The sequence below is a fragment of the Spinacia oleracea genome, chromosome 4 (assembly GCF_020520425.1).
Source record: "Spinacia oleracea cultivar Varoflay chromosome 4, BTI_SOV_V1, whole genome shotgun sequence".
NCBI lineage: Eukaryota > Viridiplantae > Streptophyta > Magnoliopsida > Caryophyllales > Amaranthaceae > Spinacia > Spinacia oleracea.
This window is the reverse complement of record NC_079490.1, coordinates 40,180,590-40,252,678: the sequence shown is the minus strand read 5'-3', so window position 1 is coordinate 40,252,678 and position 72,089 is coordinate 40,180,590. Positions and strand designations below refer to the sequence as shown.

At 37.2% G+C, this 72,089-nt stretch overlaps 3 protein-coding genes across 5 annotated transcripts; all 3 read left to right on the top strand.

The window, feature by feature from the left end:
• Positions 1-15,598: 15,598 nt before the first annotated feature.
• On the top strand, positions 15,599-34,488 carry LOC110776609 (uncharacterized). Its single transcript, XM_021981165.2, has 8 exons — positions 15,599-16,796; positions 21,716-21,800; positions 30,133-30,229; positions 30,326-30,389; positions 30,467-30,523; positions 33,688-33,725; positions 33,813-33,894; positions 34,068-34,488. Exons 1-8 carry the CDS (start codon positions 15,705-15,707, stop codon positions 34,155-34,157), a joined length of 1,605 nt encoding a protein of 534 aa, XP_021836857.1. The 5' UTR covers positions 15,599-15,704; the 3' UTR covers positions 34,158-34,488.
• Positions 34,489-39,962: 5,474 nt separating this feature from the next.
• Positions 39,963-46,992, top strand: LOC110776611 (uncharacterized). 2 transcript variants are annotated; one of them, XM_021981169.2, is made up of 3 exons: positions 39,963-40,175; positions 41,140-41,181; positions 45,801-46,992. In XM_021981169.2, exon 3 carries the CDS (start codon positions 45,896-45,898, stop codon positions 46,676-46,678), a length of 783 nt encoding a protein of 260 aa, XP_021836861.1. In that variant the 5' UTR covers positions 39,963-40,175; positions 41,140-41,181; positions 45,801-45,895; the 3' UTR covers positions 46,679-46,992. The 2 variants fall into 2 exon arrangements, with proteins under 2 accessions (XP_021836861.1, XP_056699671.1); XM_056843693.1 differs by lacking the exon at positions 41,140-41,181.
• A 1,342-nt stretch (positions 46,993-48,334) lies between these two features.
• Positions 48,335-57,237, top strand: LOC110776610 (protein EMBRYO SAC DEVELOPMENT ARREST 30). 2 transcript variants are annotated; one of them, XM_021981166.2, is made up of 10 exons: positions 48,335-48,785; positions 48,915-48,999; positions 49,393-49,460; positions 49,581-49,669; positions 49,800-50,043; positions 51,040-51,152; positions 52,042-52,132; positions 52,702-52,830; positions 55,485-56,038; positions 56,379-57,237. In XM_021981166.2, the coding sequence occupies exons 1-10, from the start codon at positions 48,621-48,623 to the stop codon at positions 56,782-56,784; spliced, it is 1,944 nt and encodes a 647-aa protein (XP_021836858.1). In that variant the 5' UTR covers positions 48,335-48,620; the 3' UTR covers positions 56,785-57,237. The 2 variants fall into 2 exon arrangements, with proteins under 2 accessions (XP_021836858.1, XP_056699528.1); XM_056843550.1 differs by lacking the exon at positions 49,393-49,460.
• Positions 57,238-72,089: the final 14,852 nt, after the last annotated feature.

Sequence of the window (72,089 nt, the reverse complement as noted above, 5' to 3'; positions counted from 1 at the left end):
AAATAAACTAAATCTTTTAGGATTAGATTTAATCATATGACAAATCCCGGTAGCCTTAGGATTCGAGTAACACACTTCGAGTGATACGCTAGCACCGCACGCAGGCCTTGCTGCCCACGCACAGCGCCAGCCGACTCGTCGCAGCCCCGCGCGCGCGCCAAGGCCATTGCTGGGCCTGGCCTTGCGCTGGACCGGGCGTGGCTTGGCAGCGTGTTTTTGGGCGCTTGGGCTTGCTGAGCGTAGGCCTGGCTTCGTGCTGGGCCTTCGTCTAGCAAGTCTCGTCCGATGCTAATTCGTACGACGCGCTTCCGATTAAATTCCCGATTCCGGAATTTATTTCCGATACGAAAAATATTTAATATTTCCGATTCCGGAATTAATTTCCGTTTCGAACAAATATTTAATATTTCCGTTTCCGGAATTATTTTCCGATTCCGATAATATTTCTGATTCTGACAATATTTCCGTTTCCGGCAATATTTCCGATTCCGGCAATATTTCCATTTCCGATAATATTTTCCGATACGTACCATGTTTCCGTTTCCGGCAACATCTACGACTTGGATAATATTTATATTTCCGATACGATCCATATTTCCGTTTCCGGCAATATCATCGTTTCCGGAGCATTCATTTCTTGCCTGTGACGATCTCAGCTCCCACTGAAACCAAGATCCGTCGATTCCGAATATCCATAGATGGAGTATTTAATTCCATTAAATACTTGATCCGTTTACGTACTATTTGTGTGACCCTACGGGTTCAGTCAAGAGTAAGCTGTGGATTAATATCATTAATTCCACTTGAACTGAAGCGGCCTCTAGCTAGGCATTCAGCTCACTTGATCTCACTGAATTATTAACTTGTTAATTAATACTAAACCGCATTTATTAGACTTAACATTGAATGCATACTTGGACCAAGGGCATTATTTCCTTCAGTCTCCCACTTGTCCTTAGGGACAAGTGTGCATTTCCTAATTCCTTTGTCGCTCGATGCTTGCTCTTGAACATAAGGTAAGAGTTGTCATCCTTATTATGTCCAGAGGTGTTCCTCGGTTTCAGAGTTTAACTGATCAAATAAACAGATAATCATAGCCTATGATTCATCCGAGCACGGCCATGCATTTCACAGTTTCTAGCTCTCCGAGTGGCCTTGTACAACTTTTAAGCATCTCATCCCGATTTATGGGAGGACAATCCCAATCTTGCGATCTTGAGATTAGACTTCGTTTGATAGGTGATTACCTGAGCGTTGCCTTTATAGCCTCCTTTTACGGTCCGACGGTTGGTCAACGTCAAAGCAACCAGTTCTCAAACAAGTAATCTCAAATCACTCAGGTATTGAGGATTTAGTGTCTAATAATTTTAATGAAATTTACTTATGACAGATTTTCATCTCTTACAGTAAAGTTTCATAGGTCTTGTCCGATACTAGTCTTCTCAAAGTAAGTATCTATGCAAATGATTATGACATTGCCATGTCCACATAGTTCAAGAAACAGAACTACTAGTCATCTTGCATTCTAATCGTCTAACGTTTTCTATGCGTCCAATTTTATAGAAAACTCCGACTAGGGACCATTTTCAACCTTTGACATTCAAGTTCACTTGATAGACATTTCTTAGTCACAGGACTGGTCCTGACAGTCTATCTTGAATATATCGTCAAATTGAAGGGACTCATCATTTAATAAACCACAAATTAAATGGAAAAATGAATTCTTTTCATTTATTGTGAATGATTAACCAATAATGTTTTACAAAGATTTAAACTCTAAAACTTTAAAACATTAAACAGGGATATCAAAGTCATTCTCCAATATGCTTGATTCCCATAGCTGCAGTGTGCGAGTTGTGCTTCGCCTGCGGCAGAGGTTTAGTCAATGGATCTGATATGTTGTCATCAGTTCCAATCTTGTTTATCTCGACTTCTTTTTTCTTTCAACGAACTCTCGTAGAAGGTGAAATCTACGAAGTACATGCTTGACTCTCTGGTGGTGTCTAGGCTCCTTTGCCTGTGCAATAGCTCCGTTATTATCACAATACAGGGCTATTGGTCCTTTAATGGAGGGGACTACACCAAGTTCACCTATGAACTTCCTTAGCCATATAGCTTCCTTTGCTGCTTCATGTGCAGCAATGTACTCCACTTCAGTTGTAGAATCCGCGATGGTGCTTTGCTTAGCACTTTTCCAGCTTACTGCACCCCCGTTGAGGCAGAAGACAAACCCAGACTGTGATCTGAAATCATCTTTGTCGGTTTAGAAACTTGCGTCCGTATAGCCTTTAACAATTAATTCATCATCTCCACCATAGACCAGGAAGTCATCATTGTGCCTTTTCAGGTACTTCAGAATATTCTTGGCAGCAGTCCAATGCACCTCTCCTGGGTCTGACTGGTATCTGCTCGTAGCACTGAGTGCATACGCAACATCCGGGCGTGTACATATCATAGCATACATTATTGAACCAATCAATGATGCATATGGAATCCCATTCATTCGTCTACGCTCATCAAGTGTTTTTGGGCACTGAGTCTTGCTTAGAGTTATTCCATGAGACATGGGTAGGTAGCCTCACTTGGAGTCCGCCATCTTGAACCTATCAAGCACCTTATTGATATAAGTGCTTTGACTAAGTCCAATCATCTTTTTAGATCTATCTCTGTAAATCTTGATGCCCAATATGTACTGTGCTTCTCCTAGATCTTTCATCGAAAAACATTTCCCAAGCCAAATCTTGACAGAGTTCAACATAGGAATGTCATTTCCGATAAGTAATATGTCGTCGACATATAATACTAGGAAAGCAATTTTGCTCCCACTGACCTTCTTGTATACACAAGATTCGTCTGCGTTCTTGATGAAACCAAAGTCACTTACTGCTTCATCAAAACGTATATTCCAACTCCTGGATGCCTGCTTCAATCCGTAGATTGACTTCTTTAGCTTGCATACCTTTTTAGCATTCTTTGGATCCTCAAAACCTTCAGGTTGTGTCATAAACACAGTTTCTGTTAAAACGCCGTTTAAGAAAGCAGTTTTGACATCCATCTGCCATATTTCGTAATCGTAATATGCAGCGATTGCTAACATTATCCTAATAGACTTTAGCATTGCAACTGGTGAAAAGGTTTCATCGTAATCCACACCGTGGACTTGCCTGTAACCTTTTACAACCAATCTAGCTTTGAAAACTTCAAGTTTCCCATCCTTGTCCTTTTTCAGTTTAAAAACCCATTTGCTTCCAATGGCTTGGTAGCCATCTGGCAAATCGACCAAATCCCATACTTGGTTTTCAGACATGGAGTCTAATTCAGATTGCATGGCTTCTTGCCATTGCTTGGAGCTAGGGCTCGTCATAGCTTGTTTGTAAGTCGCAGGTTCATCACTTTCAAGTAATAGAACGTCATAGCTCTCGTTCGTCAAAATACCTAAGTACCTTTCCGGTTGAGATCTATATCTTTGCGATCTACGCGGGGTAACATTTCTAGATTGACCATGATTCTCACCAGATTCTTCTAAAGATCTCTGAGTTTCATCCTGAATGTTATCTTGAGCATTCTCTAGAGTTTGTTGTTTGACTCGAATTTCTTCGAGGTCTACTTTTCTCCCACTTGTCATTTTGGAAATGTGATCTTTCTCCAAAAAGACACTATCTCGAGCAACAAACACCTTGTTCTCAGATGTATTGTAGAAGTAATACCCCTTTGTTTCCTTTGGATAGCCCACAAGGATACATTTGTCAGATTTTGGATGAAGTTTGTCTGAAATTAATCGTTTGACGTATACTTCACATCCCCAAATCTTAAGAAAAGACACATTTGGGGGCTTTCCAAACCATAATTCATATGGAGTCTTTTCGACAGCTTTAGACGGAGCTCTATTTATAGTGAGTGCAGCTGTATTTAGTGCATGTCCCCAAAATTCTAATGGAAGTTTGGCCTGACCCATCATTGACCTGATCATGTCTAGCAAGGTTCTGTTCCTCCGTTCCAACACACCGTTCCATTGTGGTGTTCCAGGAGGAGTCAATTCTGATAGAATTCCACATTCTTTCAGATGGTCATCAAATTCATAGCTCAGATATTCACCCGCCTCTATCAGATCGCAGTGCCTTAATCTTCTTGCCTAATTGATTCTCTACTTCACTCTGAAATTCCTTGAATTTGTCAAAGGATTCAGACTTATGCTTCATTAGGTAGACATAACCATATCTACTGAAGTCATCAGTGAAAGTGATAAAGTAGCTGAAACCACCTCTAGCATTTGTACTCATTGGTCCACATACATCTGTATGGATTAAACCCAATAGTTCATTTGCTCTTTCTCCAACTTTAGAGAAAGGTTGCTTTGTCATTTTGCCAAGTAAACATGATTCGCATTTACCATAATCCTCTAAGTCAAATGGTTCTAGAATTCCTTCCTTTTGAAGTCTTTCTAAGCGTTTCAAGTTTATATGGCCTAATCGACAATGCCACAGATAGGTGAGATCTGAATCATCCTTTTTGGCCTTTTTGGTATTTATGTTATATACTTGTTTGTCGTGATCTAATAAATAAAGTCCATTGACTAATCTAGCAGATCCATAAAACATCTCTTTAAAATAAAACAAACAACTATTGTCTTTTATTAAAAAGGAAAATCCCTTAGCATCTAAGCAAGAAACTGAAATGATGTTTTTAGTAAGACTTGGAACATGGAAACACTCTTCCAGTTCCAAAACTAGCCCGTAGGGCAACGATAAATAATAAGTTCCTACAGCTAATGCAGCAATCCGTGCTCCATTTCCCACTCGTAGGTCGACTTCACCCTTGCTTAACTTTCTACTTCTTCTTAGTCCCTGTGGTTTGGAACATAAGTGTGAGCCACAACCTGTATCTAATACCCAAGAAGTTGAATTAGCAAGTATACAGTCTATAACGAAAATACCTGAAGATGGAACGACTGTTCCGTTCTTCTGATCTTCCTTTAGCTTCAAGCAATCTCTCTTCCAATGCCCCTTCTTCTTGCAGTAGAAGCATTCGGATTCAGAAGTGGGTTGACTGACCTTCCTCTTTACAGATTTGGCGCCAGTTTGCTTAGTTGGGCTGGCCTTGTTTCCACCTTTCTTAGCATTCCTCTTCTTTCCAGATTTCTTGAACTTGCCCCCACGCACCATAAGCACATCCTGCTTATCACTTTTGAGCGTCTTTTCAGCGGTCTTCAGCATACCGTGAAGCTCAGTGAGTGTTTTGTCCAGACTATTCATACTGTAGTTCAGTTTGAACTGATCATACCCGCTATGAAGAGAATGGAGGATGGTGTCTATAGCCATTTCCTGAGAAAATTGCTGATCCAGCCGACTCATATTCTCAATGAGTCCAATCATTTTGAGAACATGTGGACTTACGGGCTCGCCTTTCTTAAGCTTGGTCTCAAGAATTTGCCTATGAGTCTCGAATCTTTCGACTCGAGCCAGATCTTGGAACATGTTCTTCAACTCACTGATGATTGTGAAAGCATCTGAGTTGATGAACGTTTTCTGCAGATCTGCACTCATGGTGGCGAGCGTTAGACATTTCACATCCTTGTTGGCATCAATCCAACGATTGAGGGCTGCCTGAGTGACCCCGTCGCCTGCGGCTTCGGGCATCGCCTCTTCTAGGACATACTCCTTTTCTTCCTGCATAAGAACTATTTGCAAGTTCCTTTGCCAGTCAAGGAAGTTTTTCCCGTTCAACTTCTCCTTTTCGAGAATTGATCGAATGTTGAATGAATTGTTGTTTGCCATATTTAAAACTACAATTGAAAAGAATAAACAAATAAATAACCATTCACAGTTTCTCTTAATAAACTTAAATTCTAGCATACATGCATAATTCAATGTTCATTAAGCATTTTATTCAAGTTATGTGTTCCGGCAGGTGTGAATAAAATGATTCCAAGATCCTAAAATCATTGAAGAACTAAGCACAGTTTGTCGACTTAATCCTAAAACATCTTAGGTAAGCAAAAGCCTTTTGCTAATAGTCTAGGAACTATTCTTGGTTGATAGGTACGTCTAAGAACTTATTAGGTAAACCTATCGATTTTGCCACGACATAAAAGGACTCCTTACTTATATCGTTGAGTTTCACCAAAACTAACATGTACTCACAATTATTTGTGTACCTTGCCCCTTTAGGACCAATAAGTAACACCTCGCTGAGCGAAAACTATTACTAGATTGATGTAAAGGATATCCAAACAAGTGTATATTTTGGCATGGCACTTTTAACTCAATTTTTAAGTTTGGAACTTAAGGCTCTTACTATGTTGGTTAGATTTTAAGTGAACTAAAATCCTTAATCATGCAACATAATCAAGCTTTTGATCTCATGCATTTTAAGACATATTTAAAAGCAATAAATAACTTAAAACATGCATAAGATAAATGTGATCTAGTATGGCCCGACTTCATCTTGAAGCTTTAACTTCAAAGTCCGTCTTGAAAATCTCCGTGGGAGGCACCATTTTCTTCAAATAGGATAAGCTATAATTAAAACTAATTACAACTATTTGATGGTACGCAGACCATATTTGAATTGAAAAACAACTTTGGTACTTTAGACCAATTACATTCAAATTAATGGTACGCAGACCATATTTTCTATCCTATTTGGGCCATACTAGTCACTTCATAACCTGCAAAACAGTACATATACAATATATACCATTCACCCATTCATTATCATGAATGGCCCACATAGCTGGTTAGTAAAACACATTATGCATCACATAAACATTTGCAGCAATTAATCAAGGGCACCAATAATCTACAAATTATTCAGTCCTTATTAATTCTAATCAAGTTGTTTTAACCTTAAGGATTTGTAGACCTAATCAAGAGTTTATGACTAAAAAGGGCTCCCACTTAAACCAATAAATTCATATGCTTTACTAATTTTAAACATAAAAATGTATTTCTAGTCTAACCGGAAACATACAAATTTAATTAAAATTTAAAGCTCATATAAATTTATAATTGAATCCACAAAGTTTAATTTAATTTCAGTCGTATTTAAATTAATTCATGATTTTAATTTTAGTAAAATAATTAGAATAAATAAAATTTATTATAATTACAATATTCAAAATTAAAATCCAAGAAAATAATATAAATTATTAATTTTAAAATTAATTAAAATTACGTAAACTGAAAATTTCAAATTAAAATTTCAAAACGATCTAATCGCAACGCAACAATCCCACGCAACGCACGCCCATGGGCCACACGCACACAGCCATCGCTGGCCATGTGCGCGCAGCCCATGCGCTGCCTCGCATCGCTGCTGCTCACCATCGCAAGGCATCACGCGAGCTGGTGCTCGCTGCGCGCGCCAGCGCTCGACGCACGAGCATGCTGTCGCAGCCCATCGCTGGGCGCAGCGCTCGTCGCACGTCGCAACACGCACCCGCACGCCATCGCTGGGCGCAGCGCTCGTCGCATGCACAACAAGCACTCGCACGCCATCGCTGGGCGCAGCGCTCGTCGCACGTACAATAGCGCTCGCTGCGCGCGAGCGATCGATGCTTGGCGCAGCACTCGTGGCACGCGAGCTTACGCTCGCTGCGCGCGAGGCTCCGCACGCTTGCGCGAGGCAGTGCGCGCTGTGGCGCAGCTCGCTTGCTGCCCACACGCGACTGCTCGTGCCTTGCTCTCGCCCTCGCCCATTCGCCTATTGCACACAGCCCACGATACAAGGCAGGGCTGCTGCCTTGTGCTCGTGCACCATGGCCTTGCTCATTGCATTCGTACCGCATGGGCGACGAGCTCCCTTGCTCGTCGTCACATGCCCGCACTATACAACACCCCTTAAGGGTGACACGTAGCGTCCATTGCTTTGTGCGTGCAAGTTATATGAGCGAATCGCATAAAAATTTAAAATTTATATTCAAAATTAATGACAAATTAATAAATAATATTAATTTCATAATTTCAGGGGAAAAAATCGAAAATTTATTATTCAATTGATTTCCGATTAACATGGATTCAAGTCTAGGTCATAAAAATTTAAAATTTAACATAAATTTACAATTTTTATGGTGGTTTTTAATCATAGGTATCTAATTAAATTATAACTAATTATGAAAATCAAATTAATTCTAAATTATTCCAATTTTCAACAAATTAATCATAATTACAAATTAGATTGCATAATTAACAAGGCTAGGCATTCAAACTTGTTAAACATATACAGTAGGTCAATCAAAAATTCAAGATTTATCAACAAGAATCGCAAATATTTAATTTAACATCTTAAATTTACGAAATTTTGCATTCGAAAAACTAAAACCTCCGAAAAGTCATAGTTAGGCTTCGAATTTGAGAATTCTGGGTTCGGCAGAAAAATAATATTTTTGTCAAAATTTTAGAATGCCTTTTACATGCGGAATTGACACAAAAATCACTCGATTTGGATGATTAACGAAGAAACTGCCGAAAAACTGCGTACGTATAATTAAATAAACGCAATTTGCAATTAATTAACAATTACGAAAATTAATCACCCCTTTTAATTTTTGCAAATTTGTAATATTTAACCATGTTCATGCAATTTAGATTATGAAAATAATAAGAGGCTCGTGATACCACTGTTAGGTTATGATACATATGACAATTCATAAATCATGCGGAAAAACCATAAAGCCAGGAAAGTATATTATTTACACATAATCATTTAGCATAGTTTAGATGCATACTCTTTGTTGCGTGCCTTCCCTAGCTGCGCCCGAACCGAACAAGAACAAGTCTTTAGGACTCCAAGTGTCGTCCCTCCGTAGATAGTCCACAGCACGTCCGGATCCGCCTTAAGCTTGACCAACTAGGATCGCCCTTAAGGTACTTAGAATTTTCGGCACTTATAGGCAATTGTGTGACTGAATTTTTGCTCTCAAAAATCACTTTTAATACTTGAATACTCGATGTAAATATGTGACCCTAGGAACCTATTTATAGAGTTATGGAAAAGGATTTGGAATTCTATTAGGATACTAATTTATTTAATTATAATCCTACTAGGACTCTAATTAAATAAACTAAATCTTTTAGGATTAGATTTAATCATATGACAAATCCCGGTAGCCTTAGGATTCGAGTAACACACTTCGAGTGATACGCTAGCACCGCACGCAGGCTTTGCTGCCCACGCACAGCGCCAGCCCACTCGTCGCAGCCCCGCGCGCGCGCCAAAGCCATTGTTGGGCCTGGCCTTGCGCTGGACCGGGCGTGGCTTGGCAGCGTGTTTTTGGGCGCTTGGGCTTGCTGAGCGTAGGCCTGGCTTCGTGCTGGGCCTTCGTCTAGCAAGTCTCGTCCGATGCTAATTCGTACGACGCGCTTCCGATTAAATTCCCGATTCCGGAATTTATTTCCGATACGAACAATATTTAATATTTCCGATTCCGGAATTAATTTCCGTTTCGAACAAATATTTAATATTTCCGTTTCCGGAATTATTTTCCGATTCCGATAATATTTCCGATTCTGACAATATTTCCGTTTCCGGCAATATTTCCGATTCCGGCAATATTTCCATTTCCGATAATATTTTCCGATACGTACCATGTTTCCGTTTCCGGCAACATCTACGACTTGGATAATATTTATATTTCCGATACGATCCATATTTCCGTTTCCGGCAATATCATCGTTTCCGGAGCATTCATTTCTTGCCTGTGACGATCTCAGCTCCCACTGAAACCAAGATCCGTCGATTCCGAATATCCATAGATGGAGTATTTAATGCCATTAAATACTTGATCCGTTTACGTACTATTTGTGTGACCCTACGGGTTCAGTCAAGAGTAAGCTGTGGATTAATATCATTAATTCCACTTGAACTGAAGCGGCCTCTAGCTAGGCATTCAGCTCACTTGATCTCACTGAATTATTAACTTGTTAATTAATACTGAACCGCATTTATTAGACTTAACATTGAATGCATACTTGGACCAAGGGCATTATTTCCTTCAGTTGTGTAACAAGGCCTCTCGGAGAGTTAGATACTGTAAAATGCATGGCCGTGCTTAGAATGGTTAAGGCTTAACCTTCTGCAAAACTTTAACAGTTGAACTCTGTAACCTGAGAAACTTCTGGACCTAATAAGGATGGCTTGGATCTTACCTTATGTTCAGTAAATAACACTAAGTGACAAAGGAATGTGAATGCACACTTGTCTGAATGACAAGTGGGAGACTGAAGGAAATATGTCCTTCACCCAAGGTGCATTAAGTCTAATACCAAGGTTCAGATTAATTGCGAACAATTAATTCAGTGAGATCAAGTGATCGGAACAGCTAGCTAGAGCAATGCTTCCGACCAATGAGTTCTAATGAATATTAAACTCACAGCTTACTCTTGACTGAACCTACAAGGTCACACCAATGACACGTAACAGATCACCGGATTAAATGAATCGGAAATTCATTTAATAGCTTTTCGGGAATTAGTTGGAAAACGTATTTATACGATACGACCTTGCATCGGAATCGTATATCGTATCGCGAATATTCGTAATCTAGGCGAAACGATTAAATCGTATCGTACGACGGTGATTCGTCGTATACGAAACGATAAATAATATCCGGAACGATATTAAGTCGCGACTACGAAGAGCGGCCCACGAGCCGAGTGCGCGAGGCACTCAAGGCCCATGGGGGCGCTGGCCACGCAAGCAAGGCCGCACTCAAGGCCCATGGGGGCGCGGGCGGAAGCAGCGACACAGCAACAGCAGCGCGGCCCATGGCCCAGCTCACTGTGCTCGTCTTGCGCGGGCTTGATGGCCGGCCTTGCCCTTTGTGGCTTGGTCGGTTAGTAAGGTTATGTTAATAACCTTCTAACCCTTTTTCCAACACAATCAATTCAGTCATACTCAAACCCTAGAGTCACAGAGAACCCTAATTCTCTATCTGCCTCCAAAGTGAGTTTTTCCCAAAAGCAAACTATCTTGATCGATTGTCTAAGCTACGATAATCAAGATGGATCTGATTGTGTCGGTGAACCAAGTAGAGGAACGACAAATGGAGTTCTAAGTTCGTGTTCGTTGACAATTTGTGGAAAACACGCTTCAAACGTAAGTATGCTTAATCTGTTCTTTATACATGATTCCTGGCTTTGGGGATTGTTTCCGCACATGTTATTATGTTTAACTGTATTCCCCTACAATACCCTACCCTTTCTTTTTACCAAGCCTCATTACAAGCTTATTATAAAGACCTCTTAATCGGCACCTTTGTTTTGTGATTGAATGAAAATTGTTTCTTGCTATTGTCATCTTACCCCATGTTGCATCATATGTTTATATTCTACAAGGTATGCGGCGACGACTAGCTTAATTGAGAATAGTTTGTGGCTAAGCTTGGTTGTTTCAATTGTGGATCATGATGCTTTGTGGTTCTATTTGTATCCGAGCTAGATTTCTGTCTCAATAACTTTGTTTGATTGTTTGCTCGAGAGTTGGGTTGTTCATAACATGGTTTTATGAAAGTCATGTGCGTCTTGTTTCTCTATCTTTGGTTTAATGTTGCTTGGGGACAAGCAACAGTCTAGCTTGGGGGGAATTTGATGAGTTATATTTGTATAGGATATTTTAGGCACATTTAGGTTGCATTATTAGGCATTTATATCATTTTAGTTGTATTTAGGGTCACATTTGCATAAGTTATCGTTGTCGTACTCTATTACACCCCGTTTGTGTTTTCTTTTATGTTTCAGGTGATTTTACGGTTATTTGGATGCTTTCGGAGTGTTATGAGTTGATTTGGATGATGAACAGATGGGATGTTGACTCGAGGATCATTACATGTCTACAGGGATAATTTTGAGTCAACAACGAAGCTAAACGCTATTTTCTAAGCATCAAAACGGATAAGCGTTCACTCTTTTGATGATATCTCGAGTTCTACATGTCGGAATGAGACGATTTTGATTGGGCTAGAAGGTTTCAAGAGCTTTCCAACGACAGGTCACACGTCCCTATAGAAATTGTAGAACAAGAGTTATGACATAAACAAGGTGGCTCGACTATCCGATTTGCCCACAGCCCAAACCGATGGCCCGATTCCTCTCCTTGGGTGCGAAAACCAGCGACGGACCAGCGGGCCTGCTGGTTTCTGCGCCCAAGTGATTTCCGCGCATGCTTTTGTCTTCGTGATCGTCCAATTAAATCATAGCTTATGTAATTGTTATTTTTTCCTATTTTGTTTAGAATTTAGGAAGCATATAAATACTTCAAGGGAATGCTTTATTTCCTTTATGTTTCAATTCCCTTAGAATTCTATTTCACGTTCCTTTTATCTCTTCTCTTTTTCATGAACCCTAGTTTTTCTACATACTCCATCAATGTAATTCTTTGAGGTATTATTGATTTTTCTCTTTATTTTATTTATCGCTTTTAATTATGTTTTCATTCCTAGACTTAAGCTTCATAATTTATTTCATGATTGAGTAGTTTTCTTTCTAGGGTTTGTGAATCCATGTTTATATTATGAATCTTTATTATTATTGTTGATGGTTTGATTATTCATTGATATTTCTAGTTGATTAGGTTTATATTATTAATCTTTGCAATCTGATCAATTGTTTGATTAAATCATGCTAATAGGGTTTAGAATCGAAAGATCGAATTTTAGAGGCTTACCTACAACTAGCAATTCTGATTGTGTTAGCGATCGTACTGCATATGTTGAATTGAGAGTGTTAAGACCCGACCGTAGGATTAACTTGTGCTCTAGATAATTTGAATATTTGAATTGTTGATGGTGTTTTGATTGATTTTGAACTATGAACATGGTGAACCATTGCCCTAGATCTTTTAGTTTATTTTCCTTTATTTTAGTTTAAACATTCAATCCTAAATTTCGTGACATTGTTAGTTTCGCCATACCTTGAAAGCTATATTTAAATAGCCATCTCTATGTGGATTCGACCCTGATTACCTTACTACATTGTTAGAAGGTTTCGTTAGGATTTTATTTTTGACGGGTGTACGACAGCCTATCAGTTCCCGTACCCGGATCTCACCCGTCCGGTTTCAAGATTCAATGCCTTATCCAACAAGAGTCATACTAAGGTCTTTCCAAACTAGACCCTTAAACATGTTTGGTGGCGGCTCCTTCGAATTTCAAAATTCCAAAAGACGTAGGGGCATCTACGGGAAAATACAAAATACAAAAAAAAAGCCCCCTACACCTAGCTAATGATGAATTATGTTACAGTTTGACCAAAGGCAGAAACAAATGGGCTTGCCAACAAGTGATTACATGCGGAAGCAATGATGAATTATAGTGTTTTATTTCTGAGGTAATCACTTTGCTTGCACGTGCTTATATTTCTACTTTTCTTGACCAATATATATATATATATATATATATATATATATGGAAAATTTGGTATTTACTACCTTAAAAATACACCACTTTTGTATTTACTACCTTATGAAATTTTTATTTTAAATTACTACCTTAAAGTTCCAATTTTTTTTCATTTACTACCACTTTACAGTTTTTTCATTTTAAAACTGGGATATTTCTTTCGTTTCTTAACCGTTTAAAGTGATTCAAAGTTCATTATTTTCCTTTTTCTATAAGGATTTAATTGAGAACGACATTTCAAAATAATTCGTTTGGTGATTCATAAATATTTTAGAGTTTTAAAGATAATATTTAATATGTTTAACCTTTTACAAAATGTTAAAAGCAAGATCCCTATGGAATCGTTACACATAAACGAGAAGAATGGGCTTTGAATCACTTAAAATGATTAAGAAACGAATGAGATATCTAAATTTTAAAATGAGAAAATCGTAAAGTGGTAGTGATTGCAAAAAAAATCATACTTTAAGGTAGTAATTTATAATAAAAATTTCATAAGGTAGTAAATACAAAAGTGGTGTATTTTTAAGGTAGTAAATACCAAAAAATCCTATATATATATATATATCCATTTAACTATATAAGCTTATTTTTCCTGGTCAAGTGATTATAGAGTGAATGAATTGATATGGTCTTTTGTAGGTAATACTTAGGGATAGTTGTGGTTAGCGTTTGATGGATTCCTCACAGTCCTTTTAGCTCAAACTTCGGTGGTCTTGTTACAGGCTGCGAATGCTGTCAAAGATAGTGTGTGGTAAACTGGTAATAATAAGACATTTACTAAGATACTGCTGAAATCCTCATCATGCAATTTGCATTTTGATAAGTTTACTTTAGGTTATCTTCATTATTCCGTATACTTGACGTGGATCAATGACCTTCCCAGAATATGCTTCTTGCCTCTTTGTTTCTAGATGTCTGAGAGGCATTTAAGCCCATCTTTCCTTATAGTTTCACTTAATCCTATGTGCAAATTGGATGTTGTGGATTGTTATTGAAATTTAAGTATATGAGACTACGAGATAAAGTGTGACAAAAGAGATAATGTGAAATACTTGCAAATTTAAGCAAAGTATAGTTTGATAATTTTAGTTTTATACAAAGCGGACAATACCCCTCTTTCCAACAACAATACTCATAAAACTGGATGTATCTAAATTTTTAAACATGTTAGTTGTGCTTAAGAGAAGTTCTCTGTACAATTTTGTCTTTTGGGGAAGCTCATTGAATTATTTGGCCTATTCTTGAGAGCGATTTCCTTCAATATTGCATAAAAATCCAATAATTCCCAAAATACGTTAATTTCTAACTTAATTCCCACCATACCGTCCACGTCAGCAAGGGAGAAAGAAAAGGTTTTTTTTTTTTCCGGTTCAGCGTTGAACCGCCATCTGAGATACCGGTTTTGTTTTAAAGCAAACCGTTATCTCAGATGGCGGTTCAATGTTATAAACCGCTATCTGAGATAGCGGTTTGTTTTAAAACAAAACTTTATAAAACCGCGTGGTTTTATAAGCCGCTATTTCAGATAACGGTTTGCCTCTTTAAACCGCTGTTTCAGATAGCGGTTTATTGTAGATTTTATAAACAAAACTAGACCGTCTTTCTTGCTGACGTGGACGGTAGAGTGAGAAATAAGTGAAAAAGTAGCGTATTTTGGGAATTTACGAATCATCCAACAATATTGAAGGAAATCGCTCCTATTCTTGATTAAACTTTGTTCTTCCCTTATTCAGGTGCCAGGAGCTTCAGAGATATTTACCGGATCATTTTCTATACCTTGGGGGACCGTGCACGGCCCAACAACTAGTATGATTAAGGCTCCATTCTATTGGACTTATTTTGACTGAACTTATATTATCTGAGTTTATCTGAACTTAACTGGACTTATCTGAACTTAACTGAACTTATCTGAACTTATTTTATCTGAAAAAAACTTATTTTGTCTGAAATAAACTTATTTTGTCTGAAAATATCTAATTTTTTTTATATTTTACTGAACTTATATTATCTGAACTTATTTTAAATAAGTCGAATAAAATAAAGTCTAAGTTTCAATAAATTGATGGAAAATTTGGTAAAATTAATCCAACCTTTGATCGATTTTCTTTTATTAAGCCCACCTACAACATATTTTTTAATAATCCCACTTTTACTACCCTACGACTTTTATAACTACAGATCAGTTCAGACACTCCAAATGAGCCAACCGCAACATTTTCATTTTTGTACAAACCGTTCCGAGTTACGGTGTAGAAGTTTTCTTCAGCAGCATTGTGTTTAGTAGAGCACTCTCTAAAACCCTGTAAAAATGGAGTTAACAAATCCCCGCAAAACCAACTCTTCATCCCTCAAACGCCGGCGAGATGACTCTGCCGCTGCAGACGACGACCACTCCACTGCCGGCAACAATGGTGTCGACCTCTCTCTCCTTGAAGCCATAGAAAGATCACATTCAACTGTAGAAACTCTCGACCTCAAAACCCTAAAAAAACTCGTACTCTCCTTCGAGCGTCGTCTTCGTGACAACATCGAAGCTCGTCTCAAATACGCCGACCAACCGGAAAAGTTCGCAGATTCCGAGGTTGAGCTTCACGAGGAGCTCCAGAAACTCAAAGTTCTTGCTGCTGGACCCGAACTTTACCCAGAGTTAGTCAATCTCAACACAATTCCGTCGATTCTCGGATTATTGAATCATGATAATTCTGATATTGCTGTTGACGTAGTAACTCTCCTCCAGGATTTGACGGAGGAGGATGTTTTGGAGGATAATGATGAACCGGCTAGGGTTTTGGTTGATAATTTAGTTGAGAACAATGTGTTGGAGTTACTTGTGCAGAATTTGTTGAGGTTGAATGAGAATGACCCCGAGGAGGCGGCTGCCATTCATACTACCTTAGCTACACTCGAGAATTTGATTGAGGTTAAGCCCCAAGTGTCCGAAATTGTGTGTGAGAAGACTAAACTGTTGAGGTGGTTATTGGGGAAGATTAAGGTGAAGGAATTTGATGGGAACAAGGAGTATGCATCGGAGATTTTAGCCATTTTGCTGCAGAATAGCACGGCAAATCAGAAGCGGTTGGGTCAGATGAATGGTGTGGATGTGATGCTGCAGGCAGTTGCAATGTATAAGTCTAAGGATCCCAAGAGTTCAGAGGAGGAGGAGATGCTTGAGAATTTGTTTGATTGTTTGTGTTGTTTGTTAATGCCATTGGAGAACAAGGAAAGGTTTGTCAAGGCTGAAGGGGTGGAATTGATGATTATTATAATGAAGCAGAAGAAATTGGCATATGGTTCTGCTATAAGGGCGCTTGATTTCGCAATGACCAAGTATCCTCCAGCTTGTGAGCGGTTCGTTGATGTTTTGGGGTTGAAAACTGCCTTTTCTGCTTTTATGGGTAAGGCAAGTTCCACACTCCCTTTGTTGTTTAATTTATTTCGCTTTAGCTCATATGAAATACAATATTTTTGGGTCAGACGATATGTATGTACAGGTGTATTAAATTGTGGTTAAGGCTATTCATATTTCTGTCTGTTACTTATTCGAGCGGTCGTGTATGTACCCTACAATCATTGTTGTTATACTGGTTGGTCATTACATAATTTCGTTTGAATTATCGTTTGCTTTTAAAGTGCTGTGAGGAGCGATCTGGCTGGCCATACATTACTAGGACTTTGGTACTTGTGTGAGGGAAGAGTATGTGCCCTAGTGTTACTGTTATTTTATGTAAAACTCTATATTGTTGGTGTAAATCAAAGCGTCCATTCTCCTCATTCTGAAGTGAAGAGTATTGGACAAATGTATTTGAGGTGAAATGAAGATACATGTACCTTATTTATAAGAAAAACTACTGGTTAACGAGGGGAGCAGTCTCCTAAGAAGATTTTTATGTTGCTTGATTTTGTCTTCATGTTCATGTATTTGGTTCAAATATTGTGCATTTGTACTTGGTTCATAATTTGTGTACTTTGCTCATTACCACCAAGAGTATAGTCTACTACTGGAAATTTCTCCGTGTTTCTAATTCAGAACGGCAATCACTTATTGATAGACCTCTTTTTGTGTGGGTGGGGGGGGGGGGGGGGGGCGGTCATTCCATGTAACTCTTTCGACATACATTTTGCTGCTGCATTGTTGAGATGATGATGCATTCACCTCACACATGCTGCTGGATTGTTAAGTGTGCTTTTATGTCTTTGTTTTCTGTTTTTGGAACTCATAGTTAAGATGCTTTGTTGGTTACCTAATTCTTGTTCTTTTGGTTTACTTTTGTCATTAGTTTGTTTCCTCCTAATTGTATCTACTTTCTTCTTATGGTTTGCCACTCTGCCAAGTGGGTCCAAATTCTTTTAAATCTCTTGTATTGGTGGTTAGTTTCATATTGAATATTTTTAATGATGAAGCATGGCTTTCAGGAGCGATTTGAACTTGTTTGTGTCTTTTAGTCTTTTCATGGATGGTGATGCTTCTAGACGTCCTTATGTCATAAATCACTAGTAATTATGAACACTTTGAAGTTTGAACATCTTTTAACGCTGAAGCATAGAATTGAGGAGGGATTTTCAGGTGTAAGATGACAAATCTTGAACTCCTGGTTGTAGACTGACAACTTGTTTGCATCTTTAATGGAAGATTTTTTTTTTTTTTTAATGCAGTGATGCAATTCAAGTTGTCACTCATAGGAGGGTACTTCTCGACAATCTTAGGGTTCGTTTAAAATCCATACTAGGGAGGTATTGATTAAAAACCCCATACCAATCCCGAACTGGTTGGTTCATTATTGGAGTGGATTCTTTGACCGTATTCTTATTTCATAGTCTATACTCTATATTCACTTTGGGTTCCATTTTTAATTACTATAGTTACCAATTTTTTTAATTATCCAAAAGAAACGGTTTTTCATACTACGCATAATCAATTCAACATAAGTAAATTATCTCAAAAAAAAAAAAAATGCATAAGCAATGAAATATATGTAATACTGAAATCTAATCGATTTCTTTGATTGAACAGCATGGCATTTCCCACTAATGCACCTGGCTAAAGGACATAAATAAGTCTCTAAAAGCTGATTTTTACCCTATATTAAGAAAAAGCTCTTTAACAAAAGAATTAAAGAATCAAGCAAAATGAAACAAATACTTCCTCCGTTCCGCAAAGGATGCATCATTCCTATTTGCACGTATGCCAATACGCTTCTTTGAACATTAATATCTCTAAATGCGTATAAGTAAAAATTATAAAAAGTTGATATTTGGAATCCTTGCATTAATACGAATTTAACAAGATCTCACTTGACTATGTTTTTTCTTACACTACAGTGAAAAAATGATTGTCCAAGTTGATTGATGAATAGTGTGCAAATGAGAAACGATGCATCTATTGTGGAACGGAGGAAGTATATATCAACGAAATACAAGAGCAGAGAATCTGGTTATGAGATTTTAAGATAATAAAATGATATAAATAACCCTTTGTTAGTTTTGGTTCTTATCTTCGGTTGAATGGAATTGAATCTTAGGGAGGGAAGTCGGTATGAGGTTTTAGGGGGATAGGGTGGAGTTAGAACCCCTTTGGTGTCAAACCCCATAGCAAAAAAGCCCAACCAAACAATAGAATGGAGTTCACTCCATACCATTCCATTCCAAAAGGTCCAACCAGTTATTGATACTGTTAGAAGCCTTTTTTCATTGGTAGTTTGATACCTTAAAGTGGTTGAATATTTGGTTGTAGAAGGAATTTTCCGAGCTTGAGCCCCTTCTATAAATCATGAAATGGTAACGATGGTTGTGCATCAAATCAAGGTAAAACAGGTTTCTGATTTCACACAAGTGGAGGTTGAGGACATTTGAATGTAATCTTGATGTTGGTTGGGGATTGAGGCTCTTGTCTGTGGTTTTTTGGTGTTATGTCTTACGTGCGTCCTTCGTGATTGAGACGTGTGCATTACATAAAATTAGTTAATGCTTAATAGAAGCTTCTTTTTTTCAGAGAGAGCCATATAGAGAGAGGGAGAGAAGGAAAGGTGGAGCATTAAGTAAAATAGGGAAGAAGAGAATAATCAAACGAAGAAGAGAAATAGAAAGGGAGAGAAAAAAAAGAAAGAGAATCATTCCTTAGAATGTCTGACAGTCGAGAAAAAAGGAAAAGATAATCGAAAAAAAGAAAGAAGTTTTTGAGGGGAGTGAAAGGGAGCAGGATGAGAGGAAGACAGATTTAAGTGCCCGGGATAGTATAGAACTATGGACATGGTTGTTTTAAAGAGAATTGGGCGTGTTTCTGAATTAATTCAAGTCTTTAGCGAGGAAATTGTTTCTTCTAATAGCAGATCTCTCTTATTTTTATATTTTTAGGGTTATGCATTTATGCTTCGAGTCATAATTTAGTCTCTTTGCCCTTTCTGAATTTTCTTTTCTTCTTTGGTTTATAGAAGCCTCATTTAAGAGGCATCTTGATGCGCAGGAAGCTTGAGTTGCCTAAACCGTTAGGTAGGTTCTTGTATTGCACTTGTTAGTGCCTCATGGACTGTGCTGCACCTCACTCTATCTGTGGCACTGTGGCTTCCGCCTCCCTGCCCCTGCCTGATGTGCACTTCGTCAATTTAACTTTATGAATGTAACCATTATTCACCCCCTGTGTAGTTGACGATACTGAAACTGCTCGCTTCTTGATACAGGATTTACATAAAGATGATTAGATTCCTTTTCTTATTTGGGAGTGGATAATTTTGATTCCTTAGGCCTTGTTCTCTTCACTAGATTTGACTGAACTTAAATTAGTTTTACAGATTAGACCAATTTAAACTGATATTTTCTTACTAAAACTGATTTTTACTTGTTAAAGTTTTTTTTACAGAATATTTTTGTTAAGTTGAAGAGCATAGGACCTTAAGATCTAGGAACACAAGAGTGAAGATTGAGTACTTTTAACTGATTCTTTTTTTTTTGCAAGTTGAAAATAACAGGGTCTTAGGAGTTTGGAAGTAAAAGAATGAAGACTGAATTAATTAGACGTCATGCAAAGACAATTAGCTTATTTCAAGCCTGAAATGGGAAGTGGGTTCCTTTTTATTTGCCTTCTTAAACATAAAGAGTATCTGAATGTTGTGGATTTCTCTTGAAGCTATGAACTAATAGAGAATAAATAGAAATAATTTACTTGAAGTAATGGTTTTTGGTGTAGAGGGAGCAAATGATACGTGTCGTGTCGGGTTGTGTTCATGTCGAATATAAACGGGTTGGCAAACATCAACACTAAACCGACCCGTTTAATTATTCGTGTCAGAAACCCTTGACATTAACATGCTTTTTTCATGTTCTTTTCTTGTTGTGATTGTTCAATAAAATTGGCTATGTTTTAAGGTTTATCCCAAATGGCAAATACATTAAATTATTGGTTGTTTTTTCTTAGTGTGTTGAGAATCTTATCACTAACCCGACCCATTTAATTAAATGTGTCATGTCAGTGTTGACCCGTTTAATTAAACGTGTTGTAATCCCTTGATGCTAACCCGCTTTTTTCATGTTCGCCTGTTCGGTCTAGTTTGTATCTTGTTGTTGTATCGTGTCATATTTTGCCACCCCCGACCGGAGTGTCGGAGTAACATAGATGTTCGGTCTAGTTTGTATCTTGTTGTTGTATCGTGTCATATTTTGCCACCCCTAATAGGGAGCTACAAAAGGCGGTGATATTGACGGGAATAATGGGATTCGATTCTAGGTCTTTAGTAACGGCAAGATTTTACCAACTAAATTGCCTTACTTGGAGCAATGTTAAAGTTGAAAGAAAATATTAAGGACAGAATGTAAAATTATAATTCGTTATGGTAGCTGACATGCAAGCTAATCTGTGTCCTTTGTAACTGATGACAAATAATTGTATCTTAATAATCACATCTTCAAAAGAATTCTTTATTTTTATTGCAAGCCTCTAAGGTGGTGAAATGTGTTTGATCTTTTAAATGTATGAAGATGTTACATGGTAGCTTTTGAATGATCCCTTGAAATGTGCGGCAATAGTATACTCTATATAGTTTCTTGAAAGTTTCATTTTTCTATTTCTTCACAGTTAGGAGCATCTTTTGAATATGCTATTTAATTTTCCGTTCTATTTGGAAGAGAAAATATGTACGGGTATGTACCAAAAGAAAAAAAAAAAAACTGTGAGTACAATCTAAGAGGACAGGTAGTCTTCAAAACAGCAAACACAGATTACAAATAAAACCAAGAATTGAAGATTATTAATTGCTTAAATGGTGAAGTTGAGTGTTGCTTCTCAATTATAATGCATGTCATGATATTGTGTTTTTATCCATTCTCCAGGTGCCAGTTAGCAAGAAGCATAAAAAAGAGCGATTTCGGGAGGAGTTAGAGGAACGAGTAATATCGCTGCTTTCATCATTATTTGGTAAGATATCAAATTGGTTGCTTATCTGTCGTATTGTCCTGTTTTATATCCTTTTTTATGTTCCTTTTGAAAATGATAGAGCTAAATTTATTATGAGGAACTGAATAAGTTCTGGCATGACTTTTCCATGTTGGAATTCAATTAATCAACACCGTAGATTTAATGCCACAGCCAGCGCTTTCTGTCTTGTTCCGTACTATATCTTATACCTTTAATAGTTAATTCATTCTGATTCTGACCCTCTCTTCTCTCTCTTTGTATCTGTTTGTTGTATGTCACATGTATGTGCTTACTGCTAGGAACTGTGTGGTTGCATTGTTCAGTTGTGCCATTATAGCTTATACTTAGGTTCAGTGTTTGGTTGCATTGTGCTGATGTGGTATGGGAAATTTTACTTTCAGTTGAAAACTAGGATAACATCTGTTTTAGTATTCTTGGACTCTTGGATGGGGATTGAGACTGAGCCTGTTTGTCTAGTTGGAGTCTGCAATTCGACGTTGTAAGGGCTATGATTTAATTCAGGTTTATGTAGGTTTATGTCAATACTGACCTGAACATCGGGGCTAATTCAGTCACTAATTTTTCTCTGCAATGCAATTCTAGTAATGGTCTTAGTTTTACAAAGAGGCGCGCCTTGGCGCAAGACGCAAGACTTTGCGCCTTTTATTGTTAGGCGTAGCCACCTAGAAAAGTTGCGGGCCTAGTGCTCCTCAACGCGCTTTTGCCCATACCCAAGGCGCTGCGCGTCTGTTGGTAAAGCGCAAGGCGCCTAGTTGCTGACTTGTCGTATCTTTTTGTTTTTAAATAAAGTGCTCCCCAATGGTCAGAAAGGTTTGTAAAAACAAAACAAATTTCAAGTATGCAAATAACAAAGCCAAAATATGTGAACAAAATATAATATATTTATTTATGTGTATTTGGGTACAATCTCTAATGTTTGCTCCGACTTGGGTGACAAACTTGTTTGATTTGGTTCACATTTGATTTGTACTTGAATGAGGGCCTTCGGGCTTGATCTCATTCAAGGATGTTAATGTAGAATAGAACGTGCACGTCAGATTTGTATGTTTGTTCTTCTTCTACGGGAAGAATTTGATGTTGATTTGATGTTGTTCACGAATCAATTTTATCTTCTTGAATAAGGGCTTCCGGAGTTGATCTCGTTCAACGTTGATCTTTTAGAATTGGACGACACACATTTTTGAATGCTTGTGGTCCTTCTAGGGAGAGAATTTGATGTGACTTGACTGGCACAGAGTTTAGATTTTGCCGTCTGTTTTCTCCTCCCCCTCCAAATGAAGTAAAGGGCCATATTTATAGGATGGAGAGGCTTTTAGAGTTTTGATGTACATTGGGCCTTTTTGTTTGGACTTGGTAGTCATGACCTGTTTAACCCATTTTATTAGGTTTAGCCATTAAAAATATCCGTGTTTGATTAAAGTAACTAAAATGGGCTAAAATAATTTGTTCACCCAAATTAATTAATGTAATTGACCAATATATCGAGTCAATGTTTTGACTTTTGACCCGAGTAATATCCAACGTGGCACATTAACGAATTTTCTGTGCCTAAAAGGTTATTGTGTGTAGACTAGGGGAGAGAGAAAGCCCCAATCTCTAAAATCATGTGCATTATTAGGTGACTAGTGGAGAGTGAATACCCTAATCCCTTCGCCAACCCCTGCTCGTCGGTAGTCCCTTCTCCTCTGTTCTTTAATCTTTCTTCTGTCTTAGCCATTTTCTCTTTTTCTTTTTTCTTTCTTCTTTCTTCTTTTGTCTTCAATCTCTTCTTTCCTACTCTTTTTTTTCCTTTTTGGATCTGAAAATTTCAACATCAATTATGTCAATATCATTTTTCATTATTTCCTTTTACCTTTTTTTTTATTCTTTCACTAAAGAAACAGAAACTGAATAGTGAAGACAAATTGGGCATTTGGACAATGAGAACAGACCAGTAGTGTATAAAAAAGCGCAAAGCGCACTAAAGCGATATGAGTCCTAGAGGCTAAGCATAAGGCACGCACTTCATCGAAATGAAGCACACTTTTTAAGAATTAAAGGTTTCTTTACTTTTATGCATATACTCCTTTCGTCCCGATTTAATCGTCGCACTAAGCTTTTCACGGAGTTATATACGATAAGTTGTTGTAGGTTTATCTATCCTAGTTTAATACTTCGTCCTTTTTTAAGGACACAATTTTTTAGGCACGTTTGCCAATGCATGATTTCAAACATTTAATATCTTCAATAGATAAGAAAAAAAATTATAAAAAGTTGATATTTAAAAAATATTAATTAAGATGAATCTAATAAGATCCCACGTGACTATGTTTTTTCTTAATACAAATCACAAAAGGAAGTCAATGCAGCTCGTGTGAATAGTGTCAAAAACCACATTGTGTCATCTAATAAGAAACAGAGGAGGTAGAAGAGTAGGTATGGTGTGGTGGGAGATGGTGGAACTTTTTTTTTAATTGAATGTGGAAAAATGTAGGGTAATAGTTTTGGGTAGTGGGAAGAGAGAGTAATAATATATTAGTGGTTCCATGCCATAAAAGAAAACACGGCAATTAAATTGGGACAAACGTAAGTGAAAAGTGTGACAATTAAATTGGGATAGAGGAGGTATATTATTATTATTATCATTACCCCATTGCTTCAAAGAGGCTCCCGCAAGAAGCGGGGTAAGGGGGGGGGGTGTCGGACGTACGCAACCATACCCCTGCAGTTGCAGAGAGGTTGTTTCCAATTGACCCAAAAACGACATTGGAATGACGATGGGACGACCATCTTCTACTTCATGGAAAGGAAACGAAGAGGTTTTAATAGCCATTTTGATTTAGTCCATTACACCCCACAGCCAAAAGAACAAATGAAACTTTGGCTCCATCGGAGTATATCTTACTAAAATAACCACAAAAATATATAAGCATTAGATTTGCTTCCCTATTACTCGTTGTTTTAAGAAAAATAGAGCATATAACATACTCCCTCCGTCCCAAATTACTCGATACACTTACCTTTGCACAAAGTTTTAGGTAATAAGTGGTTGTTTGGTTATCAATTGTTATTTTATTGAAAAAGTAGATGTGGTAGGAGTTAGTCGGATATTTTTTTAATTGAATGAGAGAGGGCGTGGGGAAAAAAATTTAGTGGGAAAAGAGAGACAACATAATAATTGTGGGGTCATTCCTAATTTAGAAGTGTAACAACTAATTTGGGACAGACATAAAAGGAAAGTAAAGTGTAACAAGTAATTTGGGACGGAGGGAGTAGTGTTTATCAAGAAGCTAGGGTTGGCTCGTTGTCTTCTTTTGTTTTTTCTTTTCTTCTTTTTCCGTTTCTTTTGGATTCTTGGTCCACTTTGTATTTAAGGGTTAATAGGATGTGATCCAAAACACAATAACAACATAAAAAAGAAGCTTCCAACGCAAAATAAAAAAAGAGTAGAATTTCAGTGAAGCGCAAAAAAGCAGACTTCGTGTGTTTTGGCGCGCTTCTTCCAGCACGTACTCGGATCTCTTTCTCGGAAGGGGGCGTGGCCAAGAAGCAGCTAGCTGACTCCACTCGGCTGTTGTGCTCTCTCGAGAAATGAAGAAAGACTGATTCTTTCTCCAAATTCAGGAAGAAAGAAATGGGATTAGGAGCAGGCATACCTAAAATTTGAGCTTAGTTTAAAAAAGCGCGCCCAAGGCGCGCCAGGCGCAAGTCTCAACTCGGCTCAGCCTTCGGCACCTTGAGCTCTCCAGGCTCACTGATGTACGGTTCTGGAACGGAGATTCTTTGAATCGAATAACGACCGTAACGGATGTCAGCTCAATCTGAAGGAAATTATGCGGAAGGTCAACCAGGCGCGCACCTTCAGTCTTCAGGCGCGGTAGGATTACGTGGATCTTTTATTTACATTTTTTTTTCTTTTTTAATGATATAAACACACCCCATGTGACCTATCAACGGTCATATCTCTACAACCTTAGCTTTTTTGGTAGTGGAAGTAGCATAATGAGTTAATTTTCATATTTCCAGCTTGTAATTACCATGGAAGGTTCTAATTCTAGCACTCCATCGACGGGATCACGCAATGCTTATGAACCAACAAGAAAATATGGCACTCTAATAGAAATATGTTGTTTTGAGTATAAATTGTGTTACTTTTTTCTATACCGAATTTTAAGGTTTATTAGAAAATTATGTGCGCCTAGTATCCAAAGGGCGCGCGCCTGAGCCTTGCGCCTGAGCCTTGCGCCTTGCGCCTAGGCTCCATGACCCTTGTGCGCCTTAGTGCGTCTTGCGCCTTTTTAAACTAAGAATTTGAGATCCCCATTTCCGAAAGCTTCGTTTAAACGAAGAATTTTTTTCTCTGGTCCAAAAAAGAAACAACCTGCAAAAAGCATACTTGCACCAGCTTTTTTTTTTAGAAAAGCTTGTTGTGGGCCTAGTTAAGCACTTTGCCCTAGCGCTTCAACGTGCTTTTTTAAACACTACTTGACAGTGACTAAAGTGTCACGTGAATCCCTTCCAGTGTCCCCATTCCCCTCTTTGTTTTAAAAGTTCTTCAATTTTACGAAAATTATTGTTTACCTCTGCTGTGACAATTTAAAAACTACAATTAAAAAATAATTAAATTTTTTAAAAGGTGCGCCTCGCCTATAAAAGTCGCGCACCTTCGCCCGCGTAGGCCTCGGGGAGAATTTGTTCCTAGTCCGCTGTGTAACTTTTAAAACTAAGATAATGGTAGAGAAAGCAAGCAGCTTTTTACGGACGGGCCTTCTTGGCGCCTGAATCCCCGGGCTTGCCTACCCCATATGTGCAACAAGCATAAAACATAACTATATTAGAGGAAATAACACGCGATGATACTAACTTGCGGCAAGATACATGCATTAGTAAAGGCACGCCTCATATGAACTCACTGTGCCATAGCATCGGGAAAATGTCAACTGTCACATGTCGCCCTTCCTCTGCAAAATATCTATGCACTGAACTTTGCAAGCAAGCAAACATGAATTTGTTTTCTGTAGCATTGTCTTGCATGGTGTTGGAAGATATCTGAAATTTGGAGATGGGGAGTTTGTACTTACCTGCTATTTTTGTGGATTTCCGTTATTCAACTAACCAAAGTAGGATAAAGAGCTTTAGTTTATTGTTATGTGAATATCTAGGATAAAATTCTGACGTTTGAAACTCAGAAGTTTCTGCAATTCCTTGTGAGTACTTCCTGGCTCCTCCGTGTTCTAATAGTTGTTGCAATTTCGTTTGGCTTGTGGTTTCTCTCTTTATCTCCGAGTCTCGTGGGCACCATTGCCCCCAACCCCCCCCCCCCTTCCCAAGCTTGCAATTATTTGATAACAGAGGAAGTATAACTTGTTTGACTAAAATAATGTCATCTATGTTGGTTCTCCTCCTAACCTATCCATTATTCCCTGCCACTCCGTCCAAGAATTGAAATTTGTACCTCTCATCATAACAAGTCTCTCATCGAACCCCTCTTACTTATTGGTGTTTTCTTGTAGATTCCTTTTCCATACCTTTTCTTTCTCCTTTTAAATATTCTTTTGTCTTTACCCTTACTCGTGCACATCAAATTTTGCAAATAAAACATTATATGTAGTATGAAATTGAATGATAAAGAGGTCTGGCCTTTATCTTTGCCACTGTTTGTGGCTCAGCCCCATGAACTTGATTCATATCAGAGGTCTCGAGTCGCTGAGGAAACACAAACATTCCCCGTGGAGGGTTATTCGTGTCATCGTGTGTCAAACTTAGGTTTAGCTTTTTCCAGAAGGGGAGGAGAAAAACCTGAACAACCACTTTTGTTTTAGAATTTTAATCTTCTCAGCCTTGGTCCTTGTGCTTGACCATTGTTTACAACTCCCGACCTGCCTCTCTGTCGATGGGACCTACACCTCCCCCTACTTTTTTTTGAAGAATTATTGATTTTGAAACGCAGTAATTAAGCCTGTGTTAAAGAACATATCACCCTCCTATTTTCCCTTTTCTATGTATTAAAACAATCTATACATTATTATTAAATCTCCAAGGCAATCCATTTCATCTCTCCATGTATCGCGATGAGGTCGCTACTCGCTAGTGACATGTCGTTGTCACGCCATGTCATACACACACATGATTGGTTATTGTGTCCTCACAAAAAAAAAGTGTTTATCCATCCTTGAACTCATGACCTCTCATATGTTAATGCAAAGTTTTATCCATCACTTCAATGATACAAATTATGACTCTAAAACCTTTTTTTTTTTTTAAGTTCTTATGAATGTATATAACTTTAATGCTCAAATGTCTGTATTTCAATAGCAGTTTATGATAACAATTTTTTTTCTTAATTTTTACTCATTTACTTATTAAATAATGTCTTCTCTAGAAATTTATTTAGATCAAACATAAATCCATGAAATTAATATAGAATAGGAAAAAAATAACGTTGCGCTTTATTTTAGCTAATCAAATAACTTTTTTCCCTCCAAAATATATATCGACTTTGTAATTTAAAGTCCCTTATAAGTTATAAGTAAAGTAGTACAAAAAATAAAGGTTTACACATAATGTAAATTACTCAAAACTAAGGTTAACCAATTTTATTCTTAAACTTCTTAGACTACATGTATAATAAAATTCATATTATTCTCAAACTGCATTTATAAATAAATATATACTCCGTAAGTGAATTTGAAATGAATAAATAAAAAGTCAAACTATATGCAACACTCCGGGGCAGCCACTAACTAGTTTTTCTATTTTATTAAATTAGTACAAGCCTAGTTTTTTCTTCTTTAACTTTTGTTATAAAAGTCTGTTGTGTCCTTGCTTGGTTGCTCCTAATTTTTCAAGTACCTGTCTTTTAATTTTATTGCGCACACCACCCAACAGCCATTGTCCCGATTCACTGTATCTCTCATTCTGTGTATCCTTTCCTGTACTGTGTGTTGAATTGAATTATGTACCACGTAACATTGATCATGGTAACACCACAACTTTACACTCTTCAGGAAGAAGAGTCTATGTTTATACAACCACGGAATCAGCAGCCAAAAGTTGGTTCTAGGGGAAGGGTGTTAAGAGGAGGATATAATATTTCGGTTCTATGATTCCGTGTTATTTGACCTATGAAGGTGTTAGTTATTACCTCCCCCTTTAGTAAGTGTTTCTTTTATGTTTTGATATGACCACCTGGATCTTTAGTTTAAGTATGCTTTCATACTGTGGTTTGTTTTTGCAACTTTTACCCATATGTACAAGAAATAGTGGTCAAAGGTTGACCAAAATACGTAATTTGAGAGTGGAGACATGTTAAAGGTAGAGAATGTTCTATCAACAGTGGTTGGGATGAGAAAACTATGTAGGGAAATACGAAATATACAACTTCCCCTTGTTTGAATTGCCAATATTGAGAAATTTTGTAAAGCCTGACAACCCTTTATTTATTGTGTTTGTGATAAGATATAAGAATGTGTGCTTTCCCCAGGTTCTTTTCGCTCCTTTTGGTTTGCGGTGGTAAATAACTATGTATAGTGGTCAAAATTCCTGTTTTCTCTTATCAAAGGATCTAATAATTCACAAGTAGAATATTCAAATCACTCTTTTAAGGCATAAACTCACATGCTCTTATCTCAAAAAAAAAAAAAAAAAAAAAGACACCAAAAAGCTCTGGTAGTGCATCCCAAGTTTTTCTGAACACTAACATCTGGGGATGTGGGAACAGCTTGTATTGTTCTTTGAACATAACAGCTCGTAGTTAGTGAAGATTGCGCCTCTGGGATGCACAGGTGTTTACTGTGAAGTTCAAGAATTAGCATTTTCCTTGGCTGTCATTTGTTCCTACTCGTATTGTGTTTTTGGTTAGAAGGAAAGCGAGTTCCACATAATTTATCTAATTTACGCGGAGGGTGGACCTTCCAAGTGGAAGGGGATGCGTGGTGAATGGTGAGATTGCTGGCAAGACAATCTTTTTAAGTATAAATTATAGATTCCGATTACACTGTAGATTTCTGACTAGACGTTTTCCATCATGACTAAGACTTTGTTCTTTTGAGCTAATTTTTCTTGAACTTACTCTACTAGTTATAAAATGAACTTGGTAGCCCTTACCTGAACTAATTGGCCATGATTTGAAAATATTTGCACATATCTTTCCTGAAAACTGTTTTTATTTTTCATTTTGTATTTTATATTTTATATAATGAAATTAGCAAGGCTGCATTGGCCCAATGAGTGTAGGCTGGAATGAATAACTATAATCTAATTTATAATACTCAAGTACCTTTCTCCCCTCTTGCGTGAACAGCATAATGATAATTTCTTGTGGCTTTTCTAGCTGGGATTTTAAGAGGATCTAGAAGAGAAAGACTGTTAAGCAAATTTGTAGAAAACGAGTGTGAGAAGATAGACAGGCTTTTGGAACTTTATGTGAGGTAACTCTCTTGCTTAGCAGTTGATTACTATCTGTGGTGCTGTCAACTTGGCTAGAAGTGGTTTTGTTTATTCATGTTAATTTTTTACTGTGTTAGGTACTCTGATAGAGTAAAAGCTGAGGCGGAACGCTTGGACCAACTGGAACTTGACGATTTTGAGGTCAACTAACTGACTTATCTCTGTAGAAATAACTTTCTATTAAAAAATTGACATTGCAATTGCCTGAAATAATGCAGATGAATGAGGAGGAGAAGTACAATAGGAAGCTGGATTCTGGTCTCTACACACTCCAGGTAGGAAATTAGTTCATAGTTCTCTGCAACACTGGTTTGTCCAAAATAATGAGATATGAAATGACTAGTTGAATTTCTGGGGGAAGTGGGGGGGGGGTGTCAATGAGATTAGTGCTTCAGTGTCATATTGATACCCATTCAATCATGCTGCACCTGGTCCTATCCTTGTAAGTCACGACAACTCGCTGAGTGAGGAGGCACAATAGTTAACCGTTTCTATGTCTGGGGGTGTCAATGAGATTAGTGTTTCAGTGTCATATTGATACCCATTCAATCATGCTGCACCTGGTCCTATCCTTGTAAGTCACGACAACTCGCTGAGTGAGGAGGCACAATAGTTAACCGTTTCTATGTCTGGAATCTATCATATTAATTTTCTGGTTATTTATTGTGTGTCATGCCCTGCTTATCTGGAGCTACCCCTTAGTTTACTGGTTTCACCCCCTCCTCCCCACAATCCACCCTAACAAAAAAAAATCACTGTTCTTAGGCATTTCAAACTTCCTTCGTCCTTATCGAAAAGTCCCGTTTCTCCAATGCACACATATTTAGGAGAGTTGAACAAGTAAAAAAAAAACATAGTAGGGGTTTCGTTGATTAAAGGTGAATTAAAGGTGTAAAAAATCAAGATAGTGGATTTGATTGATTAAAAGGTGAATTAAAAAAAAGAAAAGATAGTGGGGTTTGGTTGATTAATGGTCAATAAAAAAATGAAAATTGTGGAGAAATGAGACTTCTAAATAGGGACAAGATTCTGGAGAGAAATGAGACTTCTAAGTAGGAAAAGGAGGGGAAAATATTTTGTACAAGACTCTTCATCACTCCTTATGAGTTAGTTAAATTTCAAAATTGGTTGTTTTAGATTGACCGGTAATCATAAAATCGTGAAAATCTCTATAATCACAGATTCACAGGAAATAAGAAGCTTGGCCGCTTGGGGGTGCTGGCAGTCATTTTCAGTCATTTTCAATATATCTTCTCGTCTTTATTGTCTTTTTCTCACAAACGTATTACTGCCTTTATTTACATGTTATTTTGAAAATTTACTTATGTACGTATTTTAAAATTTACTTATTTTTATTATCCCTTATAGTATTTTTCTGTAACATATATATATATATATATTCCTCTTATCTTACTTTCATTAATTCCACTTTCTCCCTCTTCCTTGTTTATTCTTTTAACTTCCCGCTCCTTTTTGGTTTGATTGGTGACAATGACGATCTCCTACGACGATTCATGTTAGCCGACCCCAAAACATTTTGGGACTAAGGCTTTATTGTTGTTGTTGTTGTTGTATTGCTGCCTTTATGAATAGAGGGTGATTCCATCTCCTGCAATTCCATTTGGAAAGGAATCCTATTAACGGGAATTGGGGAAGCTCGTAAATTTGTTCGGAATCCTTGCAAATATTCCAAAGAATCATCTTTTAGGTAATAATAGTACCTAATTACGACACACAGATTCTGAGAGCAGGTAGAGCCCTTTTTTTCCAAATAAGTGTGCGTTGTTGCATGTATAGTGTAAAGAGGGTGTTTGTCAATTAAGTTGAATTATGACTTTATGAGCGTGCTAGATTCTTTGGTGTAAGCTTTGAGGTTGTAGGGTTGATTGTCTCAGCTCAGCTTCTGTTTTGGTACTCATGCTCTTTTCTTACGAGGGGTCTGGCAGACTGGGAGATTTAAGGACATGGAGGCCCATTAGATAGATCTCTAACCTTTAAAATACACCAACTTCCCAACACTATGCTTATCAATAGTGTTGTAAAAGGTTGAAATTCACTATTTACAAGTAAAGAAAAAATTGAAAGGTCGCTTTAGAAGCTCTATCTGTAGTTCCAAAGGTCTAGTGTTCAAATCCCATCCAAAGCATATTTTCCCTTCTTTTTACTTTTCTTTCTTTTTCTTTCTTTTCTTCTTCATTTTCTTCTGTCTGATCTATTTTCTTTTTCTCTTCTCTTCTCTTTCTTTCAAGTTTCAACCCTAGCTCCCTTCTGACCCTCCCGTCCTGCCGCTTCTTCATTGTTCTCTATTCTCTTTGCCTAATATTCGTTTTCCTCCTTTTCAGTCATCAAATTTCTCATCTTTTTCAATCAATTTTCATAGATCAGGCGTCATCATCATCATTATGAAATGATATATCTTAGTGTGTTTTTTTTTCATGAACATTTTCTCTTGCAACTACAGACATAGTTACTTTCACAAATTAATCCAACCGCAATTTCACAAACTTGTTTTTGCTAACTTGTGGGACGGCGCGCGTTGCCGTCCAACAACTAGTAGTGTCAAAGCTGTTAACGGCAACATTTGGCTATAAAAGAATTTACGAACTGTCAACAGTTGAACCTATTCTTTTACCACGCACAGTTGACTTCCATTTTTTCTCCATAGTCAAGAAAGAGAGATTTCCTATACTCGGAATAAGAGAAATGTTCTGCTTGAGCTATGATGAACTTTACATCATTATTTTCCTTTCCTTCATAGACTAAACCAAATGTTCTTCTGGTAATCTGGTGAGAAGATGAGTGTGCTGATAATGCTGGAATGATTTTCCTCCGTTTATCATTTATTTCCTGCCCTATTAGTACTTGATCAATTAGGTCAAGCATTAATACCATCTGACCACTGGAGATTCTGAGCAGGGCATTAACTGAAGTATTTACAGCTCCATTTTATAATTATACCACTTTTACATTGTCCATATCAAAATGTAATCCATCCACCTTCTAAAGGATTGTGATTGTTTCGTCATGACAAACTTCTTATCAGCCACATAGTGGCAATAAGCCGATAATGCCTCTACTTCTCCGCAACTAAAACCAAACCACGAGTTTTTTCTCATAGGTAAAAAAAGTTTTTTGTTTGAGGATAAAGCTTGGGATGATCATAATATAGGCCACAGGCCATTTTGCATATGAATTACATTTACTTTTTGCACAGAGGAGAGTGAAAAACGTTGAGAGGAATCTTATCTGATGTTACTAGAAAATTCCTTCTAGGTGTCGGTATATGTGAAATGTATACCTGTCAAGAAGTTGGTCTTCTTCGGTAATATTTGTTTCTTACTGGGTTGGTATTGTTGTTATATGTCACCATTTTTGGGTGTTTTTTTAATGTACTGTCTCTTTGTTACTGATGTTGTTACTCTCTGCACATTACTTGCAGCTCGTTGCCGTTATGTTGGGTCATCTTGTGACATCTGAGTAAGTCCTCATAGTAGCTCGTGTTGCGTTGAAAGAGTTCATATTTTAATTCTGGGATATCTGTTGTTGACTTCTTAATCAATACAGGAACTCGCAGATAAGAGGAAGAATTGAACTTTTACTTAAACAGCATAAGCTCACGAAAAAGGATGTTAGTGATATACTACAGGTAGAAACTTGATCTTTTTATTCTTTTTGGATTTGCCTATTTACAATATTGGTTTTATTTTGAGCATTTACTTGTCCTTTTGGGAGGAAAAGTTTTTCTAAGCTTCCTATACGCTGTAAAACATGATACTTCTGGTATCCCTAAAACCATTATATTATCGATCTTAACCTCAGGAATATCATGACAACATTGGAGATCTTGACGGACCAGAGGAGAAAGAACGGGTGCAATCAAAAATTCAGAAGTTTATATCTGCGTTTTGATAATCCTTTCGTTGGCTAGAGGAATTGAAATAGTACAATGAACAAGTCTTTGCTGAAAACCCAAAAAAAGACCGATCTAGAGCATTCTAGCATGGTATTGACATGCACAATTTCATCATCAGCTCCAATCAGTATTCATTACTTTGAGTGTAAAATTTTGGTCCTTGATAAATTTGGTTAATGTAAGCAATATTTTCCCGTAAATTAAGATTATTACGCGAATATACTGACCTTTTCTTGTTTGCTGTCTCATGACATTAACAATGCACTTGTAAGAGGAAATGGTCAACCTAGTCCTAAACTTCATAATGAGAACAATCTTAACCCTGTATCTGTATGTAGTGTTATTCAATCATTTCAAGAGTTGCACGGAAGGGTGATTGCCTGATTACGAGGAATTGGATTGAAAATGGCATATTGGCATTAGGTTGTGTCTGGCTGGTTCGCCTATTGTATTGTCTCAAGCAAAACCTCAGCCTGGGCATAGCGTCTAATTTACATGCCTTTTGGATGTTTTCAAGTGTTTACAAAAATACTACGGAGTACAATCTTTTGTGCATTCAATTTTATGTTCTACTATCCTCAAATTTTTCAATACTACAACACCAAACTATATTTTGGATTTTAAGGGTAAATAACTAATCACTCACATAACATAAATTAAGATGTTGATTACTTAAAACACATTTCCACTTTATTAATCATTAATCTTAGCATTAAATATAGTAGTACTAGTAATACTTTTTCCTTATCTATACTAATATATTAAAAGGCGTTGATAAACAAGCCTATGTGCCACGTGGCACTCGCACTAATCTCATTTCAACGTTCCATTTCATACACAATTATTTAAAAATGATAAATACGTGTGGTACAAAGTCTTGAACCCATGACCTCTAATTTGTAAACCAAACAATTAACCACTCCTCCAAATCATATTATATGTCATTTTTTCATAACAAAATATAATAAATGACAATTTAATAATACAGAGTATTGAATTTATTTAAAATTTTATATGTGTATCAACCCGGAGCATCGCCCGGGCCCAAATACTAGTTAATTATTAATTAAAGATACATTTTCCATAATCGGTCGTACTTAATTAAAGATTTATTTCCTATTTTTGGTTTGTCATGTTCCCATTTCAAATTATATTAATCTTTCTTTCTCTCTTGCGGTTCCCACACTTACACCACCTTTTTACTTTATTAAAATAATTTACTCACTATCAGTTTCTAACAATAAATAATAACTCAATATCCACTATCATTTAATTTTAATAAATTCGACTTATCTTCCTAAAATTACGTACCGGTCGAACTGTATCTTTTAAATAAATACGGAGGGAGTAAAAAATTGATTCTAAAAATACAACATTTAAGTAGTCTGCTTAAAAAAAGGTTGAGTTTTCGTTTAACTAAGAAAAACACAACCTTTGAGATATATCTTTTTTTTTTAAAAAAGGTGTCCCTTCTACAATGATTTCCTACAATAGGTGATATGCTATAACATTTTTTAATCATCCTGTTAATTGTATAGAGAAAAGGTTTTTAATTTGTCAAGTGGGTTTTCATATTGCCTACTAGTCTTATATGAAAACTACTCTCATATGCACGCAATGCATGCGAATATAAATAACAGATTTGTGTTATTACATTTAAACCTGAAATAACATGTAAAAAATATAATATAAATGCGATGTGTGCGATATAAGAAACATATAACTTAGATAGAGCCGAACACATATAAACAGATTGATTAAAATGGTAAGAATTCATTTAAGGGGATAGATTGATTAAAATGTTTCTTTTGGCTTTTCCTATTGGGTAAGTTGTCATTATATTCTCTAATCTATAAGTGTAGAGGGTATTTTAGTAATCTAAGGGGGACACTAAAAGTAGATTTACTAAAAGACCTCACTCTTCACTTATATAATAGAGATTATTAGGTACATCCGGGTGCACCGTACACCCAAGGGTATTTTTATGCCCGTGGGTGGCCCCTTTCATATTTTCTCCTTACATGTAAGGAAAAAATGTAAGAGAGTGCACCTAATATGTTCTATGTCGTATATGCACGCAATGTGTGCGAATATAAGGGGAAAGAAATGTGTATTATTATATCTTAACCTGAAATAACATGAGCCTTTATAGGATGTCTTATAGCCATCTCATGCTCAACGATCAATAAATTTTATAAAACGGGTAAAAAAGACTATATTTGCGGCAAGAAACAACGATAAAAAGCGGGTATCAGACAGGAGGTTGTGACTCTGTAATTAAAAGGCTACTATCAAGGAAAAGGCGGTTATAAAAGGGAGTTTGATAGCCGATAATAAATAAAAATTATACTCTATAAGATCTAAGGAGATAATAAAGGGATAATAATTTTAAAGGAGAGGGGATTATGGGATTATAAATTTTCATAAATTAAGAAGGAGTGAATTTAAGGATTCAAATTTAAGATGGTTACCATTATTTTAATTTTGATTTTGATTTTGATTTTGATATTTGGTTGTCAAATTGCAATCATGTACTAAAATATGAAATTTATATTTACTTATTTGCAATATGTTAAATAATCGGTTTTTAAAATTATTACAATCCAATTTTTTTTTTAATTAATTTAGTTAAATTGTAAACTAACTAAGGGGAGTTATAATCTATTTTATATGGGACACCAAAAGACCATTTACTAAAATGACCTCATGAATTCATTTATAGAATAGAGACGAGATTATAGCAAGTAAGACTTTGTTCTGTTCGACTTATTTTGACTTATTTCAGACAAAATAAGTTCATATAAGTTTAGATAATATAAGTTCAGCAAAAATAAAATAAATTCCCAGACACTTTCGCACAGAACTAAGTTTATTTCAGACAAAATATGTTTATTTAGATAAAATAATTTCAGATAAGTTCATTCAAAATAAATCCAATAGAACGGAGCCATAATTATTGGGGGGAGCCATTTAAGAGAAGAATGGTCCAAAAGATTTGTTATGTTTAGTTAAACAAACCATTTTTAAGCAAATCGCTATCGCTTTAAAGATCGTATTTTTAGAATCAGTTTTTTCCTTTAAAGAAATATTACGATAGATAATTTTTTGTTTTTGGTACTTAGGGATGGCAAGTGGGTACAATTTTGTGGTTTCGCACCGCACACGCTCCAATTGGAGCGGGTATGGATATGACTTTGGTGGGTAGTGGGCGGGTTTGGATATGAATAGTCATACCCGCCATAGGTGACGGGTAGGTGGTGGATATGAGGCCATACCCGCCTCATACCCGCCTACCCTACCCCGCCCCGCATCCACCCGCCCGCCCCACCCGCCCGTATTGTACCTGCAAAATGAAACTTTATACTTCCTCCGTCTTTTAATACTCGCAACGTTTGGACTTTTTGCACTATTCATATAATTACTTTGACTATTCTTGGTGTTTTTTATATAAGATAAAACATAGTCATGTGAGATTTTGTTAGATTCGTTTCAATGTGTATTTTCAAAATATCAACTTTTTGATATAAATGACCAAAGTTGTGCATTGGCATGCGTGAATGTAACAAACGTTGCGAGTATTAAACGGAGGAAATATTTACGTTTTACCTAAAGCCCAAATATTACAAGCCCATTATAATAACCTCAGACAAAATATGCAAAACACCGCAAATTTTTGGCTATACCCGGGTACAGCCAAAGCTGGCTGTACCCCCATCCAAAACGATGTCGTTTTGTGTTGTTTAAAATGAACATTAATATACTGGTACAAAAATGAACATTTACTATTTCGGAAATGAACATTTATTTATTTATTTGGAATGAACATTGACTATTTTGGAAATGAACATTTATTTATTTATTTGGAAATAAACTACAAAAATGAACATTTACTATTTCGAAAAAGAACATTTATTTAGTTATTTGGAATGAACATTTACTATTTTGGAAATGAACATTTATTTATTTATTTGGAAATAAACTACAAAAATGAACATTTACTATTTCGAAAAAGAACATTTATTTAGTTATTTGGAATGAACATTTACTATTTTGGAAATGAACATTTATTTATTTATTTGGAAATAAACAATATAGGCGCTTGTAAAAACATAAAAGACCAATGAAGTGAACAATTTCATTATGAATTTTAAAGCCAACATGAAAGAACACACAATACAACAAGAAAGAACAAACAATAAAGCAGATAATTATTATGAACAAAAAAATAAACAAAAAATAACAAAAAATAACAAACAATATAAAGAAGAACATAAAATTCCAGAAAAAAGAACAAACAATACAACAATTATGAACAATTTTATGATGAATTTTAAAGCCAACATGAAAGAACAAACAATACAACAATAAGTTTGATGAATGAATTTAAAAAACAACAAGAAAGAACAAACAGTACAACAAGAAAGAACAAACAATACAAAAAGAAATAATAAAAGATTAATGAAGAGTTTAATTATGAACATTAACCATATGATTATTATAAACAAACAAATAGACAAGAAAGAACAAACAATATTAAAAAAAACATAAAGTTCTAGAAGAAAGAACAAAAAATACAACAATTATGAAAATTTGATGATGAATTTAAAAAACAACATGAAAGAACAAACAGTACAACAAAAATGAACAAACAGTACAACAAGAAAGAACAAACAGTACAATAAGAATGAACAAACAGTACAATAAAAAAGAACAAACAGTCGACAAGAATGAACAAACAATATGAGCGCGTCATTTTTGGGGGGTACAGCCAGAGTTGGCTGTACCCGGGTATAGCAGTTAGCAATTGGCAAAACACTACTCCCTGACTCCCTGTTGTTCACGCCTCCCCCTCTCCCTCTCTGTGTCTCTCTGGTTCACCACCGTCCCACCACCATTATCGTCGGACACTGCCGCCCCCGACCTATCTATTCTCACTCTCTGTTTTTGCAGCCGGCCACCGCGGATGATAGAGGTGTCTTCGATCGCAAAATCGTAGGTAATTTAATACGTATAGAAATCCCTTTTCTCTTGCCTTTAAGTTTGAACACCATTTGGTAATTTGAATAAATTTATTAATATTAACTTGATGGTTTTAGTGTTTGGTTGAATTTCTTGGTAATTCACATTAGTTTCTTGTTGTTAATTGAAGTTAAAACATGAGTTAGGGTTTTGTTTATTTTCTAGTTTTTGTTCGTAACAGGATCTCATCTAGGTGGGTGTTTTGATTATTATTTCATACTATGTTGGGTTGATTTGTTTGTTTGTTTGATAAATAGATGACATGTGACAGTTTAAAGTTGGACTTCGTGTTAACTTTGAAATAAATTAATCACTACGGTAACACTCTAATTGTATAATTAGAGGACGACGATGATGAAGATGATTGGATATGGAGCAAATGTTGCATTGTATCGATTGAGCTTTGTTTATTTCTCTAAGTATTCAGATTTTTAACTTGTAATACTGATTTATTTTTACTTGAGAAATATGATGGATTTTTTTAAATTGGTTGTGTATTGTCATCTTGCGCATATTAGTAGCTTAAAAGATGATTTGTTTATATTATGGGGCAGGGCGGCAGGCGGGTACAGGTGGACAATGGATATCCACTTGGGTGGTGGAGCGGGTGCGGTTTTAAAAACATTTATGCGGGTATGGATGTGAAAATTATACCCGCTGCGGGTGGCGGGTAAGTGACAGGTGAAAAATATTTTGGCGGGTACGGGTACGGGGGAGGGGTACCGCACCCGCCCCGCCCGTTTGCCATCCCTATAATGGTACTATCGAAAAACCTTTCTAAGATTCGGAGGAAGTAATAAGAAAAGAAAAAACCAAATGAATTTTTTTTCCGTCGTACTCTGACTCGCATCTGCTCTTCATCTCCTTCCTCCCCCGCCTCTTAAAACCCTCAAGAAAACCACCATCTTGTAGATGTATCACCACCTCTAGTTAGCGCCGCCTCTGTCAGCCAACTCTCCTCCTCTGCCACTGCTATTCTCGTTGTTCACAACAGTGTATATCTTCTTTTGCTCATCTACTTTCTCTACATTTTTTAATGTGTATCAATTTTCTGGAATTTTTTTGTATTCTTTATAGATCCAATAAGTGTTTAAATACGTTCTGTTGCCTGATATGAATTATATTGTTTCAAATAATTATATTCTGTTGGGGTTTTTGTTGGCTTTGTTTTTGTTTTGTTTTATGTATAATTAATTTATACCCAGTTCATAATTGTAGTTGAAATCATATTATGCTTTATTTTCAATTTGTTTTTGATTAAATGCCACGTTTGGGGGAGCAGAGTAATAAACATCAATAATTAGAGGGCATACTAATGTTTTTTTGATTGAATTAAATTCTATAGATAAATATGAGTTTGATTGAATAAGAAATTCTGGCATAACAAAGTTTAGTTTTGATTGAAATTAATTTTTATAGAAAACTTGAATTCTGGAGCTTGAGGATAGGGGCTGGTGGTTTTATTCAAGCGAAGATAGTGTATATGGTTAGGTTCAAACCCCTAATACCCTAAGAAGTTCAACGATTAAGTGATCAACAAAGCCCCAATACCATTGACCCACATTTATGTTAGGATAGAAAAACCTAGCCGCAGGGCGGGCGTCCCTCCTGCCCTACCTTTACTCCTTTAGAAACTTAAACCGTGATTTGAAAATTCGAGGCGTTTTCGGATTGAACTCTAGTACTTGGAATGCACATATTGGCGGTGGTGGTTCCGGGAATTTAGAGATGGGGTACGAAAAAATGAATACAACTCTAGCATATTCATAACCAAGAAAATTTGGGGCCAAATTTAATTTAAATCGGAATTTTCGGGACCAAATTTAATATAAATCATAAATTCTTCCATCATTTTATTAATCATGGACCCATTTTTTAGATTAATAATGAAAGGTTAAAACATGGTGGATTGTATTGCCACATAATTAACAATTATGCTTTGTATAAACAATTTTGTAGGGGCGGCTTTCTTGTGGTAATAATTGAGAATGACTTTACCTGGTATTCTTTCCTAAACTCGTATTTTTTGTTGTACTTTTCCATGAAAACAATATCATATAGACCGATATATACTTGTTTAAAATTGATGAATCAAGAATCAACAAATTTGAATTATCTTTATTTTATTTGTACGTGTACATGTAGGTTTATTAGATAGATTAGTCAAAGAATGATAATAGGAAAATGAAATAAAAATACAAGCACTATCGCTACTGCTAGTAAAGCAAAAATAAACACAATTTGAGAAAAATGTGGACCTCCGCACTCCTTCACACACGCAAGCATAGTGCAAGTTTCCCTTCCGTGTTACCACTGAAACAAAGGTTAACTCATTGTAGAATTTGGCAAATTAAATATTTATACTACTGTATATTCTATTGTTTTGTCAGTTTTTTTTTTTTAATCTGTTGGGGATTCCAGGGAATGGGGGTGCAACTGTACCCCTTGTACCCCCTCTGGATCCACCACTGCATATTGGACATTTAGATTTTAGACCAATTAAGATGTGGTGAAGAATTTTCACTAAAAAATTGTGAATTCCTTATTTATTTTTTAAAATTTACTCCCTCCGTCCCAAAATTATAGTCTTATTTTACTAAAAACACGGGTTTTAAGAAAAGTGGAATATAGTGTATGGGAAAGTGAAATTTAGTGTATGGGAAAGTGGAATTTAGTGTATGGGTAAGTGTAAAAAGTAGAATGTAGTGTATGGGAAAATGAGAAAGTGAAATATAGTTTATGGGAAAGTGGGAAAAGTTATGTCCAAATAAGTAGAAAGGACTATAAATTTGGGACCCCCGCAATAGAAAACAAGACTATAATTTTGGGATGGATGGAGTATTATGTTTCTACTACTTTAGACTATGACCTAGTGTCAGATATCTTTTGGGGAAAAAAACTATATACTAAATAATAGTAAATGATTACTTTTCCCAGGGAATTTATCCTCCAGTAAATAAAATGTTGCCAAATGTTTTGAAGAAACTGATCAAGAGCTTGAAGAACTTCTTTTTTGATAACGCATAAGCAGTTTGATTTTGGGGTTAGTTCATATTTGATAGCAGATAAAAAAACTCACCAGTTGCAAGATAAAAGAAACCAGTTGGAAGAAAATTTGAAGGGGCTAACTCTTTGTAGGGAAATCTTCCCGCTAAAACTCTAACGGTCCAACTATTGATTTTGACCCAAAAAATAATCCCTAACGTGTTGTTTAATCATCAGTTGTTGAAAACTCTAGCAGCAATTATAAATGTAGCTGTTGAAAGTTTCCATATGTTTAGGAGTATAGTTTTAGAAAAAGGAAAAATTACATTGAATAGTCCAACATTTCAACAATTTTCCGTTAATAATACAACCTTTTAATTATTATCTAATAATCCAACCTTCGTACCTAATTAATTTTAATTGCACCCAACCCTTCACCAACCCGATACAACAGGTAACCTATAACGTGTCATGCAACCATTCACTATAATTTGTTTATTTTTAAAAAATATATTTTTTTTCTTTTCCTTTTTTTTCCGCTAGTGTTCTTCTTTCTTCCTTCTTCCTCCGGTGGCAGCAGACACCCCCCTCTTTTTCCTCCTTCCTCCTTCACCACCCTTACTCAAATCCCCTCATCATCATCATCATCATAATCAATTGATCATCAATCATCCCCTTCTTATGTTTCCGATGAGCTGAATCTTGATCAGGGAGAGAACAACAACTGATTAGATGATTCAATAATTACTAATTTCTCCATATGAGATCCGTGTAGGGGTGAAATATTGATTGAGGTTGTTTAATTTGTATTGTATCAATTGTATCAATGCGGTTATTGAAGGGGGGGATTGATTTTGATGTTTTTTTTGGGTTAAGGATCTGTTAGATTTTCAGGCCGATGGCCCATCCTGGTACGTTTTTTCGATTTTTGGTTGGAGTTTGTGAAATTATTTAAAGGATTTGTGGGTTTAGGTTGTTCTCGTTGTTTTACTGGATGATCATGAGGATTTTGAAATGTTGCAATATTGAGTGAAAATGCTGAATGATTTAGTTGGGAAACGTCGTTGATGATGATGAAATTGATGATGGTATCTGTGCTTGTGGGTTTAAAGATTGATATTTGAATCTGAATTCGATTGGGTTATCCAGTTTCGGGGATTTTAGCAAACATAGTCAAGCGTAGAATGTATGATTGAAGTAGTTAGGCATATGTTTGCTACTGTTAGAGGTATGCTATGTAATACTAGGATCCATAGTACGATGATGTTATTGTAGATGGCTGGGTTATTAGATGGTAAGCCATGTAATAGTTAGTTGGTTGTATTGATCGGGTAATAGAGTAGTGGGGCTAGACCTTCCTCATCGGGCCTGGGGTTGTCCAAGCCGAGTGCAATTGTTGGAGGTGAGAGTGAAGGTGGTGGTGTTGGTAGTGATCGGCCATTTGTCAATTGAGGGCTTCAGAGAAGGCTAAGTGAAGACAACCTTAATGGAGTAGAGATTAGAGAAGGCTGTGAATGAGGGCTATGGAGGCAGAAAGGAGGAGGAAGAAGGTGGAGACAGAATGAATAAATAAAATTAAAATTATAAAAGTGGACCTTCTTTACCGGTTTCCCGTCATTCGGGTTCAGAAAAGTTAATGGGTAGAAATGTTAGATTATTAGATTATAAGGAAAAATTTCAAAGTCTCATGTAAAGAACTTCAAGGGCACCACATAGGCACATATAAGTAACCTGTTTTTTTGGATTTTGAAAATGAAATAATTGTTAGAGATTTCATAATGATAGCGCTCAATCATTGTGTATACTAAATACTTAAGTATATAGTGTACTCTTTGATGTTTGACCAATGGAAATGGCCGGAGTAACTAAGGGTGCGTTCGGCATCGCTTTGGTTTTGTGTTTTTTTGTTTTATTAATTAACAAAATAAACAAAACCAGTTCGGTTGACTGGTTGAAAAAACAAGTATTCTGTTGCTTTTACCGAAACTAAAACAGAAAAAGGCAAACCACAAAAAGTGGTTTTTGATTTTGTGTTTTAAAATCTACATACTCTCCTTCGTTCCTATTTTACGACGGCGGGAGTGCAGAACCCATATTCCTTCTGGCTTCCCCTGCGTGCACCACCCCAAGGGCCGGCCCCCACTTTCCCCACCACCACGGCACCATCTCTATTGGGTCTAATCTGAAGAAAGAGATGACTGCATGAAGGTACTGGAAATCTGTAATTACCTTTTAATTAAGGACCAATTATGGTCTGATAGAAGAGGATAGAGAGAGATAGGAAGAGAGAGCAGTGAGAGAGGGGTGCCTTGCGCCGATGACCGACGGGAGATGGGTGCTATGTGCCGATGGTCGATTGTTGCTTTGTCAGTTATGGTGGGGAAGGGGGTAATGAATTGCTTTTTTTTTTTTTTTTTTCCCTTCTCTAAAAACCAGTGTTAAAAAGGGGCGCCTAGGCTCTGAGGCGCAAGGCGATTGGAGCCAGCGCCTTTTATTGTCTAGGCGAGGCGATTTCGATGAGGCACACCTAAGGCGCACTTTGAGGCGCAAAAAGGTGCAAAAAAGGTGCACCTACTAAGGCACACACCATTATTTCACTTTTTTTTTTTACTTTTTATTAGGGCGCCTCACTTCAATGAGGCGCGCCTAAGGCGCTGGGAACTCCAAATCGCCTTGTTGCGCCTTGAGCCTTTTTACACATTGCTAAAAACTCATTTATGTCAATCCTCGTGAGTGATGTTGAAGATGATGATGGTTCAACAAGATTGATAAACGACAAACATAGCAGAAAGGAGATGAGACTATGAGAGGCATAAATTAGACATAACCAAGTTGAGCAATTGATGATTTATTTTTTTGGGGTTAATAAGGGGTTGTTTAATGTAACTTTTAATTGGTTTTGATCATGCTAAAAAATTAAACCAAAAAATCAGTTTTGTGTTTCTAGAAACGAATAAGTAAAAACCTAAAATGATGCATTACACACCCTAAACTTCAGGATTTTCATTAGTATAGAGAATTGGCATTTTACTTCATTCACCTGTAGCTGAAATGGAATGCTCATTATTCATGTTTTAGACCCCTCTCCTGGTCAAGGAAAGTGGATAGCATAATAATCTTGCATGCAAACTGGAAAAAACATGACTCATGCGGTGTGTCATTCTTTGTTAGCTTTTTCTTATCATCAAGATTCAGAGAACTAATGGGAATATTCCATTAATGTTCTTCCTTTTGGCATGTGTCCATATTGGCCATAAAAAATATTAAAAAACATGCGTCCATATCAATATCTTGCTAAATGAATTTCATGTACTCCGTATATGCTTACTCAGACTATTTTGCATTTGGCAGTCTGAAATTTGTGAAAGGCTTTTAGGAAAGATTTTATGAAATTGAGCTCTTCCATGGTTAATTGATTATTACCAATGCTTCTAATTTGATGTGAAAATATTTTGTTTGCGATTGAAACATTATTAGATTGAATGTTGTAATTGGTGCTGGAATTTGTGTTTGGAAGGCCTTTCTATCCTTGACTTTTTTCCTCTTGTTTTGTTGTTTTATTTAAAAAATTTATTTACTTGCGTAAAATACTTGGTAATATATTAGTGATTATCTTGTTTGTTTGGGCTTTCCAGGTTTAGGAACAATAAGGTTTTTGCAATTAGTTTGGGATTTCTGCCTGTTGAGACCTGTTGCTAGTAGTGATTCATAGGAAAACGGAAACTTTAGAATGTCAAGTAAAAAGGAAGAGAAAGGAGAAGCTGCAGCAGACAGAATAAAAGCAGCAGCCTTGTCTGCTGCAAAGGGTCTAAGCCGAGCCCAAGCAGAGAGAGCGGCCACTGCTGCAGCGAGAAACGTAAATGCTTATGGACAGAAGGAAGAGGGGCCTAGCAGATGGCAAGAGAGAAAAGAAGCAAAGAGACAGATGTACTTGATGAGTACTGAGAAGGCTGTGAGACTTGGTGAGAGGAAAGATCTCAAGGCCAGTGTGTCCTCTGTAGGAGGAGTAACTTCACAATGCCAAAAATGTTTCCAACCAGGTCATTGGACTTATGAATGTAAGAATGATAGGGTCTACATCTCACGTCCCTCTAGGACCCAGATCCTCAAGAACCCTAAACTAAGGCAGAAATTGATGGCCTCTTATAATGATGATAATCCTGATATTAAACGGGAGGAAGTGGCGGAGGAGGAGGTGAAAGTAGAAAAGCGAAAGAAGAAGAGTAAGAGGAAACATAGGTCAGATACAGAGTCTAGTAGTGAGAGTGAAGCTTCAGATAGCAGGTCTTCAGCTTCTGGGTCTGATTACTCATCAGAGAGTGCTTCAAGCTACAGCTCTTCATCAGATTCTGAAGATGAGAGGAGGAGGAGGAGGAGGAAGAGGACAACAAAGGGACGACGTAAGAGTAAGAAGTACAGCTCTTCATCTGAATCATCAGATTCTGACTCTAGCTCAGATTCTGATTCGGGTAAGAATGGAAAGAGTAAGAAGAAGCACAGTCGTAGACGCTAGACCAGATAGCCAGCTGGTTTGGACAATGCTCAAGTCTGTTCATGTTTCTTCTGAGCCCTATCAGTTTTTTTTTTTTACTGTAATTGGATCTTCTTCAATTTCCTGGAGAGGGAGTAGAAAATACATATATCTGTAAGTCGGAATTTGTAACTCTAATTTCTTCCTTCATGTTGATTCTACTTTAGGTTTTGAGTTATGCTACATGAGAATTCTGTTGATGATTTGTGTCAGCAACTTGGATGTAAGCTTTTGAGATGTAGGCGTTTTTGCTCTATGTATCAGACGAATTTCAGCAGCTGTTTTTCACAAGTGCTCGCCTCCTTGTCTTGAAACTTTTTGTAAAGTATTTTTAGAACAAGTTTGCAGCTTTTTAAGTTAAAACAGATACATATGTTTTAGTTTGTGCTAGGTTGATCACTTGATCCTAGTCGAAGCCCCATAATTCAAAAGAGAGGTTAGATGAAATCTTAATCTTTATTGAAGTTTTGGAACTTGGCAGTACGGAGTAATGATTTTGATTTTGTTCTCAAGTTTTTTAACCAACTACCGCAATTTAGAAGGTGGACCATGGTGCACATAGAGCTACGTGCACCAAAAGAACACAGTATATAATTGAAAGAACATCTGGTTACGAGAAAAGAACATGAGTTTTTTTTTTTTTTTAGGTTTTAATAAATAGTAAAATAATAAACTATTTTTATAATAAAAAAGTGAAATATTTTATCGCATGTTTTTTTGCCGTAGTGTCGTGTTCTTTTACTTATGCACACATGTTCTTTTGGTGCACGTAGCTCTATGTACACCACGGTCCATAGTCCACGAATCGGACAGAGATTTTCTTAACCAGCTTTGTAGCTCAGATTCATTGGAAGTGAAGGGGATTATGAGAGAAATCCTCCATAACCTCAAGGTTATGAGGCCAAGCTTGCTTGGTATCTGTATTACTAATTACCATGGTTATATTAGATATTTTCTACGTTACATATACTATACAAAACTCAAACAATTAAGATCAAAACATACAACAAACGTAACCTTGTGACTTGGAGGTCACAGATTCGGGACCTGTACGTTGCGAAAAACTTGGGAATAAGTGCGTAGCAAGACTAACTAGCATGTGATAAGTGCTCGTTCAGTAGGGTCGTTTCTTCTTTCGTAATAAAATAAAAATAACAATTAATTGATCATCTTTTTAAGCTAGTTGAGCGTAAAATAAAGTCATACTAACACCAAAATCTAAAAATTGATGTAAAAAATACTTGTAGACAAAATGCATTCTCATACAAAGTGATATAGATTTCAGGTCTGAATCCCCACCTCTCCAAAAAAAACGAAATAATCAAAATTTTATTTGATGGTGGTGTACAATGACAATAAATATTGTATGATAACTATCTCAAAACGGTTAAAAGTTACTCTGATATAATATAAAAGTTATCAATATTTTAATGATTTTTTTATTATTTTAATAAATATTATTCATTCAAAATCATTAGTACCCATATAACACTTAAAAAAGTTCACTCATATAACAAAAGTTATCGAAAATCTAGATAACATTATTTTATATACAATAAATTAATTCTACCCTTTATGCATGCAAGACCATCTGAATGAAATTGTAAAGCTCCTTTCATTAATTGCTCAAAAAATTTGAACGCCACAGCTCGCATCACAATTCACGAACCCCCTTTCTGTTTCCGACAAAAGTCACAAAACCATCTAAACATGAATTAAACAATTCAAGAATCAACAATAAACGAAATAATCAAAAAATTTACAGAAAATTAAACCAAGAATATTGCTTGCTTCCTTGACGAAACATCATCGACACACTCCCACAAACACACACAAAACTCTCTTTCACACACTCTCTCTCCCCCTTCACTCACTCAAATGGTTAATTTCAGATCTCAAATTTGAAAAACACCATAGCAAAATAATGATATTTAGATCCAAAATCAAATGGGCAGCTCTTGGAGGATTGATCTTATCTATAGTTTCATTAGTTGTTCATTTATTTCTTGCCAAATATTCTACTGTTGACCTTGTTCACTCTGCTACTTTCAGTGTCTTTCCTGATGATTTGTCTGTTGGAGTTGGTCCGGTAAGATCTCTCTTTTTTTTTGTTTTTGTATATATAAATTTTCTTTTGGTTAATTATGATTGTTCTTGCTTTAAAATTTGATTTCAAATTATGGGTTTTTTAAAAACAAAATTTTGTTGATTGATGCAGGTGTTGGGGTACAAGAAATTGTGGGCAAATGTGGAATTTCTTCAGTCATTACAGCCTTATTCTAATTCTAGAACTTCATTTCCTGGTAATATTTTTTGATGGGAATTTGATTTTATTTGTGTTTGAGTTACTGAAGTAATTTCGAATTTGTAGCTCATTGTGTTCTTGAAACTTTTGATTGTATTTTGTATTGTCGGTGTTTATAATGCACTAGGTATTGTTCTTTTCTCGTGGGCAAATGTCGAATGTCATAGATTATGTATGAAGGAATTTGAAGTTTGAACTTTGCATTTGTGGTATTTTGCATTCTTGGTAATGATGATGGAAATGGCTTCCTTTCTTTTGTGAAATTGTCCTTCGGGGTGGGGTGGGGTGGGGTTAAGTTAGGTTAGGTTATCACATTTGGTTCGCCTCATTGGGTCCTTCGACTTTTGATTTCTTATTTTGATCTTGATATATTCTTAATTACTTGTTGTAGAGCCAGTTCGGGGCAACGGTTTCATATATGCGAAAATATTTGGCGGATTTGAGAAGATAAGAAATTCGGTATATATTGTTGAAGTCATGCAATCCACGGGAGTGTTTTTTGTATAGAGTATACATTTTGGGGTTTAGTATATTTTCTTGACCTTTCCCCTAATTTTTTAAATGTTATTTGTTTATTAGATTGCTGATCTTGTCGCTGTAGCTAGACTTTTGAATGCCACTTTGGTCATCCCAGAGATTCAAGAAAGTCTCCAGTCAAAAGGCATCAGGTTCTCACTTGTTTCGTCATTAGTTCTCAGTTCATGTTTCCTTGCTAAATTAGGGGTGAAATATGATGAGGCCTATAGTTACAGTATTTCATCTAATTGATGAATATATCTCTGTTGTATGTTGTTCCAGCTCAAAGTACAGTAGCTTTTCGTACATATACAATGAAGAGCAGTTCCTAGCAGCTTTGAAAAATGATGTTAAAATTGTAAAAACCTTGCCTCCTAAGTTGAAGGAAGCTAGAAAGAAGAAACAGTTTCCAATATTTAAACCTAAACGCTCTGCTTCACCAAGTTATTATACTTCTGAAGTTTTACCAGTGTTGAAAAAAGCAAAGGTTGTTGGATTTGTGCTCTCTGATGGCGGCTGTTTACAGGTATTTCTGTGTCCTTACTCTTGTGCCTTGTTTCTTGCTAGTAGCCTCTTGCTCAAATATGCCCATTACTTTTGATGAGTACTGTTATTACCAATACTGAATGACAAGTAAACATGTAATGGATCTTTTGAGCATATAATAATGCGTGTACTTGATCTTTGCTATGTTACTCGAACTTCGGTACTCATGTCGGGTATGGGTGCGTGTCCAAGTGTCCGACTTGACTATTTTGTGAAACTACATGCTTTTCACCCGTAATGAAGTATTGAAGTATCCAAAACCCATATCGGAGTGTCAAGGATTCATCACGGGTACTTGAGGGGGAAATTTATGGTACCTTTTTTCATTGAATGGAATAATGAGCTTCTAATGTTGATTAATAGAACTTTTAATTTTATAGTGAACATTATAGTGTCTATCATTTTGTGGTTAATTTTTTTTAAAACTATTACTGTATTCCCTTATTCCTTTTCTCTTTAACAATTTTTTGGGTTATGGATTGTTGGGGATCTGCTTTTTTGTTGTTTCTTTTAGATAAGTATCAGAAATTGTTGCCAAACTGTCAAACCCTTTAGTCAATTCATGATTTTACTTGACCCAATAGAGGATCAAAATTTAAGAAAGGGTTCTCCAACAACCTTAATTGCGCGATTTTTTCTTTAGAGTTTGTATTCCTACCCCCTGACCATGGTTCTGGATGTTTACACTTTTAAATATGAGATATTTTGTCTGGTTTGTTGTCTTACACAACTTTTATTCCTATTGTATGCTAACTACTGTTTTCAGTGTGATTTAATCACAAGATTAAGCAGTAAAAACTATGTATTGATTGCATAGAAGACTAAGATAGTCTTCTATGTAATTTGTGCAATTGTTAATTGTGTAAACTAATCATTTGCTATAAACACAAATAAGTTGCTAGTCTATTTAATTGAATGCAGCATATCTGATTGGTTTAAGACTTGTTATTGAACTTTTTGCTCGTGGTTCTTCCAGGATGCCCTTCTTCCTAGCTTGGCGGAGTATCAGAGGCTTAGGTGTAGGGCTGCTTATCATGCACTACGCTTTAGAGCAGAAATTCTGGCACTTGGACATGAAATTGTGAAGAGGTAAATATATAATTGCAAGCATAGACCATCAACCTTTCGTAGCAACAACATAAGCCAGATAATTGAAAAGAGGGCGAATGTGGCAATTGCTATGTTTTCTATGTACTTGTCGATGGGCAATTCACATATCCTAGGCAAGTAATTGTGTAAAATAAATTTATCCTTAAGTTACATGCCTGTTTGGATTGTTGGATCTTATGCTGTTGACGATGGAAGGAAGAGTAACATGATCTCAAAGTCTTTAACCGTCCTTTAAGCAGTGCATGATATTCTTGCAACCCTCCACTTCACTTCTGACTCCTTTGGGTGTTTAGTTAATGAAGTTATGCTCTTCTTGAGTACATTCCTATATTGTGGAAAGACACTTTTTAATACCACAATTTATTACTCCCTCCGTCTCTTTTTGTTCTTTACGTTTGGTATTTTTCACGCGTTTTAACGAATAATTAATTTGCATTGAAATTCCTCAATTTTTTTTATTTAAACAAGATAAATTACGTTTATTTATAATATTTTCACTTTTATCAAAATTCTGATATTGGGAAATGAGAAAAATTTAATGTCCCAATGGAAAAGTGTGAGAGATTAAATGACCCAATGAATTTGATTGGCTAAAATAATAATTGGACACAAATTTTGATAGAATACTAAGTTATTTATGTGATAATATGAAAGGAAATGTAAAGAACATTTTGAAATACCTAAAAAGGAAAACGTAAAAAACAAAAAGAGAAGGAGGGAGTAGTTTTTTTTTTTTTTTTTAAAATTTTGTTTTTAATAATATTGTTTGGTTTTTAGATTGAGGAATATTCTGTTACTGCAAATTGTTGCTTGTTTGCGCTAATAGTTTCGTAATATTCTTTCTGAAGAGCGCTTTCTCTATGCGTAGGTTAAGGGCTTCTGGACAACCGTACCTTGCTTATCACCCAGGCCTTGTGAGAGATGCATTAGCTTATCATGGTTGTGCAGAGCTTTTTCAGGTTTACTTTGAAGAAATTTTAAATTATATAATTTGTCATGAAAGGAGTTCATATTATGCACGATGACTACAACTACCATGCTCTGGATGGGGTAGGAAATCTAGGAATAACTGTACTATGATGGCATGCACCTAAAATTGTATATTAGTGATTTTGTATTAGTACCTAATGGTTATCAGGTCATGTAAGAAAAAATTCGATGAAGGGTCGTAATGGTTTTAATATAGAGGACGAGTAAGTCAGTGCATAGTCTATGCATTTTGCATTTTTGTTTGAAGGTAACTAATTCCTCATGAAAGGGGGATTGGTCCCTGCATATTTGAACTTTTTGTTTGTTAAAGGTCTTTGATGATAAATCAACTCAATGCTGATTGAGGAGGCTGTGAATTTTTACTCATGGGCGGTTTTATAATATTTTAGAGGGATTTGGATATGCATTGGACTAGATAGAAACATAACCTATTCCTTGATAGAAAAAGCATTTAGGCAGCCTGATTTGGATGTGGAACAATCTTTTATTCAATTACAAGATAACTGCTTGATTGGCTGACTAGTCCTTTGTATGTCAGGATGTTCACAGTGAACTGATACAGTCTAGGAGAGGACAGCTGATCAAGCAACGCAGTATTAGGGAAGCACTCAGTGTTGATTCGCATGCTCGTAAGCTAAATGGCTCATGCCCCCTTATGCCTGAAGAGGTACTTATCAGTTTAATCACTGAATTCATAATCTGAATAATCATCCTTGCTGAATAAGGTGAAAAGGCATGTTTTTATTACTTTTGTCTGCTGTTAAAATTAAAGGGTTTGAAGTCCTTATTCACAACAAACAAGAAGTTTATTTACTATAGAATTTGCGTACGAAACTTGATCTAACTCATCTAAGAGCACATAGTAGGATTAAGGGTTACATTTTCTGCTGCATTGCTCTGGTGGCTCAGGCTCACTACCTTTGAGGTTTTTCTGCTCGTAAAAGGTGTCTGCAGTGACTTTACTCTGTTCCAGCTTAAGGAAAAGGTTATTAGAACAGAAAACGGCGTTCCATGCTGTCCTTTATTAAAGACAAAGCGGTGCTTGAAATTTAGTCAAATCCATTATTAGATGCCGAACTCTTATGATGCATTGAAAAGCTTTTAAAGGTCGTTTCTTGGTTCTGCTGTCTTGACACAAATATTTGGTGCTCAACTCCACATATTCGACTATGGATATTTATCTGATTGAGCTTCCTGGAGTAAATACTTAAAATACAACAGGGCTCTCAGCTGAAGGTGATCTCTGGCTCACTTCCATTTGAATTTATGAATGAGCTTTGTATCGTCCAAACCGATTTCTTATTTTCAAAATCATAGAGCGGACTATTGGATCAAATGACTCTGTAAACTGTGTCTCGTCTTGCCCGATCTCCCTTACCCGACACAAAAATTGACTCGCTTCTCCCGGTAGTGTCAATTTGTTGCTGACTTGCCGTAACTTAGAACTTTAACAGAGGGAAAGATGTTGCTGCATTAATTATTTTCTCCTGAACCCTTCTTTACCGCCTCCATGACTTCACCACCTCTGTCGCACACCTCCCACCCCTTCCCTTGCACCCCCTTCCACATCATATGAGACATAATCTGTGTCATTCATCCATCTCGGACTGTAAGGAGAGAAAAATAATTTCTCCACAGCTACCTTCAGGCATTGCAACGCCATGCTATTACTACGCCTCCATCTCATGTCTACATTATTGGCAGATTAGCAAATAAGCTGATGACTGAATGCCTGGAGGTTTAAGAGAAAAGTGAGGGATTTAACGTGTAAAGGAAAAACAGTCAGTTTCTGGGAGAGTTCAATGGTAGAGAAGCGGATGAGTGCTTGTTGGAGGCATGGTTTGGTGAGGGGAGGATATGTGAGGAGAGAGCGACTGAAGGGATACGTATGATGATATGATAAGAGTGATAGACAAGGTAAATCTCAAACGGATAAAATTTTCTTTGCATTGGGTCCAGCATCTTTAGTTTCATTTTGGTTCTAATCAATGCCTCTATATAAACTAAAACCCTTTCTTTGGGCTCTTCCTGGAGGATTTTACACTGATGGTCTTTGTCAAAACTTCAGTGTAGGAATCATTTTTGGAAGTTAATGGATTTCTTGGGTGATGAATTGTTCTTCAGAAGGAACTCTTCTTGGCACGCCCTGCATGACAAAGTAATTTGTATACAAAACTACCCCTTATTTTGTACGGTGTCTTTACCTATGAAGATACTTGCTACCACAATCTCCTCTATCCTATGTGATCTAGCCCTATGCCTTTTTGGTTTGCACTTTTGTCTAATTAATTGTAGTCCTTTTCTGCTCGAAAAACAATTGTAGAAATCTGAGTTTGTTCCCGTGCTTAAATCAATTATGCTTTCGTCCTATGCGTTAGTCATTTCTTAATCTCTAAACATCTATCCGATTACATCTGGCCCTTGAATCGTGGGTTAGTGAAATTGGATAAAGAATGTTAGTGTCTCAGGCTCTCAGCTAAAGTCTGAAGAACAGGACATTGTCATCAGCCAAAAGAACTATCTTTATATCAGCTCCGATTGTGTCATAGAAAAAAGACCAAACAAAATATGTAGATTGCTGATCTGTTCATCCTTATTCTTGCATGGAGGTAGGAGGGGTATGCCTTTTAGACGGATAACTAAGAAAGTGAACAAGGAATTCGTTTTGGAAGTATGGATAAATTGATCTGTAAAATTCAAAGAATGAACACTCTCTTGTTTGGCCCTGAAAAGAGAAGTAGGAAGCATGTTTGAAACTGAAGTTGCAATGAATAAGCACATGCCTACAAAATTGAAGCTTCTCCATGTGAAGTACGTGCCTCCGCGTAGATAACATAATGAAAGAAACAAGCCGATTTCTCCCCTGAAATCAATATCCAAGGGATTCTTCTTGATAAGGATCCAAAGAAACAAGCTGATATCTCCCCTGAAATCAATATCCTTTTTGAAAATCTTCTTAATAAAAAACACGAAATGATAGTGGATTAGATTAGATTACTAGAACTTTGTCTGAGAACTTGTGTGAGTTCTGTCAGATAAATAGGAAGTTGTTCCTGCTTATCATGGTTGAAACAAGATTATGTTTTTTTATTTTATTTAGTATGCTTGATTATTTCAGTAGATAAAAGTACTATTTGCCACATCTCTACATTTGTGCTCCACTTGTTTCAGCGTTTCACTTCGTGTTGTTTGGTAATTTTTGCAGTTGTTTTCCTTTCACATATTATCTGGAGTCCAGTTGTCCCTTTGAAATTTGGTTAGGACTTGGGAGTTAAATGTTTCCCTAAGTGGTTTGTTTTAAATGCACTTGCTGTGTATCAGGTAGGTTTGCTGCTTCGAGCCATGGGTTATCCTCCACTCACCAGAATATATATAGCTGGCTCAGAAATCTTTGGTGGTCAGAGGTTACTGGTCCCTCTTCGGGCCATGTACACCAACTTGGTAGACCGCACCTCATTGTGTAATAAGCAGGAGTTGTTGAACTTGTTTGGGCCTGAAAAGTCTCTTGAGGATGATTTTCTTGATTCACTTCCATCTAAAAGCCCACAATTATCTAAAGAAGAATGGGACAAAGCTGGTCCCCGGCCTAGGCCCCTTCCCCCTCCTCCTGACAGACCGATTTACCGTCATGAGAAGCAAGGATGGTATGGTTGGATTGCTGAAAAGGATGTAGAGCCAGATCCCTCTCCAGCAGAGTTGAGGAATCGGGCACATAGACTCTTGTGGGCTGCTCTTGATTATATAGTGTCTGTCGAAGCAGATGCATTTTTCCCTGGCTTTCATAATGATGGCAGTGGCTGGCCTGATTTTTCGAATTTGGTAATGGGGCACCGGCTTTATGAAGTTGCATCATTAAGAACATATAGACCAGATAGGTATTTTCTACCTCTGCATCTCATGTTTTTAGCATTGTGGTGTCTGATTTTTCCTTTTATTTTAGGGTAGGATTAGTTTTTCATGCCACTTATCATTAACTGAATACTCACCTCATTATGAACTTTTAGATCGAGTTCTCTTCTACTGTGTGTGCATTATCTACATCAAGGAACCTCATTTTCATGTGAATATTTATCCCAAAACCAACTTTTTAAGATAAATATGAATATGTGGTAGTAATTGTGTTTATATAAAAAAAGACAGTAGGCCTTTAGTTGAACATGTGTTCACTTTATTATATAAAGGTTCTGACAGGAGGTCTGATTCATGTTCAATCAGGAAGTATCTGGCAGAACTATTCAATAGTAGCAGTGATAATCGTTACCATCCAAAACGCAGCTGGATCAGTTCAGTGAGAGAGCATTTGAACAAGAGTATTGGTGAGGAGGGCCTTGAAAGGGAACTACGATTATCAAAACCCGGTTCATTCCTTTCTTACCCAATCCCGGAGTGCTCATGTCGGACATCAAACTCAGCTGAAATTCTTGGTTCAATTTATGGTGATGTTGATGAGTGTCCAAAGTGGATGGAGAAAGGTCTCAAAGTCGACACAGTTTTAAGCGTTAGTGAATCACAAGACGATGATGATGCTGAATTGGATAAGCAGATGGAACCTGATGATGACAGTTCAACACAGACAAAACCGTCACTGGATCAGGATGAGGAAATGGATCCTGATGACTAGAGCTACTTTTGCAATGATCCATTCTTTCACCGGATAAATTCCACATTATGTTTCAACAAAGTCGAGGATGCGCCAAGGACTGACCGAGACTGCGTACATTATATCGAGGCTGCACGTCAAGTTGCTATCAATGCCAGATCTCTTCAGCAGGTGTCCTTCTCCTTGTTACTGTAAGCATATTCATAATGTTCCATGGGATTTTTCTTCAGGAAAGCTGCAATTTTTGGAAGCTGACTAAAAATTCTTTTTCTTTTCCTTATACAACCACACACGCTAAAAGTCTTAAAGTTACATAATTTTTCCTTTCTTTTTCTTTTTTTTTTGGTAGAAATTTTTTATAATTCACCCTTAGGATGGATTAGGTTTTTCTTCTTACTTCTGTATATCAATTGTATTCTATTTTTTTTTTTCTCACGGCAATTAATAAAAAAATATGTATGATTTGTTGAGTTATATCTATCTTATTATTCGTTCGTTATTTCTGGTGAAGGATTTTTGTCCATTGCGGTACAAGTTACAGCGTGACAATTTACTGCATTTCTCTGGTAGTTGTAACTTTTAGCCTGTTTTGATTCATAATTTGAGCGATTTTCGACAATAATGCTTAAAGATGTCCAAGTTCTCAAAGTGTGTCACATTTTCATTTAATTCTCAATTTACTGTCCATGTCAGAATTGGTGTAAAGAAAAATATTTTTTTTGTTGTTGTTCAACATCTCCAATTCAATTGCCGATTTTGCCAAACAACATCTCTAATTCAATTGACGATTTGCCTTACATCGCCGATTGTAGTTGATGACTAGTAAAAAGTAAAACTTTGCCATTTGAATTGGCAATTTATTTTTATAACATCGCCAATTCAACTAGCGATGTAGTACGGTACATTGCTAATTGAATTGACGATTTAGGCCCGACTCATTAAAAAAAATTGGTTTACTTTGATGATGTGGACGGTAGATTATGAATTAATTGAAAGATGGACGTATTTTGGGAATTTTGACATATTTTAGCATTATTATCAGAAATTGCTCTCAAATTTTTTATATTATAGTGTCTTTTTGATGGATAAACATCTTAGGCTATGTTATGTTCACCTTATTTCAGGACAGATAAATTCAGTTAAGTTCAGATAAGATAAGTTCAGGAAAAAATAAGGGTTGACCGAATACAATTTATAACTAAAATAAGTTTATATAAGTTCAGATAAGATAAGTTCAGAAAAAAATTAGTGAAAATCAGTTGAATAGAACACACTCTTAAAGGGTTACATTATTAATGATTTTGAAGGGATGATTTTATTGAATCAATAATAGATAATTTTTACACTATATTAAGGTAACTTTTAAAAATTCTGACTTAAATTTTACTCCGATGTACAGTGTTTATTGCAAACCATTTTCAATAACTATATACTAAAAAACACAACATGAATGACACATGTCATTTCTCGGCGAAGTCTTGAAAATGTTTATTATTTTTTTTGCTAAAAAACCTTGTTATGTAATATTGTATTACATACACTATAAATTTTGTTTCAATTTTAATACCATTAATTTCCTAAGAAATTTAAGGATTTTTTTTTTGTGTTTTACCGCCTTGAAAAAATTCCAAATTTGTGTTTACCACCTAAAAATCTCAAATTTCTTTTTTCCACCTTTAAAAAAATCGTTTTACCACCCGTCAACTGCAAAGTTAACGGAATTACTGGGTCCACTTCAACGGCTAGTATAGCATTTCCCTTATAAAATTTTACGATGTTTTTAAGCATGTTGTATAATATAAGTTTTTAATTTGATTCATTTGGAGATTTGAAGTGCAAAAATAGGTGGTGAGAATTGAAGAGGAATTTCACACCAAAAAGAAAAGGAATTGAAGAGTAAAGATAAAGGTGAAAAGTTGAATGAGAAGGAAGAGTAAAGAAGATAATCGCATAAATTAGGTAAAGAATTGGGAAAATTATTAGGTATACCCGGGTGCACCGTGCACCCAAGAGTATTTTTACGTCCAATGGTGATCCCTATCATATTTTCTCCTTATATGTAAGAAGAAAATGGGAGAGGGTGCACTGTGCACCCGAGTGCATATAATATGCTCTAAAGAATTGGGGGAAAGCTTAATTTGTGGGCTCTGCTAACGATGCCGTTTATTTTGCCATTAATTTAAAGGTGGTAAAATAATTTTTTAATTTTTAATTTTTAATTTTTTGGTGGTAAAATAAAAGTTTCTTTGATTTTTAGCTGATAAAACATAAATTTCGACTTTTTTAGATGGTAAAACATAAAATTTCCTAAATTTAACTAGAATATTCTTTGAAATACTTTTTAAAGTTTTATTATTATTTCATATATTTCAAAAATGTCAAAATTTTACCACCACCAAAAATAAATAAAAAGTATTACAATTTTATGGATTACGGAAAAAAAATCTAAAATAATATGTTAATACTAATTTGAAGAGGCGTATATGCTAAGCATAGAAAGAATCATAAATGTTGGGCTATCAATTATTTTATAATACTTAATGTTAACAAGAATAAAGATAGGATGATTGTCACAATCTTTACTTAACGACTCTAAATAATTACTACGTAGTGTGTTATTGTAAATATACCCAAACATGAATTATTATTATTATTTTTCTCTAATTGGTCTTACTGTACCAACATTTTTGCGAGATTGTGTATACCATTTCATTACGTTTTATGTCAAGCATGTGTACATTAAAAAATAGAGTTCGACAATATGGCAGACCCTTTCAACCCAATTTTTTCTCCTTCATAAAAAATGGCAGCTCACCAAAAAAAAGCACCATCATCATATCCTCATTTTTCTCCCGTCTCTAGATCGTGCTTCCCCTTCCACCACGTTTCTATCTCCTCATTAGAAAACACCATCCTCCTCCTCCCACCACTACCCTCAGCTTCTCTCTCGTCCTTCCACCTCTGCGATTACCTGACCGCATCTTTTCCCTCTGCTCATACTCTCTTCGTAATCAAAACCTCATGCGGTCTGAAGGAAATAATGCCCTTGGTCCAAATTTTCATTTAATGCATTTAATGCTAAGCCTAATAAATGCGGTTCAGTATTAAATAAACAAGTTAATTATTCAGTGAGATCAAGTGATATGAATGCCTAGCTAGAGGTTGCTTCATTTCAAGTGGAATTAATAATATTAATGTCGCGACTTACTCTTGACTGAACCAGTAGGGTCACACAAATAGTACGTGAATGGATCAAGTATTTAGGTGAATATAATATACTCAGAAATACTCTAAATTATGGACATTCGAAAATGACGGATATTGGTTTCACTGGTAGCTAAACAAACCATCAAAAGGCAAAGGAGAGAATATTTTTCCAAAACGAAGATATTGCCGGAAATGGGAAAATGATTCGTATCGGATTTATATTATCGGAATTGGAAATATTACCATAAACGGAAATATTACCGGAAACAGAAATATTGTTCGGAAATAGAAATATTATTGGAAAGAGAAATATTACCGGAATCGGAAATATTTCCTGAAACGGAAATATTGTTCGAATCGGAAATATTGTCGAAAATGGAAATATTGTCGGAAATGGAAACATTTTCCGAATCGGAAATATCACCGGAATCGGAAATCAAATCGGAAACATTAAGGCCGGCCGAAGCGCCAACAAGTGGGCCAGGACAAGTCGGCCCAACGCTGGCGCTAAGGCCAGTGCCCATGGGCCAGCACCACGAGGCCAGCACAGCAGCGCAGCGCCAGCCCGCAGCACAACATGCCAGCGCCAGTGTGCGCGCCAGGCTTGGACGCGCCCATGGGCCATGCGCCTATGTGGGTTGCGTGCTTGGTCATGCCTTGTTGTCTTGTGCTCCAAGTAAACTTGCTTTGCAAGTTGCTTGGGTCATAAGTAAACCAAGTTGTGTTAGGATTTGAGTTAGATTCCTAATCTAACTATAATTGTTAGTTTCCTAAGTCATCCCTAATTCAAGAATCATAATCCTAATAAACTTGGGGTATTCTAGAATAATCCATGCACTATAAATATGACCCTGGGGTGACACATTTTACATACAACTTGAATAAAATATATTCAATACTTTTGCCTATCACTAAATAGTGAGATCCGAAGTGCATAATGTGAGGGGGTCGAAAAAGCACGAGGCTAATGCATGACCTCGCCCCTCGTGGGTGTGACGATTCTTTTTTATTCAATCAAGTGTAATTGGATTTCCTGTGAGTATACACCCAATTGACTAGTAATTTGGAGTCGCCATTCAGTTTTTAACGACAATGAGAAAAACTGACAAAACCCGGTTATCGTGACATAAAGGGAGTGCAATTATGTTTGACCACGACGGCCGTAGGTTCCCCTGTGATCCCTGGTGTGGGGATCTCTCAAAATACACCCGCAAGGTAGAGATTGAGGGTTCGGGGGACTGTAACTACCGAGAGGAGTACTTCGCTCGTCGATAACTCCAGAGGCAGGATATCCTTACTAGCTCAGCATAAATAATTGAAGGGACATGCGTTAACTATTAAACTAATCTGAGTTGATTTTAGCAATATGCAACATATAATACTAGATCGATCGCGATTATCTGATTTAAATAGCATTAAGGGACCTAGCATGATAATCCAATTTCCCAAAAATATTATATTTGTTAGGCGTGATAGAACAATCAGATTTAGTTAGTTTAACAGTTCATAAAAAGGGCGAGGAAAACAATTAAATCATCGAAAAGGGACACATTACGACGCACCCTTGAGAGGTGCATCACGGTTCTCAGAAAACTAACCACTTTGACTTTGCTATTTCTCCTTTTTATTTAACGAATCTCAATTATGGGACAGGATACGTTCTATTCGATTTATGGATCGATTGCGACAGAACGCGTGAACAATTTTGCAGCGTGAGGCTTAGGCTTATGGGTTGGAGTCAATACTCATAATATGAATTGTGTGTTGTGTTCTTTTCACGTCGAATTTGAGGCTGTATTTATAGGGAAGAGTTCGTGGAAAGATAGAATTGCAGAGTTCTAATCCACAAAGAATTAGGAAAAAACACGTACCCAGGTATTTTCAGCGCCCAGGCCTGGGCGTTAAAGATTTCGGCGCCCAGCTCTGGGCGTTGAAAATAGGACCCATGCAATTTCAGCACCCAGGGCTGGGCGTTGAAATTGATGTTTGGGCTGTTTTCTTAGTCAGATTCGGATTCCTGAAATCCGTAGTGTTTGAGACTTAATCGAGTCTTTTAGTGCGTATTAATTTTATGACGGAATGCGTCTGGGCCCGTTACGAACTCTAGGTTCGTTAGGATTTCAATCAATACGTGACTCTTATTTCCGAATCATATTAGGAATAGGATTCTCGCAGTTTTCTATCTCATTTAGGATTTATGTTGGAGTGCAACACCTAATTCTGACAGGTTTCTATATTTTATGACTTGCCACTTTTAAAAGCTACCTTTTACGACAGTTACTATTTTTAGCAGGTTTCCATAAATAGCAGGTTTCGGGTGAAATGAAAAGGGGAATTGAGATTCGTTTATTTTATAGGAGATGCGTTGTCAAGTGGAGATTTATGCTTTCATCATCGAACCTTTCCCTTTCGGGAATGGGGACAAAAGTAGGTGTCTACAGTTAGCCCCCACTTTGACTGAGTCTCGGGATGAGACGATGGTCAAAGTATTAGACGGAGTGCGTCACACAAGCCATGGTGTATGTGACCTGTTTTGCGAGGGTCTCACGAGCCCCCGAGTGATAACATTTGACTTAAGGGTCATCACTTGAAATGTCGACATATCCCTCACGTGTCATTGGGATTTGTCAACGGATAATATAGAATACTCCCTCACTTTGTCATTGGAAGTATCTAAAGAGGCGTAGAAACTCCCTCACTTTGTCATTGGGAGTAGCTACAGATGTTTTCGAAATCAAACCTATAAAGTGTAATTGGGCCTGGCCAAGCCTAACCACGAGGTAAAAATGTTTTTTAAAGATTCTCATTTTCAGGGCTAGCTAAACGAGAAAACCCCCTTGTTTTTATGGGACGTAAAATGAAGGAAAATCCAGCACATCGCTCTTTTTTGGAAAAACGGAAAACCAATCCTTTAATTTTTGGAAAAAGGGAAAACCAGTCCTTTAGTTTTTGGAAAAAGGGAAAACCAGAAAAAGTTATCGCTGCAGCGACTAAGGACCTGCGCGGTTAGTGGCGCAGACCCCGCCGGCTAAAGATGGCGAGCCTGTCCGCTAAGGGTGGACACCCCGACCGATAGAAGTGGAGGAATCTGTTTTTGAAATTTGAAAATAAGGACCTACGCGGTTTGTGACGTAGACCCCGCCGGCTGAAGATGGCGAACCTGTCCGCTAAGGGTGGACACCCCGTCCGATAGAAGTGGACGAATCTATTTTGAAATTTGTTCGTGCTTTTTGAAAATAAGGACCTACGCGGCTTGTGACGTAGACCCCGCCGGCTAAAGATGGCGAACCTGTTTGTGTTTTGAAGATCTCATTTTTTTGAAAACTGAGGACCTGCGCGGCTAGTGACGCAGACCCCGCCCGCTGAAGGTGGGCGAGCCCTGTCCGCTAAGGGTGGACGCCCCGCTCGCTGGAGGTGAGCGAACCTGAATTCGTCCTTTTTGATTTGGGATTCGCGTGGTTCGCGGCGCGATCTTGCCTGACTGAGGTGGGCAAGTCTCTATTTTTTTGTTCATTGTGATTTCTCTCTTTTTTTTTTTTTTTTTTTTTTGAGAATTTCTTTTTGTTTATTCTTGTAAGAGCGAATTCTTTCGAGGGATGCTCGGATTTAGTTGCAACCTGAATGTGGGTTGACAACGTGCTTAGACGGACCATTGTCTCGTGGTCATCATCTTTCATGGTTTTGAGCTAGTCTTTGCGGCTCAATTTTTCCACTACTTGGGTCCTTGATTAGGGGACTATGTATAAGTATCAACGGTGACCTTGAGGTCGTAATCCGGTTTTATATTTTTGAGATTATCCAAACACGGGACTTCCTACAGCGTAGTCTGGGAATATTGTTTTTACTTTGCATAATATATATTTTCCTTCGAGCCCCAAGCATTCGTGCTTGACGGTCATTTCTTGTCAAAGAGGTTCCTACGCACTCTGTAATGTCCTTGATCGTATTTGGGATTGTGCTCGTAAGTGCGAGCGATCTTTGTAGTGGTATGCTACTCTTAACAAAGCCGTGAGGTGCGACTTTCAGTAAAGAAATCGACAACTTTCAAGTCAAATGAATATGGCAGGACCTAATAGAACTCAGAGAGGGTCTGGGATCATTTTCGGCGCTCAAGCCTGGGCGTTAAAGATTTCGGCGCCCAGCGCTGGGCGCTGAAAATAATTCCTGGTGAGCTTTCTTGATGACACAGTTGGCCTCTTGGAAGTTCTATGTATTCTCTTCTCTTTTGTTTTTTCTTTATTTTTAGAACGTGATGATTTTCTCGAGAAGCCGTAGCCGATTGGTGGACTACGGTGCCTGTCGCTTTGGGGCGATTATTTTAAGGAACTGTTGCTCTTAAGGCGCACAGTTATTGCGATAGTTGGGCGAGTCTATATGGCCCGAGGAACATACCTTGAGGCGTAAGATTTTGACCGCTCTTGTTGTTGTATATTTTTCCTTTTGAACGCGTTCGTGAATGTTCGATACTTAGAATGATGATATGTATGTGCGAACGAGTGTTCATAAAATGGCCGTTGTGTGCGGCCCATTAATCAGTTTGCTTGAATCATTTTTTTTTGAGCAATGACTGATTTTGAATAGTTTGCTTAGAAGCTTGATAGGGTTCAGGCCCATTCACGAGGTGGGCTCAAACATCGTGCCCTTTCGATTGTTCAAACATTTGCTTCGAGATTTTTTTATTTTGCTATGGTTGTTTCGTAGCTTGGAGCCCCCAAGTATGCATGTTGGGATGCTTCCTTTCGGCGTACGATTTTTGTAGGTTCTTTTGAGAAAGGTGCCTTGGGGTTCCGCTCGTGTAGGTGCGAGCTATCCATTCTGTGGTAGGTAATGTTTTTCTACCTTTAATCCTTAATGTAGAAGTAGTGTGGCTTGCATTTTGAATTTGGGCGATAAGTAGTCTTTGCCTCTTTTACACATACTCTTTGGTCGTGCCCGCATTAGTGCAGTATGCCTCACTCTCTTTTTTTTAGACTTGTACCGTGGGATGGTTGAACTTATGGTGCGACGTAGGCTTGTGTGGCCTAACAGCGTGTCTTAGAACATTCCTCCAGGTGTTGGGATATCATTATTATATTTTGCATTGGAGTACTTCATCACGCCTCATTCAGGTGCTTGAACAAGTGTAGCACCTTCTGCGTGGGTTTGCACGGCTTATTACTTCGTTCGATTCAAGGATTCATAGGTGTTTCTTTTTATATCTGGGTAAAACTTGGCTAGCAGAAAAATTCAGCGCCCAGGCTGGGGCGCTAAAGATATCGGCGCCCAGCTCTGGGCGTTGAAAATGATTTCTGGGTATATTTTGACAGTTCTTATACTTATTTTTTCTTTCTCTTTTGCTTTGGAACGAGGTAGACTGTGTAACGGGCGCTTGTAACGCGAGCGTTATGTGCAGTAGTTTGATCGGAGTTTTGGTAACTCGCGATTTTCAGTTACCCTTGTTAGTGGGGTGACTTTATATATTCTAAGTAGCGCTTTAGAATTTGGGAGGGGTTGTAGCCATTCTAAGGTTCGTTTTACACGATCAAGCCTTAGGGTTGTGCCCCTATGACGTGTGTATAGCATTAGCGTCGAGAATTTGCGATAAAATCGTCATTTCGAGCATTTTTAGAGTGTTTTTCTCAAGCCTCCAAATGTAGCTACGGGATTGGCTTGGTGCTATAATGCTTTGCATACGTCTTTATGCATTCATGGTGACATGGATCATGAATAGTTTGAACCGAACTCGTTTAGTGCGAGGTACGTTCGAGTAGTGACCTGCTACTTCTCTTGTAAATGTCGTATTGTGCGACATTGCCATGGTCAAGGTAATCACATGTTGAAGCATGCCTTGACCAAAAGCTAGGTGCCTTTCTTTACCCATAATCATATTTAGAAATCTTTTTGACTCACTTGCAACGTTGAGATAGACGCATACTAAGCTTAAACCAACGACACTTTATTATGTTCGAAGAAGTTTTTAAAAATCATTTGAAAATTATTTAAAATCCGAGTCCTACTGTGTACAATCCAAGGTGTCATAAGTAGGTTGACTTTATAGAAGGGTTCGTACAGGATTACATGAGTGAATCAAAATACTGTTACGATTTTTGGAATGCTGTCTAAGGATTTGCTGGAAGCCAGGGTGCAGGCGTCAAGATATACTTGTGCCCGTTTGGCATATGCTTTTAGGCTTTTAAGGCCATCTTTTCCAGAATTGCGGGAATATAAACCGTTTTCAAGTTGACTTAGATTACTTGGTGTATGTCTGCACAAAAGGTCAAGGTATACTTAGTTCCTTCCCTAGCTCTTTCATTTCAATTTTTTAGCCCCCAGTTGCTGTTATGTCTTCCCATTAATAATGCTTTCAGATTTCGATTTTAGATGCCCGTGTCATATGTCTGAGTAGGCTGAGCCTTAGTTAAGTGCCAAGTCCTATTGACAATGTCTGTTTATTTTTTTCAAAGGGGATTCGTAAGCATTTGAATTACCATGAACGGGTGCCCTGAGTTCGAAGGAACGATGGGGCAATGCCGTAGAACAATTCTCTTTATTGCAAGTTTACTGCCTTTACTACTTGTTGGCGATCATGAATGTGTCTAGTGGTGAAAGAAGGTCTTTAAGCGAACGACTATGTCTAGTGGTGAAAGAAAGTCTTTAAGTGAGTTAGTTTTCTTTTAGGGAGGGTCAAGTTGAGTACTTTAGAGGTCATGGACGCTTGCACTAGCCCCCATTCAATTGAGGCAAAGCGATATTTTGAGTCTTGGCTAAGTGCCTAGGAGTGTGAGTGCTCCTTCTGGCAAGGGTACGTGCCCTTATTATTTTTCGATGTGTGCTCATTAATTTTGGCATCTTGATGACTTGGATTCTTCCTTTGACTTAAATTTTTCTTTCGACTTGGGTTGCAAGTAATTAAATTTCAATAAGGGACTTCTATTTTTTATTCTTGTTTTTCTATAGGCTTTAATATTTTTGTCAAATTGGTTGGACCGAATCATGGATTGCCTACGTATTCGCCTTAAATAGATTTAATTTGGAATCAGGTCTTGCGTAGTTCTTAGCCTAGAAAATGGTTTCTTAGAATGCCGAATTCGATAAGTATGTTCTGAGATGGAAACATATTATTTAAAACGGTAGAATAAGTGAAGTTTATTATTATTTAAATCTGCTGCCTTGCCGTAAGCCAAAAAATTTGTTTTATATTTTTTTTTGATTGAGTACATGTATTTTTTGGTGGTACGTATATCTTTATACGTGATGTACCCCTCCAAGTGTTCGTTATTTTTTCGTGTATGTGCGGATAAAATGACGAGCACTTCTGGACAAATTTTAGCAAGCAGAGAGATTCAGCGCCCAGACTGGGGCGCTAAAGATTCCGGCGCCCAGCTCTGGGCGCTGAAAATGATATTTGGGGAGATTTTTTGGTTTTGTGCCAAATATTTGTGAATCTTTTTTGTGCGCTAAATGTTCTTTTTCTTATTAAACGAATTTTTAAAGGGGCTTTGCAAAGTTCGCTTTTTTATTATTTATTATTGTTTTGTACTTTTCATTTGTCTTCTTTTTTTTACTTGTGACTCAAGACGGTTTAAAAAATGGGTTGAATGAGATAGGATAATTTGTATGGGTATTGGTCAAGCATGAGGATCACATCTACTAGGACTCACAATTTGCAGCCTCAAGCTAGTGTCACGAGTTTACATCAACCAAGGCCGATGAGTAGCATGGGGACGACTCAAGGGTATATCAACAGGATGTATCCAAACAAGTTATATGGTTATTACGCTAATGGTGGCGTAAGAGCAGGTTTTGGAAATAATGGGTATGACGCACGTGTCAATGGCCGTGCGTGGTTTGTAGCTGAAAACAAGTTCAAGAACAAGAGTCGAGGTAGTGGTTTCTTGGGTTATGGCAATGAGAGCATGGATGGGTTAAATGAGCTGAACCGGGACCCCAGAGCGAAGGCGTCTAAGAGCATAAGGATTGGAAAGGGTAGACATCGTAGAATTTTATGATTTGGATTGGTTGACTCAATTCTTTTCCTTCGTGTACTTGGGTAAATGTTGCACTTTGGGAGGTACAGGCTAAGTATTTCATGGCTTGCTCTTTTCGCTCTCTCTTTTCTCTTTCTATTTTTTCTTTTTGCTTGGGATTTCTCCCCAACATAAATCCTTCAAAATTTTTTATTTGGGCTAAGAGGTAGATGGTTGTGGTCTTTGAGTCACGAGGCGAGACTGAGTGAGCCTCGTTTGGTAGGCCTATAGTGGACCTTTAACTTTAGTAGGCCTAGGGTGGACCTTTAGCTTTAGTAGGCCTAGGGTGGACCTTTAAATTGTCTTACTTTGCAAGCGTATTTAGTCGTTTCTTAAAATGTGCAAATAGCGTAGATTCAAAATGTTGTTTTTACCTTATTGAAATTTAACGAAAGAATTACATCGAAAATAATTTTTTTGTTTCTTTTCAGACTTCAGTTTCTGGGATTTAATTGGAAGTTGTGATTTAGACTCGAACTTTCATTAATCTTTCTGATTATAACCCGTGTATGAATACAAGGAGGTGGCCTAGACTCAAAATGATGACATGGCGTACGCCTATAATACTTGACCAAGCGACTCTCAGACTTAGGCTAATTGGACCATAACTTTCGTTGGTTGACACTTTAGATTTTAACCCTTGGGTGTTCATTTGTCATGCGCCATTTTGCTTAATGTTGGCAAGGTAGTTAATTGGGGAGATCGAATTTTTGTTTTTGCAAGGCTAGAATCATTAGTGCGGCTTCTCTCTTAGTGTGTATTGCTTTACCCCAATGGTAGCCTTATGGCATGCCGATTTGGGTATTTTCATGGTTTGTCATGTTGCATTCATGGAAAATCTTTTAGTCCGTACTTAGGAGTATTTCAAGGAGCGAGTGGCTCGAGAGGACTATGATGGTCGTGACCCAATGTGATCATAAGCCTTGAGGCCATTAATTTTTGCTAACGGTATTGACACCTTAGGTTCACTTTGGGGGTTGTGCGACTATGGGGGAGTGATTTCCAGAATGTGACCGTTTCCATTTTGCAAATACTATAATATATTCCTTTTATTGGTGAGAGAGAGTATTGATGCCATGGATTCCTAGCAAGGGATGACAATTACATATGGGTGCTCATTGATTTAAATGTTAGGAAGGGAGACTCAATATGGTTTAACCTTTTAACTTGCAGAACGACACCAAGCATTAGGACCGATTCTATGGATAAGACAACTAAGACTTAGGATTTGGATTGTACTTTGGCATAGCCTAGTCTAGACTCGGATTTATTTATTTTTTCTTGAGGACTTTATTCGAACATTATTTTTTGAATATTTTTCCCATGTGACATTCAAGGTCGTTTAATTAGCATGCTCGGTTTTGGTACCGAGCAATGTCGTCGTAGGAGGCCTAACAACGACACAAAGAGTTATTTATTTTTTTATTTTTTTAGTCGCTTTTAGAGTCGAGTTCCTTTTCATACGCCCTTGCAGCAATTTTTACGAAAAGTTTTTTTTTGCTACGTATATTTTTTCATGCGCGGGCACCGAGGCTGCTGTGCCTGACCAAAAGGCCAGGCAAAAATTTTGGCGCCCAGCCAGGGGCGTTGAAAATGCGTCCCTGGCTGGTTCTCGTTTTCTGTTTGCGTATACTTTTGTTTTTGCGACTTCGATTTTGCGTGCTTGCCTAATAACGTTCTTTACGCGTTGTGCAGCGTTTGTGGGATTCGTTGCAGGCCATCCCGAGCGTCGCTTTTTTGTGGCGATCATTCGGGTTTGCGGAACACGTATTTCGGTATAACTCTTTGGCAAATTAGTCTATGAATGTTTGGGCAATTTTTAAGGTCGTTGGTTTTCTAGGATAGTTTGTCACACACAATCACATATTTCGCTACACATAACTAACATTCATCATGAGGCGATAATAACATGTCATGTAGTTTATGATAGGCTTCTATGGGTAGTTATTTGCGCCAGGCTTGGTACCGCTTCTATCGTAGATCTAACACATGCCCCGGTCGAGGTAGTGTCTTCAACAGACGAATTTCGCTCAAGAGGCCAACCCGCAAGTGCAAGCCAAGGGGGCATGCAGGCGAGAGGGACCTAATGAGCGAGCGATTGGGTTCGGGATAGGTGTACTACCTGCACAAGTACCGAGTGGGCAACATGCGCGGCGTATGCACCCCCCTATTGGCGAAAAAAGGTATCCTTAGTCCCAACTCCCGAGGGAGCCGAGATTCGTTATGCGGTTCTGCCCGTTCACATTAATATGCTGATTTTCAGGTCGTCCCAACTTGATGGGGAAATAAACGCTGGGTAGGATCGTTTCACCCTTCGGCTATTTTGATTACCTACAAGCACGAGTATTTCCTTCACTATCCCAGTAGAGTTGCCACTGTGAGGGGGTCGAAAAAGCACGAGGCTAATGCATGACCTCGCCCCTCGTGGGTGTGACGATTCTTTTTTATTCAATCAAGTGTAATTGGATTTCCTGTGAGTATACACCCAATTGACTAGTAATATAGGAGTCGCCATTCAGTTTTTAACGACAATGAGAAAAACTGACAAAACCCGGTTATCGTGACATAAAGGGAGTGCAATTATGTTTGACCACGACGGCCGTAGGTTCCCTTGTGATCCCTGGTGTGGGGATCTCTCAACATACACCCGCAAGGTAGAGATTGAGGGTTCGGGGGACTGTAACTACCGAGAGGAGTACTTCGCTCGTCGATAACTCCAGAGGCAGGATATCCTTACTAGCTCAGCATAAATAATTGAAGGGACATGCGTTAACTATTAAACTAATCTGAGTTGATTTTAGCAATATGCAACATATAATACTAGATCGATCGTGATTATCTGATTTAAATAGCATTAAGGGACCTAGCATGATAATCCAATTTCCCAAAAATATTATATTTGTTAGGCGTGATAGAACAATCAGATTTAGTTAGTTTAACAGTTCATAAAAAGGGCGAGGAAAGCAATTAAATCATCGAAAAGGGACACATTACGACGCACCCTTGAGAGGTGCGTCACGGTTCTCAGAAAACTAACCACTTTGACTTTGCTATTTCTGCATTTTATTTAACGAATCTCAATTATGGGACAGGATACGTTCTGTTCGATTTATGGATCGATTGCGACAGAACGCGTGAACAATTTCGCAGCGTGAGGCTTAGGCTTTTGGGTTGGAGTCAATACTCATAATATGAATTGTGTGTTGTGTTCTTTTCACGTCGAATTTGAGGCTGTATTTATAGGGAAGAGTTCGCGGAAAGATAGAATTGCAGAGTTCTAATCCACAAAGAATTAGGAAAAAACACGTACCCAGGTATTTTCAGCGCCCAGGCCTGGGCGTCAAAGATTTCGGCGCCCAGCTCTGGGCGTTGAAAATTGGACCCATGCAATTTCAGCGCCTAGGGCTGGGCGTTTAAATTGATGTTTGGGCTGTTTTCTTAGTCAGATTCGGATTCCTGAAATCCGTAGTGTTTGAGACTTAATCGAGTCTTTTAGTGCGTATTAATTTTATGACGGAATGCGTCTGGGCCCGTTACGAACTCTAGGTTCGTTAGGATTTCAATCAATACGTGACTCTTATTTCCGAATCATATTAGGAATAGGATTCTCGCAGTTTTCTATCTCATTTAGGATTTATGTTGGAGTGCAACACCTAATTCTGACAGGTTTCTATCTTTTATGACTTGCCACTTTTAGAAGCTACCTTTTACGACAGTTACTATTTTTAGCAGGTTTCCATAAATAGCAGGTTTCGGGTGAAATGAAAAGGGGAATTGAGATTCGTTTATTTTATAGGAGATGCGTTGTCAAGTGGAGATTTATGCTTTCATCATCGAACCTTTCCCTTTCGGGAATGGGGACAAAAGTAGGTGTCTACACATAATACCTTAGACGATATCCTAGTTGGTTGAACCTAAGACGGATTCGAACATGGTGTGGACTATCTACAAAGGGGCGACATTTGGAGCTATATACTTGTTCTTGTTCTGTTTGGGAGCAGCTAGGGAAGGCATGCATCACATAGTATGTAATCTGAATTATGCTAACTGATTATGTGCAATTAATTTGGATTCTGGCAATTAATGGTTTTCCGCATTCAAGTAGATAGTTTA

Bases quoted from the DNA above. Each gene is read 5' to 3' on its own strand.
- LOC110776609 (XM_021981165.2), top strand. From the start codon at position 15,705: ATGGAGTTAACAAATCCCCGCAAAACCAACTCTTCATCCCTCAAACGC. The intron at 21,801-30,132 runs GTAAGATATCAA...TGGCTTTTCTAG, and splicing joins GCTGCTTTCATCATTATTTG to CTGGGATTTTAAGAGGATCT. The intron at 33,726-33,812 runs GTAAGTCCTCAT...TAATCAATACAG, and splicing joins GGTCATCTTGTGACATCTGA to GAACTCGCAGATAAGAGGAA.
- LOC110776611 (XM_056843693.1), top strand. From the start codon at position 45,896: ATGTCAAGTAAAAAGGAAGAGAAAGGAGAAGCTGCAGCAGACAGAATA.
- LOC110776610 (XM_021981166.2), top strand. From the start codon at position 48,621: ATGATATTTAGATCCAAAATCAAATGGGCAGCTCTTGGAGGATTGATC. The intron at 48,786-48,914 runs GTAAGATCTCTC...TGATTGATGCAG, and splicing joins TGTCTGTTGGAGTTGGTCCG to GTGTTGGGGTACAAGAAATT. The intron at 52,831-55,484 runs GTACTTATCAGT...GCTGTGTATCAG, and splicing joins GCCCCCTTATGCCTGAAGAG to GTAGGTTTGCTGCTTCGAGC.